The sequence below is a fragment of the Spea bombifrons genome, chromosome 11, assembly GCF_027358695.1.
Source record: "Spea bombifrons isolate aSpeBom1 chromosome 11, aSpeBom1.2.pri, whole genome shotgun sequence".
Lineage (NCBI taxonomy): Eukaryota > Metazoa > Chordata > Amphibia > Anura > Pelobatidae > Spea > Spea bombifrons.
Window position 1 is genome coordinate 9,760,190 of NC_071097.1, and position 72,089 is coordinate 9,832,278.

The 72,089-nt window shown below is 41.8% G+C and overlaps 1 protein-coding gene across 1 annotated transcript; it reads left to right on the forward strand.

Moving 5' to 3' along the window:
• The first annotated feature begins 11,895 nt into the window (after nucleotides 1-11,895).
• On the forward strand, nucleotides 11,896-30,341 carry ELOVL3 (ELOVL fatty acid elongase 3). The gene is made up of 4 exons (XM_053450935.1): nucleotides 11,896-12,071; nucleotides 21,680-21,811; nucleotides 28,382-28,533; nucleotides 29,077-30,341. The coding sequence occupies exons 1-4, from the start codon at nucleotides 11,974-11,976 to the stop codon at nucleotides 29,496-29,498; spliced, it is 804 nt and encodes a 267-aa protein (XP_053306910.1). The 5' UTR covers nucleotides 11,896-11,973; the 3' UTR covers nucleotides 29,499-30,341.
• The last annotated feature ends 41,748 nt before the right edge of the window (nucleotides 30,342-72,089 follow it).

Genomic DNA, 72,089 nt, shown 5'->3' on the forward strand with positions numbered 1-72,089 from the left:
AAAAAAATTGTTGGGTAAAAATCATTTTTTTTTGGGGGGTGGGGGGGGCCCATAACAGATTCTCGCACCCGGGCCCTGAGGGGTCTAGTTACGCCCCTGACCTCTTCCTACCCACTCTCCACATCCTAAGATTCCACACTACGTTGATCCGCGCCCTCCTGGATCTCATGCAATCAGAGGACATTAAAATCGACCGCGTACATAGGCTTAAGTCACTTCAAGGTTCTCAACGGGACGACATCCTTTGCATTCACTTCTATAAGATCAAAGACAGTCATGCAGAAGGTAAAACACAATTGAGACATTCCGGATCCCAACCATCACTTGCAATTTTGTAACCAGCGGGAACTACGGATGTCATTCCTGGGACAGCAACCCCAAGAGCAATGGGTATCCGAATTGCACAAGCTGGTCCAACAGGAGGTAGAGCTGGAAAATCACTATCGGCTCTGCAGTGGTATGCAGAGCAAGCATATTGGGGAACTGCGAAAGAATGTTCTCCAGAGGGCTATGACTTTGGTGGCCCGGGATTATTATGGGATAGTCTTCTGGAGGATCCGGACTTCGGCAGTACAGCGGAGTGGTGGTTTGAGGACATCTGGGATTTCAGGGAGTGGGACCTCCCAGATGCACTAGGACTTAAAGGTGATTTAGAGTTTTTAATTACACAGGAGTGGGAACTGGAGAAGACATATAAAAAACTGTTTGACTGTGTTCAACAGAATGCCCCAGTGTCCAGGGATTTTGAGGATGTTATAGAGTGGTCATCTGAGGATGTTGACCCAGGCGGGGTGGATGGGACTGCGGTCTCCACCCCTGAGTCACAGGGATACAGGGCAGCTTTTCCAGAGATTGTGGATCTAATTGATTTTACATCTGAGGATGTTGGTCCGGGAGGGCTTGCAATTGGCTTCTCTTCCCAGGGAAAGGAAGAAAGTTTTCTGGGTGTAGTGGCTGGGACTGCGGTCTCCACTAGTACCCACCCAGCTGAAGAGCTGGCAACAGGGCAGAGTGCTGCTGGTTTCTGCCCTACACCTTCAATGGCTACAGGGATCCAGGAAGATGCGTCAGCCGGCCCATCTCCCCAGCGGCAGCTCACATGTGCGGGAGCGGAGGAACTGGTCCTCCCTAGCGGCAGGCAGACCCAGAAGATTCCCTAACTCCAGCTGAAGTGCCGGCAACCGGGCAGAGCATCGCTGGCCTCTGCCCAGCACATACCAAAGCTGTAGGAATTCAGGGAGATGCAGCAGCCGACCCGCCTCCCCAGCAGAAGCAGGGAGGTGGAACAGCCGGTCCATCTCCCCAGCGGCAGAACCTAATTCCAGGACCGGAGGAACCTGACCTCCCTCCTCAATGGCAGCAGGAGCACCAGGGAGGGGATGCTGGCGGCATCACTCCCCAGTGGCACCAAGGAGATGGCGCAGCTGGCCCATTTCCCCAGGAGGAGCACCAATTTTGGGAGGGCATTGATGGGCCAAATGAACTGACTGACTATGGAGTCAACCGGTTTGGGGTCTCATCCTGTGTCAGTCCAATTCGGAAGGGGGAGAATTGTGACGGAACCCTCCATCACTGGGGCCACTGGAGAGGCCTGACTGCCAGCCTCCTCCCTATTGACTATGGGCCCTGGGTTTGTAAAGACTTCTGTGGCTACCCCCAGCAGTATCATCTCATCGCTGTTTGAGGGGATTATCTCCAGCAGACAGCCAGGATCTGCCACCAGGGAGTGACTGCCATTGTTTTAATTTAATATCAGACCCCCCCCATGGTGCATTATTATGTTGTATAAATCAGTCCCCCCCCATTGTATTGTTAATCCCGTTACTCCCCCTGTTGTCTCTGGGAGGCAGATTAAGGGGGCGGTTTGTATCCCAATATCTTGTTTTATGTTATTGTGTGTTTTGCTGGATATATCCAGCCCTGTGTGTCCAAAATAAATCAGTCTTCGTTTGGTTTTACCCTACACTGAGTCTCGGCTAGTGACTGGGGAACCGGGGAAAGTGTGTTGTCCCAGGCTAAGGGAGCACAAGTCAGCGGAGGTAGTCGGTCGGACTATCCAGCTCTGTGACAGAGGCATGATATGGTCTGGCCATTTTTGGGCACGCTCCAGATTTCTACCTGGAATTAGATGCCAGCCTCCTGGGTTGGGAAGCGACCTGCGAAGTCTCAGCCACGGGTGGCCTCTGGACAGAAAAGAAGAAAGGTTTCCACATCAACTGTTTAGAGTTGATTGCTCTATCCACAGCTTCACTAAAGACATGTCTCACTGTTCCCTAGTGCTTTGGTTGGACAATGTGTCTGCTGTCCGCTGAATCAATCATCTGGGCAGATCGAGATCACAGTTTCTGTCCAACCTCACCAAGGAGCTTTATCAATACTTCCTTGATCATCACCTATCAGAGCGGAATACATCCTGGGGAAGGAGGACCTGGTCATGGACTGCTTTTCCAGACATTGGAGGGATGCGAGCGATTGGCGTTTGTGACCCGATGTTTTCCATGCCCTGAATCTGGCTCAGGGGCCATTGGTATTGGATCTATTTGCTTCCCGTCTCGCCAGGTGAAGGGCTTCATCAGTTGGTTGCCAGATCCAATGTCCCTGGCAGTAGATGCGTTTCTCCAGACTTGGCCACCCTCGGGGGCTTATGCCTTTCCCCCAATTTCAGTGAGTCTTCGGACATCCCGGTTCGCAGTCAATGGGTCACCATCCTGTTGATTGCCCCACTGTGGAGGACTCAACCATGGTTTCCCTTTCTGCTGGAGATGTTGGGTGCCGACCCGCTCTTGCTTCCTCCGGATCAGGATCTACTCTCGGAGCCAGAGAGCAGTCCATACCCATTGATCCTCCTCGGTCAGCTGTCGCTGGTGGCATGGATGGTTTCTGGGGATCCTGGGAATACGTCGGATTTATAATCTGAGGCTCAAGACCTGCCCTGGACTCCGGGCACTAGAAGATCCTATCTTCAGGTGTGGGGATCCTGGTATAGCTGGTGCATGGACCGACTCATTGATCCCTTTACAACACCGGTGCTTCATCTTTTTTCATTACGTAAGTTAATGTGGCCCGCTCGGCCATTTCTGCTGCTCACGTCCCTGTTTCTAGTGTGAGTATCGGAAAAGATCCAGCCATCTGCCGCGTTATGCGAGAGATTTGAGGCATTCGTTTTTCTGGGATTTCTCCCTCTTTCTCATTTTCGTGGTGTCATGGCTGAATCATTTACCTTTTTGCCTGACGGCATGATGGTTTATCTTTCTTTGTCCACTTTTGTGTCTTACCTCTCCTTTCCTGAGCGTCCTAGATTGTGTGTTGTGCGCTGTTATTGTTACATAGAAAGTAATGGCAGATAAGAACCAGTAGGCCCATCCAGTCTGCCCAACCTCTGAGTACTTTCCTTTAGGGCTGCAACTAACGATTATTTTAATAATCGATTAGTTGGCCGATTATTTTTTCGATTAATCGATTAATCGGATAAAAAATGCAATTTTTTTAAATTTAAAATAATGTAATAAAAAACGTACAATTTACACTTTCATCTCTTTATTGCAATGGCCTCTCTCTATTCACCTTCTTATTTTACTGACATACTAATAAAAGCTACAAGAACCCAAACACGGTGTTTCTCAAACTAGGTTTTAATACAAAGTTATTAGTAAATATTAATTCATATGTTAAATATTTTTCATATTTAATAAAAACTATGAGAAAAAAAGCCTTGTTTAAATTTTTTTTATTTACCAAACTGCCCCCGGTTATGCACATCAGACCCCCAGCTTGCCACTCTGCCCCCATATATGCCTTATACCTCTTATATGCCAGATTCCACTGTGCCCCCTGATATGCCTTATACTCCTTATATGCCAGTGATATGCAACTGAGCCCCCTGATATACCTTTTACCCCCAGATGTTTTATGACCTCCTGATATGCCTAATATCGATATGCCTTATACCCCCTATATGCCCTGAAATTCATAATACCCCCCATACACCACTATAACTCACCCATACACAACTTTGGCTCCTCCCCTCCCATACACAACTTTGGATCCTCCCCCTCCCATACACCACTCTGGCTCCTCCTCCTCCCATACACCACTCTGGCTCCCCCCCATACTCCACTCTGGCTCCTCCCCCTCCCATACACCACTCTGGCTCCTCCCCCTCCCATACTCCACTCTGCCTCCTCCCACTCCCATACACCACTCTGCCTCCTCCCCCTCCCATACACCACTCTGGCTCCTCCCCCTCCCATACTCCACTCTGCCTCCTCCCCCTCCCATACTCCACTCTGCCTCCTCCCCCTCCCATACACCACTCTGCCTCCTCCCCCTCCCATGCATCACTTTGGCTCCTCCCCCTCCCATACACCACTTTGCCTCCTCCCCCCTCCCATACTTTACCTATATGCCCTGAAATTCATAATACCCCCCATACACCACTATAACTCACCCATACACAACTTTGGCTCCTCCCCCTCCCATACACAACTTTGGATCCTCCCCCTCCCATACACCACTCTGGCTCCTCCTCCTCCCATACACCACTCTGGCTCCTCCCCCTCCCATACTCCACTCTGCCTCCTCCCACTCCCATACACCACTCTGCCTCCTCCCCCTCCCATACACCACTCTGGCTCCTCCCCTCCCATACTCCACTCTGCCTCCTCCCCCTCCCATACTCCACTCTGGCTCCTCCCCTCCCATACACCACTCTGCCTCCTCCCCCTCCCATGCATCACTTTGGCTCCTCCCCCTCCCATACACCACTTTGCCTCCTCCCCCCTCCCATACTTCACTCTGCCTCCTCCCATACTCCACTCTGTCAGCTGGTGGGGGTCTGCATCGCACAGACAGCCTCCGTTACTGTCAGTAACGGAGCCGGGTAGAGAGGCAGAGTGGCGTATGGGAGGGGGGGGAGCCACAGTGGTGTATGGGAGGGTGGCTCCCATACACCCTTCTGACTCCTCCCCCCTCCCATACACCGCTCTGCCTCTCTACCCGGCTCCGTTACTGACAGTAACAGAGGCTGTCTGTGCGATGCAGACCCCCACCAGCTGACAGAGAGGATGATTCTCTGTCAGCCTGTGAGTGTCTGCATCGCACAGACAGCCTCCGTTACTGCACTTCACTTACACTGTGGCTTCTATGAAGCTGCAGTGAAAGTCCTTGTCAGTAACGGAGCCGGGAGAGAGGCAGAGTCAGAGGGGGAGTCAGAGGGGTGTATGGGAGGGGGGAGAGAGACGGAAGTGAGAGACCGGCCGACAGCGAGGGGAATCCAGGTCTCCTGCAGCGATAATCGATTTTTATCGATTATAAAAAGAGGTTTTTTTCAGAGCAAATGCTCTGAAAAACTCCTCTCCTTATAATAATCCGATCTCAAACAGAGATTGGATTATAACACCGGAATCCAGATGGATTCCGGTGTTATAATCCAATCTCTGTTTGAGATCGGATTATTATAAGGAGAGGAGTTTTTCAGAGCATTTGCTCTGAAAAAAACCTCTTTTTATAATCGATAAAAATCGATTCGATTAATCGATGATGAAATTCGTTGCCAACGATTTTCATAATTGATTATTATCGATTTTATCGATTAGTTGTTTCAGCCCTACTTTCCTTTAGTACTTGCCCTTATCCTATATCTAGCTTGTCCTTATGCCTATCCCATGCCTGCTTAAATGACTTCACTGTATTAACATCTACCACCTCTGCCGGGAGGCTATTCCATGCGTCCACTACCCTTTCCGTAAAGTAATATTTTCTGATGTTACCGTTAAACCTTTGCCCCTCTAGTTTATGCTTGTGTCCTCTTGTTGTGGTAGTATTTCTCCTTTTAAATAAACTCTCTTCCTTTACCTTGTTGATTCCCCCCTGTCACGTCTTTTTTCCAGGCTATATAGGTTAAGATCCTTTAACCTGTCCTGGTAAGGTTTATCTTGTAATCCATAAACCATTTTAGTAGCCCTTCTCTGCACTTTCTCCAACATATCTATATCCTTCTGGAGATACGGTCTCCAGTACTGTACACAATACTCCAAGTGAGGTCTCACCAGTGATCTGTACAACGGCATGAGCACTTCCCTCTTTCTACTGCTAATACCTCTCGCTATACAACCCAGCATTCTGCTCGCATTACCTGCTGCTCTACTGCATTGTCTGCCTACCTTTAAATCCTCACAAATAATTACCCCTAAATCCCTTTCCTCACACGTTGAGGTTAGGACAGTACCAAATATTCTATACTCTGCCCTTGGGTTTTTATGCCCCAGGTGCATTACTTTGCATTTATCTACATTAAATGCCAATTGCCACAGCTCTGACCATTTTTCCAGTTTACCTAGTGTCAGGGTTTCGGCCTACCTGCACTGGCTTTCCTCCTCATGGCTCTCTGTTTGTTAGGCCGCGGCCCCTTCCTCTTCCAACTTTATGTCCAAGTTAACCCCTCCTCTTCCTGCAGGCTGTGACTATATTAACCAGCTAGTTCAGTTGCTGGTTGCCCTTTCGTGGTTCCGGACCTGTGAGTGCGTGCTTCCTTCCAGTGTTTGATTCTTGTGTATGACCCGGCCTGTCTGACTCCCATTCTGGTGCTGACTCCTGCCTGCTTTTGGACTACGTGGATTTCTGGACTTCTGACCTTGGCTCGTATGGCTACCCGTTCTGGCTCCTGACCTTGGCTTGTTCTACGACCACCCGCTTGTCTTATGTTTTGGATTCTTGTTATTATTTTATTTTAATAAACATTTTGACCAGTACATTTTTGCCTCCTTCCTGATTCACTGGTACCCTGACACCTAGATCGTTTGCCATTTGGCTTCTTCCTCCAGGAACATCAACCCTGTTGCAAATTTTTGTGTCGTCAGCAAATAAACCTTTCCATCAAGTCCATCTGCAATATCACTAATAAAAATATTAAAGAGAATGGGTCCAAGTACAGATCCCTGAGGTATCCCACTGGTAACAAGACCTTGTTCTGAATATACGCCATTGACTACAACCCTCTGTTGTCTGTCACTCAGCCACTCCTTAATCCATTCAACAACATTGGGATCTAAACCCAGAGATTGCAGTTTATTTATAAGTCTTCTATGTGGGACAGTGTCAAAGGCCTTACTGAAATCCAGATACGCAATGTCTACTGCACCACCTGGATCAATTACTTTAGTAACCCAATCAAAAAAATCAATAAGATTTGTTTGGCAAGATCTTCCTGAGGAAAACCCATGTTGTTTCTGATCTCTAAACCCATGTGACTTCAGATGTTCAACAATCCTTTCCTTTAACATTGTTTCCATTAATTTCCCCACTACAGATGTAAGTTACCTCTCGGCCACGGCGGGCTTGTCTTCGCCGTTGCCGGGTCCTTTGTTCGTTTCTTATGTTTCTCCTTTTTGGCCGATTTCGGGCTCTACGGTGGCTAGATGGATCAAATGGATCCTTTGTTTGGCCGGTGTAGATGGGTCTTTTTGCCCATTCAGTTTGAAGTGTTCCAACCTCGGCGGCCTTTGGTTTGGGCGGTTTGTGGCATTACTGCTCACGTAGGAAGTTAAATTATGGCACAAAAAGTACACATTTGCAAAAAACGACATCCCTTGGCGCATCAAATGAGGGGCTGCATGTGTTTCTACTACAAACCTGGAGTGCAAAAAGACACAAATGAACATGTCGTTATGGTTAGAAAAAACATATTTTCAAGCCAAAGCGACATATTCCATAATTATTTGTGCACTCAACTTTTGTCCTAGAAATACATGTAGCCCCTCATTTGAAGCTCCAAGGGGTGTAGTTTGTTAAAATGGATGAATTGTCTGAATGAGGGAGAGCATGAGTTAATATGTGGATGATTTGTCTGAATGAGGGAGAGCATGAGTTAATGTGATTGTGTGCATCATAGATGTATAATTGTGGAAGGGCAAAGATGGCACTAGCAGGATGTTTGAGCCTTGGGGACCAAGATGGCACAGGCAGGGTGTATATGGGACAAAGATGGCAAATCTTATGTGTGTTATCTGGGTGCTGGCCAGGTTCTATGTGGGCAGTGTGGTTGGGGTGTGCAACCTGTGATCTATCCCTGTAATTTAGGGGGTTTTAAATATAACTTTAATGACGTGTTTTTATGTGAATTCCAATTGATCTGTACCTGCAAAGCTTGGTTTGTGTGTTCTTCTGTAGATCCATATCTGCTATGCTATGTTTCCATACATTATTTATGTATACCTGCAAATACAGGGTTTATATGTCTTGTTCAGTTCATTAATACCTGCAATGCTGTTTCCATGTATTGATTTGATCTCTACCTGCAATGCTACGTTTCATATATTATTATTGTATACCTGCAAATACAGGATTTGTATGTCTGATTCTGTTTATTTGATATATACCTTCAGTGCTGAGATCACAAGTGAATTTCAATTGATCTATACATGCAAAGCTGGGTTTGTGTGTTAATGTGTTGATCTATACCTGCTATTGGCAGCAGGGTCTAATATTTATATATATTTATATATATATATCGGCAGCAGGGACTAATATTAATATATATATTGGCAACTGGGGCTAATATTAATATATTTGGGCAGCAGAGGCTAATATATATATATCAGCAGCAGGATCTAATATTAGGCCCTGAAACATTTAGTGCAAAAGTTAAGGTATTGTGTTGTTTAAAGGATTTCAAGGATTAGTCTTACTAAATTGTGGCTTCAGGCTTCCCATGTTGAATGATCAAGTATTGTATTGTCCAATAACAAAAGTATCATTCCATAGCACATTACTTTTGGCAACATATATATATAATCTTGTAATACCTTTTTTATTGGACTAACAGTATTAAAATAATAGACGAGCTTTCGGGAGTCCTCCCTTTATCAAGTCAAAAGCATTTTGAGAAATGCTTTTGACTTGATAAAGGGAGGACTCCCGAAAGCCCGTATATTACCGTATTTGCTCGATTATAAGACGAGGTTTTTTTCAGAGCAAATGCTCTGAAAAATACCCCTCGTCTTATAATCGAGGTCGTCTTCTAATTAGACCTCAAAAAATGTCTGCTGGGGCCAGGCTGCTAACCGGTGCTTTGGTCCCGAGCAGCGTCTCTTCTATTAGCAGCAGGAAGCTAGCAGAGTGTCACATAATTCTGCCTCCCCCTCTTTCCTCTGGGGGCGGGGCCAGAGAAGTTGCTCGCACAGCTGGGCCCCTGCAGAAGTCTGCGAGTGAGAGATCTGCAGTTCAGGTTGGGGGGGGTTTGAGCATGTGTGTGTATGTGTGATTAATGGAATGAATGAGTATTTAAATGTTTGTGAATGAGTGTGTGTGTGATAGCATGGATGTGTAAGGTGGGGTGGTAGCATGGCATAGGGAGGCTGTACTCAAACTCCCAAAATCCCCAGGTTCCAGCATGTACTGGCTGCCTTGGCTTGATAGGAGTTTGATTGCTGTAAGCAAGGTATATATATACCTCCAGAAATGCCTTTTAACCCCCTATATGCCACTCTGGCATATAGGGGGTTAAAAGGCATATCATGGGGCAGAGTGGCATATAGGAGGGCATAAGACATTTCTGGAGGCAGAGTGGCATATAGAGGGTTAAAAGGCACATCATGGGGCAGAGTGGCAAATAAAGGGGGATTAAGGCATTTCTGGGGGCAGAGTGGCAACCTTGGGGGCAGATGTGCATAACTGGGGGGGGGCAGGTTGGCAAATAAAAAAAATATATATTTTTCTCAATCATAGCTTTTATTAAATATGAAAAAATTGTTTACATGAATTAATATTTACTAGTAAAACTTTTTTCCTATAGGGTAGTCTTATATTCAGGCTTTTTGTTTTTTTCCTAAATTAATATTTAGATTTTGGGGGGTCGTCTTATAATCAGGGTCGTCTTATAATCGAGCAAATACGGTATTTTAATACTGTTAGTCCAATAAAAAAAGGTATTACAAGATTCTGCCACATTCTGTTTTTTGCATTCGTATACACTGGACTAATCCAGCCAGATTAGTCCAGTGTATACGAATGCAAAAAACAGAATGTGGCAGAATCTTGTAACTACAATATATATATATATATATATATATATATATATATATATATATATATATATATATATATATATATATATAATGTGTGTGTGTGTTTTTTCAGTGGTATGATTTAATGGTGAAAATTATTAATGCCCCCCCAGTTTGACTGTGGTATCTTGTGTGCCCCCCCCCTGTATATTGTTTCTAGAGTCGCCACTGATGTCACTCTACCTCCAGAAATGCCTTATACCCCACCTATAAAAGTTTCTTACAAGAGTATCGTGAAGAATTATGTGATCACGGTTTTGTTCCACTGAATAAAATGGAACTTTTTCATCTAAAAATGTTTGCAGTAGCAAATTTTTTGATTCCAAAATCAAAGGGCAGTGTACATGTATATGTGTGTGTGCAAAGGCAATGTGTGTGTGTGTGTGTAAGGGCAGTGTATATGTGCGTGTGTAAGGGCAGTGTACAATTATTTGTGCGTGTGTAAGGGCAGTGTACAAGTATTTGTGTGCATGTAAGGGCAGTGTACGTGTATATGTGTGCATGTAAGGGCAGTGTGCGAGTATGTGTGTGTGTGCGGGCCGTGTAGGTGTATATGTGTGTGAAGGCAGTGTACGTGTATATTTGTGTGAGGGCAGTGTACGTGTACATGTGTACGTGTATATGTCTGTTTATGGGTAGGTGTGTGTAAAGGCAGTGTGTAGGGGTCCTGGGAGGGAGGCTAACATTAGCCTTTTTTAATTTAAAAAAAAATCTCTGCTGCTGTGGACTACTCTTCCAATGATGCTCAGCCAGCATTATGGTGGACACCTGGCTGGCTGAGAATCATAGGAATTTTAGTTCACAGCTAGCATCTGCAGCTTTACTGTTGCTGCACTTCCCATGACGCTCAGCCAGCATCACGGAAGTCGTATGTCTGGCTGACCCTTATAGGAATTCAATTCAATGTGTTGGTTATTTTTAATATGTGCTAACAAAAATAAAGCATGTTTTAAGTGGCGATGCAAGCGCGACATTTTAAAGTGCAATTGCTTGTATTGGTGAAAATCTGCGAGAATTTTTTTTTTTTTTTAAAGTGTCCCTCTTTCACATTTTGAAATGTTGGGAGGTATGCACCAAGGCTAGAGTAATCCCTAATTAAACATAATAGAATGCAAAGGTTGGCTTGACTGTCTTTCTATTAAAATGTCCATCCCAACAACAGGTTGTAACTGACACTAGACACAGTGTCTCTTCAAGTGATTAGTAGTTTAGCCATTTGTCCTGAGGCAATAGTTTTGAGTGTCAAATAATTCCAGTACCTTCTCAAATGTTTGAAATTTCCGCCCACTAGTACCACACAAACACATGCAATGTCTGTTACTAAGAAACAGGAATTAGCAGGACATAGGTCACTGTGTTTTACTATAAGATTTACTTAATGATTTACAATGGGTGCAACACACAATTTATGAGGTACATGAGATGTATTCATATAAATTACTAAACAGGTACAACCACTGAATAATATAAAATATGGCAATAAACTTCTTCTAACCTACTGGTGGAGACTTCGCATAGGTTTGCAATTAGGTACTAAGCCAGGTAACAGAACAGCAGGCTAAAACATAAATCCATATAATGTGTGTTTTATATTTATTTATATATATATATATATATATATATATATATATATATATATATATATATATATATATATATACATATACATATACATATACATATACACACACAAATACACACGTTGCCAGTGATTCTAAAAGTTCTCCAATTCTCGACACACAGGTTTGGCTGTTGCAAGGCTAGGAGTGTCAAATGGGCGTGGCATATACCTGACTGGTTGAACCGGCTTCTCTGTGCTAGTCTGAAGTCATCCTTTCGATAGCGCAGCAGGTGTGCACATGTGAGTTAACTACTACTGATAAAATTAGAGTAATAAGATCCACTGGCACACATGGAGGAGCGCAATGTGTCTGCGGTCCTTCTGCAAGAATATGACTTCGAAAGACGCTTTGATGACGAGAGGGCCATCCGGTGGATGCAGGAGAACTGGTAAGTGATGTGATGAAGTGGCATTGAGGTTGCTAATCTGTTATATTAAAAGATATATATATATATATATATATATATATATATATATATATATATATATATATATATATATATATATATATATATATATAGCGCGAAGCAACAGGAGTATATAGTGTATCTTTGGAAATTGTCCACAACAAGTAATATAGGTGTCTTACAGTGTTGTAAGATTAACTTCTTTGTTTACACAGTGCTCTTACTAGGTATCAAGTTTATCGAGTTTTTATCTTACTGAAAGAATAAGCCGGGGTGCTATATACCATATATATATATATATATATATATATATATATATATATATATATATATATATATATATATATATATATATATAATTACACACACACACAGTTTGTGAAATGTTGTGTAGTTTCCATAACAACCAATAAACCAATAGAACAAGCTTGCTGATTGTCCTGCACCCTTCCTGAAGTTACATTTGTATGTAACTTGAATGTTCTTTAACCCCTTAAGGACAATAGGGGTTTTTACTCCTAGTATATTGAGGGACAATGGCTCTTTTAACGTTTTTCAGTGTTACTGTTTAGCTGTGATTTTCTTCTTTCTCATTTCGTGCTTCCACACATATTATATATTGTTTTTTCCAGGACAAACAGGGCTTTCTTTAGATACCATTCATTTTATCATATCATCTAATTTACTATAAAAAAAATGATAAAATATGGGGATTTTTTGTTAAAAAAATACTTTTTCTCACTTTTTAAACAGAAAACTTTTACTCATCTGCAAAAACTAATGAAAAAACCTGTTAAATAGATTCTACTATTTGTCCTGAGTTTAGAAATACCCAATGTTTTTATGTTTTTTTGCTTTTTTCTGCACGTTATGGGGCAATAAGTACAGGTAGCGTTTTGCTATTTCAAAACCTTTTTGTCCAAATCTGGTAATTCTTCCCCCCATGTGCCATTTCGGGTATCTTTGAAGCCGGCCAATGCAATTTACCCCTTCAAATCATATATTTTCAAAAACTAGACACCCCAAGGTATCTGAAATACTGGTATTTTAACCCTTTCCATGCACTAATTTTACCACCACCCTTTGTGAAACTTTATGGTAGTAAATTTATTTTGTATTTTTTTCACACATGTTGTACTTCAGGTATAAATGTATCGCTCCTGGTGTATGTCCGTGTCAAACAACACCCCAATATATGTTCAGTAACATCTCCTGAGCGCAGTGATACCCCCCATGCATGGGTTTGTAGGGTTATTTGGGAGGTAAAATGCCGCCTTTGTGAGGTGTGTATTTTTTGCCATTTAGACATCTGCCCCATGTCCCATATTTGGGACATCTTTGAACCCGGCCAATTCAATTTACCCCATCAACTCATATATTTTTTAATACTACCCTATGGGCATTTGTAATGCCAATATTTTAACTCTTTCCATGCTGGAATATTTTTGAAGATAAAGAATTTTAGGACTTGCTTATTAAAAACAATTTTTTTTTTTGGTGACAGTGGGGATTTTTACATGTTACCATATTTTTTTTAATTTTTTTTAAACATTTTTGACCAATTTTTTTTAGTAGGCTATATGCTACGTGAAAAACGTTTCTCTTTTTCCTCTGATCTTCCCTGCATTGATCACGCTGAGCAGCAAACAAGTCTCTGTGGCCTTGCATTGCTGATTGCAATGTGGGCGATTGGCCAGCAGGGGAGCAATCAGAGATCCCAGCAGGGTCTACATAGGACATGCTGGGTGTATCCTGTCCTCCTGTGGCCTTCCAGGTAGTTCCACCTATCCAAGTAGGGCAGAAAATTATAAAACTCCCGACTGGGTACCTCCGTCAATAGCTGCTTTCTTGTTTCCTAGAACTGTATATGGGCACACTCCAAAGCACCAACTCTCCAGTCACCCAAATCACTAGCCGAAGCTTAATGCAGGGTGAAGTACAGGAACTGTTTATTCAGAGTTACACATGGGGTTTTTAATACAGACATAAATTAATTTTCAACATAGTGGAATACAATGGGGGGAGGTATGGGGAAATAACTTGACACTTCCTGGTTGCAACCTGGCTGTCTGCCAGACATAATCCCCTCAGCAAGTGATAAGACAATATACTTCTGGGGGTAGCTGAAAACATGGGGAGACACAGGGAAAAGTTGACATACAATAAATAATTCCAAAACATCATCTGTGTTGGCAAGGTACAGGAACAATCCCAAATCAATATCAGCACTCCACAGTCCTCAGATATTCCTCTAATATTTAGGAAATATGGAAAAACCTGTACCAGGGGAAAAATCAGTAGAAACGGACCCCTGTGCCTACACACAGAAGTCTTTACAAGGCCAGGGCCCATAGTCGGTAGAGAGGAGGCTGGCTCTCAGGCCTCTCCAGGGGCCCCAATGATTGAGAGTTCCATCACACTCCTCCTGCCCTGGGCCTGCATACCTCTGCCGGCCTATTGCCTACCTTTTTCCGACTGGCCTCCTGCCTATGTCACCAGGCCTCCTGCCTGGATCTACCTAGGCTTGCTTACCTCTGCAGGCCTCCTGCCTGCGATAGACCTCACTACATGGGGCAATTGTTCCCACTAGGTTATTTTTTGCCCCCACACCGAATTCGGACACTGAGGGCGCAATCAGTCTGGTTCTGTCAAATGTAGAGGCGGTGGCTGCCCAATGAGCCAGTTGGCACACCTTACAACTTTCTTACCCTGGCAAATCAAGACATCAGGAGCGGAACTTGAGAAGTATTTGCTGCTGTGCATGTGCGGTAGCCTTCTCTCTCAAGCTTCCCGCACCACCATATCTTAAGTCACTGGGAAGGCTTACTGCGCACGGTCATGTAGGGCTATGTGCACTATGCATTCTCTGGTGTGTCCTGGACCCCGGAGAATGCTGTCAGGGCTGTGGTCTTGAATCCTGCTGTCCTGCCGGGCTCTACCTTTGTCCAGAAAAGAGGGACAGTGCTTAGTCACTCTTTTCCCTCTTAGAGCTTAGTGGGTTAGAGGGGGGGGGATCAGGGCTGTCCCTCGCACAGTTAGGTAGTATGGGTTGGGGAGATCACAGATCTCCCTCTAACTATCCCAACATTACTTGAGCGCAATGTCGTTAATGCCAGAGCTTGGCTTCTGTGCTCCTTATCGCTGTTCAGTGGCAGTTGATGCTGAGCGCCGGGACATGTCCTTTCCTGGCCCTCAGCATAAATCACTGTGCGTACTGCCAGGGAACGGCAAAGGAGAGGTCAGAATCACGTGTCGTGCATGATACTAAGTTTAAGAGCTCAGAAAATTTCAAGACAGGTTTTCTCAGCAGAAACTCTGTTCTGTTTATGGCCATTTCCCTGCAAGTGGTTAAGTTTTGACATGTGCTGGATCTAAATCGGATGATACCTATGCTCATCTAAGCACTGTCCTGCTGTACTGATCAACATTGACTATATGTGATGTTTCTGTCAGCTAAATATCAGATGTCTTTCAGAAGGGATTTCACTAGTAGATACTACACTAGTCCCTTTTCCATTGACCATACTAGTATTTAATCTTTAAGAATGGGTTCTTTAAGTAGCCCTCTACATTAAGAACCGTACCTCCAGTTTGTGGTGTCTCAAGTATTCCACTCTCTGAACCAGATTATTTGTCAGTGTTGTCCCAAATCCAAAGAATGACTCTACGGGTTAGATGTATGCAGATGTTTGACATTTATTTATATAGGTCAACTTCCTGTAGAAGTTGTCCAGATTACCTTTGAAGACCCTAGTTAAGGACCATTATTGCCAGTTGTATTATGTTGCTGATTCTAAAATTTATATGGAATAAAGAAAAGAAACCCCAAAGGTTATGGGTGAATATAGTGATATAATAATAATCCTTCCCTTTTGTTCGCAGCTTCCCAAATAACACTATTTCTCCAAGTGTGGGAACATCAATATACAAAACAGTTGGGGCGCAGAACATAAGGGGAAATAAAAATAGTGCAATATTGCAGTCAGACACTAGATGGAGTGTATAGCAAATAAATCCACTCACAAACGAAGTGATAATGTCAAGCCCATCCACAAATTTCAGTGTAAAATTGTGTTTAATCGCTTCATAAAATCTGAAAGACAAACAGACTAAAATGGTGTGGTATCTCAGGTATGTTGGAATAAGGAATCAGGATATGTCTGGCACAGTATCGATCTCTGATGCATTCTCTGGTGTGTCCTGGACCCTGGTTTTATTTACAGTTGTGTGGCACCGTAGGTAGAGTACTGGGGGCTAGAATAGATTTAAGGTTCTCAGTTTTTCTGTAAATAATGTTGTTTTTCAGGTAAGTGGTCTTTTAGGACACAGTCTTGCTTTAAAATAGGCCAACATTTTTGCATAGCTTTTTTAAATATGAATGCCTTATCGTTATATTTTGTTAAGAAGGCAAAATCAAAGGTTTCATTGGTTTGAGGTTTTTTGCTACCTAGGAGATCATCTCTCTCTTTCTCTTTTATGGATTTAAAACTTCTGTCTAGCAGTTCTTGTGGATAGCTCCTCTCTGCAAATCTAGCTTATAATTGTCCACTCTGAGCTATGAAATCTTTCATCTGTGCAGTTTCTGCAAATGCAGGCCACTTGGCCTTTTGGTATATTTCGCAGCCAGCTTGGGTGGTGACAACTGGAATAGTCAATAAAACCATTTCCATCTGTAGGTTTGAAATAGGTTCTCGAGTGTATTTGATTTTCGTGTATATATAGTGTAAGATCTAAAAAGTTGATTTCATTTTTATTAATACAGGAGGTAAACTGGAAATTGTGGTGGTTAGCATTCATGTGGGACATAAATAGGTTGAGATAATAAGGATGTCATCTATGTAGCGGCACCAGAGGACCAGATTTGCCAAAAAAGGGTTGTTGGACCATATGGACTCTGCTTCCTAGTCCGCCACATATAAGTTAGCGTAACTGAGTGCGAATCTGGTCCCCATCGCGGTGCCATAAAACTGATCTTCGAACCAGAAATAATTCTGTTGTAAAATAAATTCTATACATTCTAAAATAAACTGGTTCTGTAGAGGATCCATATTCTTGTCTCGTTCTAACACTTTATGTATAGCCTGTAAACCCACCGAACTGTGAGGAATAACCGTGTACAAGGAAGACACGTCTATTGTGGCCCAGAGATACTCTGGGGACCATTCTGTATGTTGTAAAATATTTAGTATCCCTTACATATGAAGGGACCCGAGGTACATAATTTTTGGAGGAAGGAATCTACGTATTGTGATGTGTTACTTGTTAATGAATTGATGCCGCTAATGTTTGGTCTCCCTGGAGGAGCAGTTAAATTATTGTGTATTTTTGGCAGAAAGTAGACGATAGCCACTTTAGGACAAGCGTTTTTATTGGACTACTTCGGACTTTGATGGACTTTGGGACTTTACATGCTTATGTGCACAGAGATCGATACTGTGCCAGACATAACTGTAAGTGTATCCTGATTCCTTATTCCAACATACCCGAGATACCACACCATTTTAGTCTGTTTGTCTTCCAGATTTTATGAAGCAATTAAACACAATTTTACACTGAAATTTGTGGATGGGCTTGACATTATCAATTCGTTTGTGAGTGGATTTATTTGCTATACGCTCCATCTAGTGTCTGATTGCAATATTGCACTATTATTTTTATTTCCCCTTTTATGTTCTGCGCCCCAACTGTTTTGTCTAAAGTTTACATGGGCTGGAAAGGAACCTTCTCCTGACCAATGTACTCTTGCTAATGGGACTTTGTTAAATCTTGGGCAGAAGCAGCTGGCATGTCTATAATCTGGTTTGGTAAGGCAGCAGTTTTGGAAGAATGTGCTAAACTATTTTTGTCTTCTTTAGCTGACATTTCTGCTGTCATTTTGTTTCCTCCCTGTTGCTTTGTTATATCTCCTACTACATGCTACCAGGAATGACATGGAAACAAAAAATTCTCACATTGCGATCTCCCTGTAACACAATACCCACCCTAGTAACATTTTGTATTTAAGTTTCGCTTTGTTATTCACTGAGGATAAGGATGAGCAGGAAAATGCCGCTCGTCTTATATTCGAGTTCCTTTTATAATCTGAGCTCAAATAAAGGTCTGACTATAAAATTAAGATCCAGATCCCCCTAGGGCTGCAGGGGACCTGGTTCCTCCTCTATGGCAGCCGGTGGACATCTGCGCAATGCGTGCAGACAACCTCCGCTGCTGCCGTCACTTCTGCTGGGGCTTCTATGACCATGTTCCGACATGACATGACCTTCCGGTGCTCCATCATTGAAGCCCCAGCGGAAGTGCCGGCAGAAGCGGAGGTTGTCTGCGCGCATCACACAGACATTAACCGGCTGCCAGAGGGGAGGATCCCTCACAGTGCTGAAGGGGTCCTGGATCCTCCCCTCTGGCAGCCGGTTAATGTCTGCGCGATGCGTGCAGACAACCTCCGCTGCTGCCGGCACTTCCGCTTGGGCTCCTATGATGGAGCGCCAGCGTGACAAGTCCTTCCAGTGCTCAGTCATAGAATCCTCGGCAGAAGAGGAGGTTGTCTACACGCATCACACAGATGTCCACCTGCATATAGGGGGTATAAGGCATATCTGGGCGGCAGAGTGGCATATAAGGGGTTATGATGCGTATTTGGGAAACAGAGTGGCAAGCCTGGGGGCAGATGTGCATAACTGTGGGCAGATGTGCATAACGTGTGGGCAGGATGGCAAAAAATAGTTTACATGTGATTTACATGTGAATTACCGTATTTGCTCAATTATAAGACCCTAATTATAAGATGACCCCCCCAAAAAAATATAAATATTAATTTAGGGGGGGGCAACCTGAATATAAGACTACCCTATAGGAAAAAAGTTATTAGTAAATATTAATTCACATGTAAACTATTTTTTCATATTTAATAAAAACTGAGCAGCAGTGGAGCTTGCGTGTGTGCATCCCGCAAACGTTCACTGGGTGCGGGATGCGCACAGACAACCCCCGCTGCTGATGACAATTCCGCCCGGGCTTCTAATGGTTGAGCTCCAAAAGGTCATGTGATGCCGGCGCTCCGTCATAGAAGCCCCCAGAGGAAGTGCCGGCAGCATCAAAGGCTGTCAGAGAGAAGGATCCAGGTCCCCTGCAGCGCTGTGGGGGATCTGGATCTTAGTCTTGTCATCAGACCTCTATTTGAGGTCTGATTAGAAGACGACCTCAAATATAAGACAAGGGATATTTTATAAGGTAATATTTACTAGTAATACCTTTTTTCCTATAGGGTAGTCTTATATTCAGGCTCTTTTTTCTAAATTAATATTCAAATTATGGGGAGTTGTCTTATAATCAAGCAAAGGCGGTAATTTTCTGCCCTACCTGGATAGGTGGCGCTTTTTCTCCTACTACATGCTACCCAAAAGAAAAAGAAAGAAATTCTCAGGTAAGTGATTCACACTCTTCCCACAAAGAAAAAGTAAAGAGAAAAAAAAGTATTTATTTTACCAAAATTAAATATTACATTGTGACAACACTGGCATACATAACATGTATCAGCGATCCAGAAATTGACCTCTATCCATATTGCACTGATAACCAATAAAAATATTTTTTTTTAAAAAGCCCTTACATCCCATCGCTGTAGCACTGGATGTAAAGTATAATCCCCTGACTGTGTTCACTACCCCAAATCCTTTAAGTCAAATAGGGTACTATATAAGGGATGGATGTGGCCCTTTAGAACATTACAGACATAACCCACATACATAATTTTTATGTTGCCAAACATGAATTGAGGCTTTCTTCTACCATGTAGAAGTTCTAAGAAAATCATAATAAAATACACTAGCACCCACAATTGATTGTTTTGTATGGCTTCAAACGAAAGCCCTATTGTTTCCGAAAAAATATTTATAATATGTGGGTACATCAAACAATGGGAAAACTTAACCCCTTCAGTGCCAAGGGATTTTTGTACCTTTAAATATAGCTCGGGAGCGATTTGTTTAAATTTTTGCAATGTAGTATGAGTAATTTAGTAAAAACTAGAGGATACAAATACAAAATAAATGTTCTTCTCTGAATCCTTACAGAATTGGTTAATTTGGCAGAAAATACTGTAAAAACAATTCAGGTGTCCTCATTTTGGAAATGCCTGTTATACATAATTAATATGCTTCCCCAGCAGTTATAGGGCATACACTATGGTTTCAAAACTGCTGCATTTTTACATTTAGTATGCTGGGTTAGCAATATTAAGCCATTCACCAGAGTTGACGTACTTGGCACATCATGACTTTAACAAGGCATTCAGCTACACAGAAAACCCACCCCAGTGTGAGAGATTTTGCCTCTCACAAGATGGCAGGGTCTCCAATAGACTCTCTCCAGAACTGGAGCTGCGCTGGCACTGTGGCTAGCCGAAGCTTAGCTACACAGTGTGACCATTGTCCTGAAACGGACAATAAAGGATCATAGCAGCCCACCCCAAGCATCAGACAGCACTCGTGTTGAGGTGAAAACAGGACTCAGTTTACACACCAGTATTTAAACAGTAAAAGGTGTTTTTTACTTACAATAGACATAGCAAGCCACACAAAGTTCTCCATCAGGTCCTCCTTTGCACACGGCTCAGTATTTGCACTCAGCCCACCTCAACCCAGTAGGGGGTTGCTATTGTAGTTTGTGTGGAGGATCGTAAACACAGGCTTTTTCCTGACTTCTGGACAAAACCTGCTGGATTTCTGATCCAGGTGCAAATACTGGCCATGGAGGTCTCTGTCCTATAAGTCCTGACCTGATGGCGTGTAACACCACACATAAACCTCCTCTCAAAATGCAGTAACCCCAAATCTGTATCAGAGCTCCACAGTCTTTTGAGTCTCTGGTACTTGTGGAAACTTGCCACTCTGTTCCAGGGGAAGAGGTTGCCCCCTGTACCCACCTCCCCAAAAACAGAACCCCTTCCACATAATTTAAAGACAACATCACTAAACATGTCATATGACAATGGCTTGGCCATCTGAACTCTCCAGGGGGCTAGTCTTAAATACATCCCTGGCTAAAGCAAGACCCTAACCAGAGCAGGCCTTAAATGTTCTGGCGCCCTGTGCGGACTACTCCTCTGGCGCCCCCCCATCCCAAAAAAAAGAAAGGGAAAAAAATCTCCCCCCTGCCCCTTATCACTATATCTACCCCCTATCCTTACTTGCCTTGTTGCCGGAGTCCTGCGGTGGGAGCGGGAGGCGTCCGTCTTCCCGCTCTGCCGCGGTGCACGCTTCACAGCTGAGCGCCACCCTAGTTCCCAGTAGTTACCTAGTTATGCTCCTGTAGCACGGCTTGCTATTTTGTTCTGTGATTCAGCGTAGACTAGTGATTCACCATTACACACAATCTTTGTCATTGATCCCACCAAGGTCTCCTTGTCCGTAGCCTTCCTTTATACTTTTTTTGTATATGCTTTCATTATTTTACTCACATGTGCGCACGTATATATTTCTCGCATTGAAAATGTTATCGTTAAATTATAGATAGTATCTATAACATAAAACATGCATTTTTTTTTCCAAAATGAGCTAAATTAGTTGAAGCTGAAACTTATTCTACACCCACAGGAGCAAATCTTTCTTCTTTTCCCTGCTGTATGCTGCCCTGATATTTGGAGGTCAGCGAGTCATGAAAGAGAGGAGGAGGTTTGAACTTCGTAGGCCACTCTTCCTTTGGTCCTTTACTCTAGCTCTGTTTAGGTAAGTGCGTGCTGTGAAAAAGATATGTCCAGACAAATGTAATAACTTTGGCTTATTTCTCACTTGCGAATTAGAATGTACTAAGCTTATATTGTTCTATACCGCTATATACACTGATGGTGTATCGTGCCCAAAAACCTTACAGGTTACAAAAATTTAACAAGGAAAATCATGGTTGAGGAAACATAGCATAAAAAGGTTGAAAATCAACCTTTTTATGCTATGTTTCCTCAACCATGATTTTCCTTGTTAAATTTTTTGTGCACCCACACAATTTATATATTGTTTTTTGCAAGCACATCACTTTCTTTTGATACCATTTTTAGATGTATAGTACAGCATTTTAGTATGAACTACACATTTGAAAAGACACTGTTTTTTATATTGTAATTGTCCCCAAACTAGTTAAGTTGACCAAAATATATTAATGTAAAACCCAACATGCAGTGAAGTTTCTGTTTGTTTGGAAACTACGGGAGACAAAATTGGAACATCACCGTTCCCTATTTTCAAACTTGAAACTTTCAATTTTTATTTTCTGAAGCCTGTGTCTGCTTTGGGACTGTATAGCAGCCCACCAGCTCAAAAAACCCCACAAAAGGATTTATTTTTCAAGAGAAGCCTACCCAGGGTAATTCACAAGGAGCATATGGGCACTTATCATGCAACTATATGGTTACCAATCTCTAGCAAAAGGTGCTGCAGCATTAATTCTCATTACACCACATATGTTTTTTTGTATTTATTTAATTGTGCAACAGGAAACATAATAGGGTAAGGTAGGCACACAGAAAATAAACAGTTAAGTTATAATACACTATACAAACACAGCCCTTTTCTCTTTACGTGAGCTGTATACAGGCACACTCCAAAGTGCCGTCTCTCCAGTCACCCAAATCACTAGCTGCAGGGAGAAGTACAAGAACTGTTTATTCAGAGTCATATCTACCAAAATCCATTAAAAAATTTCCAAATATCAGTTGAGGGGGGCCAACCCGTATGTATTCCCATCCCCCGCACACAAAATAGGATTGTGAATACCGCCTCCTGCGTGATAGATCTAACGAAAAAACAGTTGATCTTAACGGATCAAACGAATAACTACCAAAATCCATAAAAAAATCCAAATCTCAGTAATTAGGCTAAAACTAACAAAAATTTGGTCTGATCAAACCTGATCTAACGCGGAGCTATCATAATCGGTAACATTTTGTTGAAATTTTTGTTAAGGGGGGGCTGGCTACGGGTTAGCCCCCTGAGAAAGAGTAGATGTAACGGAAAAACAGTTGATCAAACCTGATCTAACAAATGCGATGATCTTTTGTTAAAATTCTTAATATGGGGGGGGGATAACCCGGGGGAGGTCTTTTTTTTTTGTGGTTTTCACTCATTTATTTTCTGCTTCTGTTACAATACACAACCTAAATGATCTGCCTATTTTCTAAAATATTTGTTACTATAATAAAGCCCACATCCACCAAACATATAGCATACATGATTCTATTTGCACAGCATTTATTGACTTTTGTTAGGCCTATAAACTATTGTTTTCACTGTGTGAAACAACTCATTCATAAACTATCTGTCATAGCTCATTGATCATTTTTTCCCTAAGGGGGAAAAAGTCTTAACATTTTGTGGAACCCCAATGGTTTATAAATTCAAACATTAGCTTAATAATCTGTTCTTCCCTGACATCCTGTATAAAAGGCAGGTAAAATGAGAAAAGCATTGCAATAATCGTTAATTTCTAATGATAATTTCTTTTCCCTTAGTCCTAACGGCAGCACAAGAGGGGTACTACTGCCCCTGTGAACAATTAGGACAGGTGGAAAATTAATGATTTACACAATTAAATAAGCAATTAACCCCCTTTACCCCCCCTATAAAGGGAACTCCACCCCAAACCTCAGTGTGCTATAACAAGAATAATAAAAAATATAAGAGGGAGGGATATTAGTGTGCTGCCGTTAGGACTAAGGGAAAACAAATTATCGTTAGAAAGTAACGATTCCCTTACGTCCTAACTGGCAGCACAAGAGGGGAAGTAGCTAGAAGACCGAAGGCAGTGTCTTCCGAACGTCTAAAATTTAGCCTATAATAGCTTATAAAAGTGGAGTTAGAACTCCAGGAGGCTGCAGCACAAATATGTTGAAGAGGGATGAGGCCCCTCTCAGCAGCAGAGGTAGCTACCGCTCTGGTAGAGTGAGCGCGGACAAAGACGGGAGGAAGCAAGCCTTGAGCTGAGAAGGATTCTCTGATGGCTTCCTTAATCCACCTGCTCAGGGATGGTTTAGAAGCTTTAGATCCTTTGTTCCTGCCAAAAAACTGTAGAAGGAGATTTTCATCTTTCCTGAAGACACCGGATCTTGTAGATAGATCTGCAGACATCTGGAGACGTAAGAGTATGTAGAAGAGATTCTTCTTCTGTTGAAGGATCCGGGTGAAAAACAGGTAGAGAAATTACCCGATTAATGTTCTGAAACGAAGGAAAAAAGCTGGCAGGAACCTTAGGAGAACCCTATCAGGCAGGAATAGGGTTTAAGGCTCAAAGGCACACAGAGCTTGCAACTCACCAATTCTCTTGGCAGAGATGATCGCCACTAGGAAGGCAGCCTTCCAGGAAAGGTACTTCATGTCCCCGCTTTCCAATGGCTCGAAGGGGGAGAGCATAACCCCCTGAGCAAGACAGTAAGGTCCCATTGAGGAACTGGTCTCAGGATCTTAGGTTTTAACCTTTCGGCTCCTTTAAGGAACCTCCTGATAAGGGGTTCTTGGGACATGGGGGGGATCTGAGAAACCCACTTAGTTCTTCGCACACCATAATGAAAAAGAGCATCTAATCCGGTTGTAAGCTCTATTAGTAGACACTGCTCTCAAATGAGACAAAGTCCCAAAGACCCCAGAAGAGAGTCCACTATCCTTCAATAGGGAGCTGTCAATCTCCAGGCTGTCAGATTGAGAATTCTCAGATCTAGGCGAGAACCTGTGCCCAGAAACACAGGGTTCTCTGATATTGGAAGCTTCCAGTACAGACCCTGACTCATCCCCATGAGCTGGGTGAACCATGAGCTCTTTGGCCAGAATGGAATTATTGCAATAATCGAGGTCTGGTCTGATCTTCATCAATACCCTTGGTATCATGGAAATTAGAGGGAAGATGAAAGCTAGCCCGAACCTCCAAGGGATGGACAGAGCATCTATCGCCCAAGGGTTGTCCTCCCTGTAAAGGGAGCAGAAGATCTTCACCTTGGCGTTAAACCTCGTAGCCATTAAGTCGATTTCTGGCATTCCCCACCGAAGAGTAATTTGATGAAATACTTCCTGGTTTAGGGACCACTCGCCTGGAACACTGAGACCCCGACGGTCCGCTACCACATTGAGAGATCCCCGAATGTGGACTGCAGAAAGGTGGGAGAGGTTCTGCTCTGCCCATGATAGGATCATCCCACTTCCTTGAGAAGAGGTCGAGATCTCGTGCCACCCTGTTTGTTGATGTAATAAACCGCCGTCATGTTGTCTGAACGAACCCTCACCGCTTTGCCGCGGATTTGAGGAGCAAAGTGAAGGAGCGCCAATCTGATTGCTCTGAGCTCTCTGAAGTTCGAAGACATAAGGCTCTCTGGACGGGACCAAGTACCTCGTACTGGAATGTCCTCTATATGGGCTCCCCAACCTAGAAGGGATGCGTCCATGGTCAACAGAATCCAGGCTGGCTGAATCAAGGACCTCCCGTCTTTCAGATGCTCCCACCAACTGAGGGAGCGACGGACTTGAGGAGACAGGGTGTACATTTTGTTCAACCCTAATGGGTTGTGATTCCAAATGCCCAAAACTTCTGATTGGAGAGGGCGTAGGTGCCAAAGGCCCCAAGGGACTGCATCTGCAGTCGCTGACATGTGCCCTAACATCTTTATAAGCGTTCTGATGGACACCGACTGAGGGGTCCTTAGAGAACTGGCGGCTCTGACAACCCGATTGTGTCTGTCGAGAGAGAGAGAGAGAGTCATCCGGGTCGAGTCGATTATGAATCCCAGAAACCTCCTGGAAGTGGATGGAACCAACCCGGACTTTTGGTAGTTTAGTATCCACCCTAACTGGTGGAGAAAAGCCGGAGCCTGCTGAAGATGAGAATACAGAATTTCTGTGGAAGTGGCTTTCAGAAGCCAATCATCTAAATATGGGACGATTTCTAGGCCTTCTAGTCTCAAGATTGCTACCACGCCAACTACAACCTTGGTAAAGGTATGAGGAGCAGAGTAGATTCTGAAGGGAAGGGCAGCAAACTGAAGGTGTTTCACTTCGCCACAAAGGGATACAGTCACACGCAGATACTTCCTGTTGGCTTGGCAAACAGGAACATGAAGGTAAGCGTCCTTCAAGTCTATAGAGACCATCACGTCTCCCGGCAGTAAGATATACTGTTCAAATAGCGAAGATCTATGATCATCCGCCAGTCTCCTGTATATAGGCGTGGATAGAAGCCTCTAGGACTCTTAGCCTCTCGCGCGAGAGAATCCTTGTCCGAACAAAATTCAGAGGAGGTAGGGAAACAAAAGGTTCTGGTATGGACCTCTCCCAAGCCTCCAGAAAAAAAGATAGATGACCTCCCACCCGGGGGTCAAGCACTGGAGGAGGGGTTACCGCCGGACTCTCTGGCGCCAGTCCTTTCTCTTCTCATAGGACCTGCTGGAGCGACCTGCTCCTCTCTTCTGAGTCCCCTGACGCCATTTGGATCTAGAAGGTCCCTGGGACGTGGATCCTCTGGACTGTCTGCCCCTCCCTCTAGAATCCTGCTGGGGGAGGGATTTGCCTTTCTTGTCAGAAAGGCCCTCCATGATCCTGTCCAGCTCACTGCCAAACAGCTTGCCAGGTTCTTAAGGCAACCCACAAAGCAAAAATATGGAGGCGTTGTCCTCTTTCCAGGGTTTTAACCATAGGGGTCTCCTTGCAGCAGCAGATAGCGCCATAGATTTGGAGGCTAGCTTCAGATGTTGAGGCGCAGCATCCGAAAGGAATTCCACAGCCAGTTGAGCTGTTTTAAACTGCTTCAAGATATCGTCTCTTGGAACACCTGCATCGATATCCGACTGTATTTGAGACATTCTGGTGCGCAGAAAATTAGTAACCTCACTAGAGGCAATAGCCACAGAAGCTGAGGCAGAAGCAGCCGCATAATTGCGGCGCAAGGAACACTCTGCGCGCCTATCCATGGCATCCTGTAAAGAAGATCCATAATCCGCCGGTACCACGGTCCTCTTGGACATTTTGGTGATGGCCATATCGACTTTAGGGGGAGGACCCCATGGGCCCTGCTGGTCTACATTAAGCGGAACCGCTTGGTGATAACCGGACCTTTTTCCGGGAATTTCCATTCAGTCTCCATTAACTTAATGAGACACTCATCCACTTTGAAGGCCCTTTGCCCTCTAGAGGTGGTTTCTGGAGCTTCCTTAGGGTCAACATCCTGGTCCCCCGACCGGATGGACTTTAGTAACCGTTGGGTTTTCTCAATGGGAAACCAGAACGATGAAGCAGGTTCTTCTTCTTCAGAAGAGTCAAGCTCATCTACAGTGAGATAAGCGTCTTCAGACATAGGGACCACCCTAGGAGGGGACTGGGCCCTAGGTCTCATTATCTGGAGTGAATCCTCAAATCTCTTGATTTGATCCAACAAAAATCTTTAACCCAAATCATCATATCACGTATATTGGGTTCTGCCTCAGGGGGATCTCTGCAACTTGAGCAGCGACTATAAGGGTAAGCATCCTCTAGAGGTGTATCACACCCGCGGCAGGTAAAATGCCTGTGCTTGGCAGTGGACTTGCACCCCCTCAGGAGCAGGATGCGCTGGAGTATGGGATGACATCTGCAAAAGAGATGACCAAAATAATATAAAGAGTTTTATTAAACATAAAAATCTTCTTAGTTACACCTACCCTGAGACTGAAAATGCAAGGGAAGGATAACACACAAAGCAAAAGATAGACAGGAGACTCTAGGAAGGCTAACTTAATAGATGTACCAAGAGACAGCCTAAAGGACACTGACAGGTTAATATACACTGGCAGAAAGCCAAAACAGGAAGCCACGCCCCCGGAAGTGACGTCAGACCCCACAAAAGAATCAGGAATCCAAGTAAGAACAAACTTTCTAAGGGATTACTACTGCTGCTGATGGAAAAGAAATGGATTCCTCCCCTCAGCAGCAAAAACTAGTACAGGGGAGGCATAGAGAAACTCCAGAACATCACAGACTAGATCAGCAGACATGAAGATAAGCAGCTGGGAGGAGACATCCAAACCAGTCAGAGACCACCACCTGTCCCAATATGTCCAAAGGACAGAAAAAAGCACACTGTGGTTAGGGGTGGAGTTCCCTTTATAGGGGGGGGCAAAGGGGGTTAATTGCTTATTTAATTGTGTAAATCATTAATTTTCCACCTGTCCTAATTGTTCACAGAGGCAGTAATACCCCTCTTGTGCTGCCAGTTAGGACGTAAGGGAAATGCCCTGTGCCATTACACAAGAAATATTTATTTATTTCGTTGCAAACACTTTTTATTTCCAGTATTATTGGGGCCATCCGGACTGGCTGGTATTTGGGAAGTTTACTTATCACCAGTGGCTTCAAGCAATCGGTCTGTGACCGTGGATTTTATAATGGGCCTGTTAGCAAATTCTGGGCCTATGCTTTTGTCTTGAGTAAAGTGCCTGAGCTTGGTAAGTCTGGTTTGTTTTGTTTTTTGTTTTTTTTTCTTCTTCTTCATTGTTGTACTTCTTTACCCTTGTTTCACTAAGAATATTTATTTTTCCTTTTTTATTTATTTATTTTTTTAATAACGACAATTTTATTCTGTCTTAATTTCCAAGCTTAAAGAAAATCCTTTAATTTCCCCCCAAGTATCTGGTGTTTCTCTGCAATATTTGTTCTCTACAGAGTGTTATGTGCCACAGGAATCCTTTATTGGGGCATTTTCCATAATGTGACAAAGACCCTGCTGATGTTATGCCCATATTTTTGCACCCCACCAGAAGGCACCGTCATATTTCTTTATTACCATTCTGATGTCCCAAATATTCCCTGGATGTCTCTCTCATTATCTTATTATCCTGTTATCTCCCCATTTTGTCCCAGACTTCAAATTGAAAGTGACTTGCTTTTATTTTTCCTTGATGAAAATGTTTGCTGAATGATTAAAAATGTACAAATTTGATAAGAGCATAAAATTTTCAAGTCTAACTCAACCTTTCTTTCTTTCAAAGGTGACACTCTGTTTATTGTGCTGCGAAAGCAAAGGCTGATCTTTCTTCATTGGTATCACCATATTACAGTGCTGCTTTACACTTGGTACACGTACAAAGACATGGTGGCAGGTGGGGGCTGGTTCATGACCATGAATTACACTGTCCACGCCTTTATGTATACATACTATACATTGCGGGCAGCTGGGATTCAGGTGCCACGGCCCTTTGCTATGTTTATCACAATCACCCAAATCTTACAGATGCTTATGGGTACTTTGGTCAATGCTCTGGTTTATCAATGGATGCAGGACAGGGCATGTGCAAGTACACTGCAGAATATATTCTGGTCAACCTTGATGTACACAAGTTACTTGGTACTCTTTTGTAGTTTCTTCTGTAAGTCATATTTAAAAGAACAAACACAAAAGAAGAGTGATTAACCTTAAATGGCCTTAATCGGCTGTTTTTGATGTAAAAATTCAGATTCCATGTAAAACATCCCGTAAAGTCAATGTTTTACATGTTTGTATTGATGGAAAGCTATGCCAATATCACATGAAGCTTAATTGAAAGTAATTTGGCAAGAAATGAAGACCCCATTATAACAATGTTTAATCTTTTAAGAAAATAATTTGTTGTAGAAAATCCTTAAGACACCTGATCCCTAAACATTGCATACAACTGCTAGTACATCAAACATGACATAGAGACATCCAACAAAATACCTCATCAATTCATCTATGGCCTTTCACTAGAATTAATGTAATGTAGAGGATAAAATATGTGTTCATCAGATGGTTCATGTGCATACAGATATTTGTTGTATGAACAAAGAAAAAGACTTAATTGACTTACCAGTTAACTTTATAGCAAGATACTATAAAAGCCGATTTCCACTTACCTCATATTGTGTATGTATTAACTTGCTGTTCCTGTCCATAAACCAGTTATCCAGATACATGACTTGGGAAGATTCACCTGGCATATTGTGTTAGGCATTGAGTCTACTGGTTACAAGCAACCATAATTCACCTACTTTGCTGGCTTTACCTGTCTACTGGCCTCACCCAACTGTAAAAACAATTAACTTTAGTGGGACATAATTGGGTTAAAGTATGAAAAGTAATTTTCTGAAGTTTGAAATAAGGTCTTACCAGCATAGCAGCTAGCAGAATGAGATGGACATTCCCTTGGTTGCTATGGTCATGAGATACATTTTCAAACATTGTACCATAATCAGTTTTTAGACCCAATCCCAAACATATCATAACTAATACTTACTTTCTTAAAATATGTATACATATTTTATACATTGAAGTTAACATATTTAACCTTATAATCAATGTTAAGTTTTAAAAGCCAAGAATATATATTTTGCAGTCATAAACCATATTGCATGCTGCAGGCTTGTCTTCAGACCTTAACATAAGCATTGTTTACACACGAACACCATTTCGTAATAAGACTAACTTTATAATGTTAAAGGATATCCATAATTACAGACTTGTAACATTAATACCTTAGACAATATGATTCTCTGTAATTTTAGATACAGAATTAAATCATAATTTAATTACTAAAAAAAGCAATGCATTGAAGGCTTCTTACCGGTGCTGTACCTATAGCAACAGTCTGAGCCAACTACAATTTCTGATCCAGAATTGGTTATAGATGATCCACTAATATATATTAATGAAAATTACATGACATATGCTAGACTTAAAAGCATGGTTATGCCATTTTTAATTTAAAATCAATGTGTTAAATAGTAGACATTCCCATTACCTTATGAATGCTTCAAAAACACTCCTCTTCCCTGACATTGGCACATTGACAGGCATCCTTGCTGACAGCATGTGGGTCTAGATGAAGGGAGTTATGCACTGGGTCTATTTGTAAGTAAGGATCTTGTGGTTGCTTACACTTTCCTGTAAGGCGGCATACGTTCAGATGAATGGAGTCTTGGAGTTCTGAGTCTAATGAGAGGTAAAACCAGGTTGCTTTTCTACCTCAGATTGTGTTCTCTGCCATAAATACAGTGCCTGGTCTTTTTTTTCTGATGAAGGAAACATGACAAAAATATCACTATTAAGTTGTCATAATGGTATTTTGTAATGTAATTTATGTAAATATTTTATACCAATGTTTTTATTTTCTTGTCAATTAAATGCCGCATGATTAATCTGAAAACTGCAAAATTATAAAATATGGATCATTCCAGTTTCTGTTATGTGAAGTTTTTGTGTTGTGGTATTTATTTGATAAACTACATAGTCAACAGCTTTAGTATATTGTAAATGCATGAGTTAATAGAAACTTTTTTGTAAGGTAAGGAATGCACAAGCAACTGTGAATTAGGGGCTAACAACAAATGAGAAGGATTTGAGAATTGTTATAGACAACAAACCAGGAAACAATGTGCAATGTCAGTCAGCAGTTGGTAAGGCCTGTAAGGTATTGTCATGTATAAAAAGGGGCATCAGTTTGCGGGATACAAATATAATTTTGACCCTTTATAAATTTAAGACCACACTTTGAATATGCTGTGAAATTTTGGGCCCCTATTCTAAAGAAGGATATTATAGCGCTGGAAAAGATGCAGAGGCGGGCTACAACATTAATATAAGGAATGGAACACTTTAGTTATGAAGAAAGGTTAATTAATTAAAATCTGTTTAGTTTAGAAAACAGCACCTCAGAGGGCATATGATAGAATTATATAAATATATTCGGGGCCAATACAAATCATTGTGTGGAAATCTATTCATAAACAGGACTATGCATAGGACACATGGTCACACATTTAGACTGGAAGAAAGGAGATTTAGTCTAAGACAAAGGAAAGGGTTTTTTTATAGTAAGGACAATAAGGATGTGGAATTTTCTGCAGTTTTATTAGAGTCTGTATAGATATTTAAACAGCAACTGGACGAATACTTGCAAAAACATAATATAATATTCAGGGATATAATTTTCAATTATGGGGAAACAGCTTCTTGATCCAAGGAGAGATCTGACTGCCATTCGGGGGTCAAGAAGGATTTTTTCCCCATAGTTTATTGCAAAAGTGGAAAAAGCCACAAACTGGGGTTTTTTTTGCCTTCTTTTGGATCAACAGCAAATAACAGATATGGGAAAGGCTGAACTTGATTGATAGATAGTTACATAGTTCATAAGGTTGAAAAAAGACCAAAGTCCATCAAGTTCAACCCTTCTACCTAACCTTCCTATTCTTGATCCAAAAGAAGGCAAAAAAAACCCCTAATTAAGCTACTTCAAATTCTGCCATCAGGGGGAAAAATTCCTTCTTGACTCAAAGAGACAATCGGATTTCTCCTTGGACCAAGAAGCTCTAAAATATTAATGTTATTCTATTTATATCCCTGTATGTCCTTTTTTTTTGCCTATATAACTATGTAAATCATGATTAAAGGCAGGGCCGGCCCTACCATGGAGCAGACTGGGGCACTTTTGAAGAGGCGGCCCCAAGCGCCGTTTTTTTTTAGCATCCGATGCGGCTATCGGTTTTAAAACAGCTGTAAAACCGCCTCCGTTTAATTACCGTATTTGCTCGATTATAAGACGAGGTTTTTTCCAGAGCAAATTCTCTGAAAAATACCCCTCGTCTTATAATCGAGGTCGTCTTCTAATCAGACCTCATTCTGCTTCGGCCGTGCTGCTTACCGGGCTTTGATCGCGAGCAGCGTCTCTGCTATTAGCAGCAGGAAACAGGAAGCTAGCACAGTCCTCACATAACTCTACCTCCTCCCTCCTTCCTCTGGGGGCGGGGCCAGAGAAGTTGCTCGCACAGCCGGGCCCCTGCAGAAGTCTGCGTGTGGGAGATCTGCAGTTCAGGTAAGGGGGTGGGGGGTTTGAGCGTGTGTGTGTATGTGTGATTAATGGAATGAATGAGTATTTAAATGTTTGTGAATGAGTGTGTGTGTGTGTTAGTATGGATGTGTAAGGGGGGTGGTAGCATGGCATAGGGAGGTTGTAGTCACACTTCTAACATCCCCAGGTTCCAGCATGTACTGGCTGCCTTGGCTTGATATGAGTGTGATTGCTGTTAGCAGTGTATATATATTATATATATATATATATATATATATATCCAGAAATGCATTTTAACCCCCTATATGCCACTCAGCCCCATGATATGCCTTTTAACCCCCTATATGCCAGAGTGGCATATAGGGGTATAAGGCATATCATGGGGCAGAGGGGCATATAGGGGGTTAAAAGGCATATCATGGGGCACAGTGGCATATAGGAGGGTATAAGACATTTCTGGAGGCAGAGTGGCATATAGAGGGTTAAAAGGCACATCATGGGGCAGAGTGGCAAATAGGGGGGTATAAGGCATTTCTGGGGGCAGAGTGGCAAGCCTGGGGGCAGATGTGCATAACTAGGGGGCAGGTTGGAAAATAAAAAATATATTTTTCTCAATCATAGCTTTTATTAAATATGAAAATTAGTTTACATGAATTAATATTTACTTGTAAAACTTTTTTCCTATAGGGTAGTCTTATATTCAGGCTTTAAGTTTTTTTCCTAAATTAATATTTTGATTTTGGGGGGTCGTCTTATAATCAGGGTCGTCTTATAATCGAGCAAATACGGTATTTGAAAGCGGTCGGCTTGCCTGCATGCCGATCAGTTCGGCTCTTTGTCCCGCCCCCTTGAAGATGCACCGTGACGCTCAAGGGGGCAGGCTCACGCAGAACAGTTGCTTGTCACCACGTGACAAGGAGAAGATCTCGAGGGAGAAGAGCACGTCAGTGGAAGAAAGCCAGCAGAAAAAATAAGTATTTTTAAAACAATAAATAATTGAGGTGATAGACGGAGGGATGGAGTCATGGAGAGACATATTCATGCCCCTAGAGCAGGGACGTCCAACATGCGGCCCGCGGGAGTTGCGGCCCGCGTAAGATCGTCCAGGGCAACCGATCTTACGCGGGCCGCACCTCGAGCCCTGCTACAACAAGAGCCCTGCTACTTACCTGTGGGAGGGTCTTTTGTAGTGCACAGAGGAAGCGGAACCCAGCAGAGTTCACGTGACATCACATGACTCTGCTCCAGTCCTGCTTCCTCTGTACAGTACCAGAGAACGCAGAGGTAGGCCGCGCCCCCTGCTGAAGTCTGTGAGCGGCATCGAGGGAGCTGCAGTGCAGGTAAGGGGGTGGGGAGGGTGTTTGAATGAGTATGCGTGATTGAGGGAATGAATCTGTGAATGAATGAGTATATGAATGAATGAGTGTGTGTGATAGCATGGATGTGTAAGTGCTGGAACCTAGACATGATGGGACTGTGATTGCTGTTAGCAATCACACTCCTATCATGCCAAGTCAGCCAGTACATTCTGAAACCTAGCTAGCTGTCCCCCTTGTGTATTGATGCTGCCAGCAGTATGGGGTCTGCACATCACTTACAGCCACCCTGTACCAGCATGTACTGGCTGACTTGGCATGATAGGAGTCTGATTGCACGCACAGTCCTATCATGCCAAGTCATATTGCTAATTTATTTTGTCCAATTATGGTGTGTTACCTACTTTTATTAAAAATGTGAGTTTTTATTATTATTTTTAAAGGTGGGCGGTCATTTTCAGTTTTGGCTAAGTGAACCGTGAATGTTTTGGTCCAGAATTTTCATTTTGGTGGATCCCTAGAATAAATAGAACTATTTCATTTTTAATTATCCTGAATCCTGAATTTGTAGTCACAAAACTTTCTAGGCCCAGAAATCAGTGAGAGGAAAAGTAAAGGTTTTGTGTTATTTACTTTATTTTAATCTGCATATTTTATTAAAGGCCATATTTTCTCACAGTGAAAAATGAGTGCGGCCCGCGCACATATACAATTCTGATGAAGTGGCCCACTGCAGAAAAAACAGGGTGATTAGGACAATCTATACACAAAGGGGAGGGGAGGGTAATACACATGGGTATGGGGGCATTACAATTAACCAGTACAAAAGGGGGGGTCAAAACACAAGGGTGGGGGGCTGGCTGGGGGCATCAAATAAATCAATAGACAGGGGTGTGTTGGGGCAAAATGCACAAAGGGGCCTGGCTGGGGGCACAGATACACAAAGGTGGCAAACACACAACCAGCAGCAATGTGGAAAGCATTTTTTTTATGCTCTTAGTAGCTTATCCCATCCTGATGTGGCTGAGCCTGTCCTGGTGTGTGTGTTTGGGGGTCGGTGTGGCAGAGCCTGTCCTGGTGTGTGTGTGTGTGTGTGTGTGGGTGTCAGTATGGCATAGTCTGTCCTGGTGTGTTTGTCTGGGTGTCAGTGTGGCAGAGCCTGTCCTGGTGTGTGTTTGGCTGTCGGTGAGGCAGAGCCTGTCCTGGTGTGTGTGTTTGGGTGTCTGTGAGGGAGAGCCTGTCCTGGTGTGTGTGTTTGGGTGTCGGTGGCATAGCCTGTCCTGGTGTGTTTGTCTGGGTGTCAGTGTGGCAGAGCCTGTCCTGGTGTGTGTGTTTGGTTGTCGGTGGCAGAGCATGTCCTGGTTTGTGTGTTTGGTTATCTGTTTCCTGGCACTTTACGTACTGTAGGGATAAATAGAACTTTGTAATTTTTATTTATCCAGAGATAAAACGCATACAGGGGGGGGGGGGACTATAAAGGGGACTATACACCACACATACGGGGGGGGGCAGTACTTCACACTTCGCCCCAGGCAGTGGCGACTCTAGAAACAATATATAGGGGGGGCACACAAGATACCACAGTCAAACTGGGGGGGCATTAATAATTTCCACCATTAAATCATACCACTGAAACACACACACACATTATATATATATATATATATATATATATATATATATATATATTATATATATATATTGCCAAAAGTAATGTGCTATGGAATGATACTTTTGTTATTGGACAATACAATACTTGATCATTCAACATGGGAAGCCTGAAGCCACAATTTAGTACGACTAATCCTTGAAATCCTTTAAACACAATACCTTAACTTTTCCACTAAATGATTTCAGGGCCTGATATTAGTCCCTGCTGCCGATATATATATAAATATATATATAAATATTAGACCCTGCTGCCGATAGCAGGTATAGATCAACACATTAACACACAAACCCAGCTTTGCATGTATAGATCAATTGAAATTCACTTGTGAATTCACTCAGCACTGAAGGTATACATCAAATAAACAGAATCAGACGTACAAATCCTGTATTTGCAGGTATACAATAATAATATATGAAATGTAGCATCGCAGGTATAGATCAAATAAATACATGGAAACAGCATTGCAGGTACTAATCAACTGAAGAAGACATACAAACCCTGTATTTGCAGGTATACATAAATAATGTATGGAAACATAGCATAGCAGATATGGATCTACAGAAGAACACACAAACCAAGCTTTGCAGGTACAGATCAATTGGAATTCACATAAAAACACGGCATTAAAGGTATATTTAAAACCCCCTAAATTACAGGGATAGATCACAGGTTGCACACCCCAACCACACTGCCCACATAGAACCTGGCCAGCACCCAGATAACACACACAAGATTTGCCATCTTTGTCCCATATACACCCTGCCTGTGCCATCTCGGTCCCCAAGGCTCAAACATCCTGCTAGTGCCATCTTTGCCCTTCCACAATTATACATCTATGATACGCACAATCACATTAACTCATGCTCTCCCTCATTCAGACAAATCATCCACATATTAACTCATGCTCTCCCTCATTCAGACAATTCATCCATTTTAAGAAACTACACCCCTTGGAGCTTCAAATGAGGGGCTACATGTATTTCTAGGACAAAAGTTGAGTGCACAAAAAATGATGGAATACGTTGCTTTGGGTTTGTACTAGAAACACATGCAGCCCCTCATTTGATGCGCCAAGGGATGTCGTTTTTGCAAATGTGTACTTTTTGTGCCATAATTTAACTTCCTACGTGAGCAGTAATACCACATCAAGGCTTCAACCCTAATTACTGACCATTCACACGCCTTTCATATCTCCATTCACTCGCAGAAGCACACACCATACTTTCCATACATTCACTCGCAGAAGCACACGCCATTCTTTCCATACATTTACTCACAGTAGCACACACCATTCTTTCCCCTTACAATTCCAAAGAAATGATGGTAAAGGGAGAAAAAAAATCACTTTTACAGCAAAAATATGTTTTGCAGTAAAAACGCAAGGCGCTCCAGCGATGAGATGGTTACTCACATACCGCACAGGCTAAATGGCTGATTTTAATAATATTTGCAGTTCATCAGGATTTCAAAAATTGCCTCCCTCTACCGTTGGCTAAATTTAACCCCATGATCAAAGGGATCATAGGATTAAAAATTAGTATCAGCCATTTTTAAAAAGGGAATGTGACTTTTTATAGCTATATGATCGCTGTGGTTACATTGGCTACCACAGTGATCATTTAGCTAGAATACTTAAACTTTTTTTTTTTTTAAAGTTAAACTACTTTATGTTTAAATAATTTAATTTGGGGGTCTCTAGGCAATTTTGATCTTTTTTTATCTGCCTTTTGAGACCCCCAAAAAATTTTTTTTACATTTTTATTTTTTTTAACTTAATATTTTTATATTATGGCAAATAAACCACCCCGAAGGAAGCGCATTTGTGTATCCTATTCTGCAGAGCCCAGAAAAAGGGGAGTTTGGAATAAAGACCCTCTATGCAAAGTATTGCAGAATGTCCTTTTACACATTAGATACTTCTGCCCCTCTAGGGCCTTTTGCTTTATTTGTGACAAGGGGACGGACACACATTGCTGATTCAGCATCATTCTCAATATCTAACGCTCTCACTTCAACCTTCTCAACCTAGTCCAGTGGTGACTCTAGAAACAATATATAGCGGGGGCACACACGAATATATATATTGCCAAAAGTAATGTGCTATGGAATGATACTTTTGTTACTGGACAAACATAATACTTGATCATTCAACATGGGAAGCCTGAAGCCACAATTTAGTACGACTAATCCTTCAAATAAATATTATAGAGTAAATAACACAATACCTTAATGATTTCAGGGCCTTGAACATTTTGTCCCCTGAAGTCACTACAACTGCAGGAGGGCATTTTATCTCTGGATAAGTATAAATTAAATAATTCCTATTGTAAGTTAAGTGCCAGGAAACAGATGACCAAACACACATACCAGGACAGGCTCTGTCACACCGACACCCAGACACACACACCAGGACAGGCTCTGCCACACCGACACACCAACACACACGAGACAGGCTCTGCCATGCCAACACCCAAACACACACCAGGACAGGCTCTGCCACACCAACACCTATACACACACACACCCCAGGACAGGCTCTGCTACACTATTAACCAAAAACACACAAACAGCAGGACACAATCTACATCAGGATGGATTTTTCACACTGCATTGTCGTTTATACCCCCTTAGTGTGTTTGCCTCTTGTATATTGATGCCCCAGCCAGCATCCTTTTAGTATAGATTAATGTGGTGCCCCCCACACCCTTGTATGATTGCCTTCAGCCACCACTATTTGTATTAATGCCCCCAGCAAGCCCCTCACTTTATTATTGATTTATGTGACGGCCCATCGCATATATGCGTTAGACATGTATTTTTAACTACATAATGAGTACTTATCTCTTTGAAGTAAAGACTATGACTGAAACATGATTTTAAAATTACAGCTGAACTGGCAGTTTCATTAATATTATACTCTGCTGCCGATATATATATATATATATATATATATATATATATATATATATATATATATAGTGAGGTAGGTCTGGGATCGCCCCTCGCTGAGGTCAAGGGACAAGCACTGTCTTCATTCAATCCAGGCACACAGCAGTAAATTCGTGCAATCTGACACAGGGTCAGGTTTATTAGAAAGGTTGCAGGGACAAAAGAAATATAACAGTAACAAAAGAAACACCTTGCCTGTCCGGCACTTACTATACATAGGATGTCCCTCACTACCAGCTGGAGAGCTTCTCTCTGCCAACTTAACATAACATAATATGTCCAGCAACCTTTACTCACAGGTCTCTTCCACAGACAGGCTTTCTGTGTCCTCAGTCAGAGAGAGCTACCTGCCCTCCTGGCTTCCCTTTTATATCCACCCTCTAATTCATTTAATTAATCACCTAGCAGGTGGAAGTCTCAGGTGTTACTCCACATAGGAAATGAATCTAGGAGAAACATACCTCCCTTCCACCACCAATCCTACATGACTGTCACATATCCCCCCCCTCAGCTCAGGCCCCCGGGAATGAGCATCAGGAACCGCAAGACAGTGCACACGTGACAGTGCGTCCGCATTTCCCTGTAGCCGACCAGACCTGTGCTCCACTGTAAAATTGTAGGCCTGCAGAGCTAGAAACCATCTAGTCACTCTGCTATTTTTCTCCTTATTCGGGTACATCCATTTCAGAGGGGCATGGTCAGTGACTAACCTAAACTTCCTTCCCAACAAATAATATCTGAGGGACTCAAGGGCCCATTTAATAGCCAGACATTCCCTCTCCACAATTGCATACCTTCTCTCATGCTTATTCAACTGCCTGCTTAAATAAAGCACAGGATGTTCCTCTCCATTCCTGATTTGTGACAAGACAGCCCCTATTCCTGTCTCAGAGGCATCTGTCTGTACCACAAATTCTTTTTTAAAATCAGGCGTGATCAAGATCGGCTGGGAACAAAGGGCCAATTTCAGAGTTTGGAACGCTTTTTCTGCTTCAGGGTTCCACCTTATCATTACTGAGTCTTTTCCCTTGGTGAGATCAGTCAGGGGACCCGCCATGGCAGCAAAATGGGGTATGAACCGTCTATAATACCCGGCAATACCCAGGAATGCCCTCACCTGTTTTTTTATTCACCGGTTGGGGCCAACGTAGGATTGCCTCAAGTTTGTCAACCTGGGGCTTGATTATACCTCTTCCTATTATGTAACCCAAATATTTTGCTTCTTCTAACCCAATGCAACATTTTTTTGGGGTTTGCTGTCAGACCTGCTTCCTGTAAACCGTCAATGACTGCCTGTACGTTCAATAGGTGTGTCTCCCAGTCATGGCTATGTATCACTATATCATCCAGATAGGCAGAGGCATATTGCCTATGCGGTCTTAACACTCTATCCATTAACCTTTGGAAGGTGGCAGGGGCCCCATGTAGGCCAAAGGGCATATTTACATATTGGAACAAGCCGTCAGGTGTGGAAAATGCTGTCTTTTCTTTGGCAGTGTCCGTCAGGGGAATCTGCCAATAACCTTTTGTCAGATCTAAAGTTGTGATGTAGCGAGCTGTTCCCAGTCGGTCTATGAGCTCATCCACCCGTGGCATAGGATATGCATCAAACTTAGACACCGAGTTTAACTTCCTAAAGTCGTTACAGAATCTTATAGTACCGTCCGGTTTCGGAATTAACACAATTGGGCTGGACCACTCACTATGGGACTCTTCGATTACCCCCAATTCCAGCATCTCCTTTACCTCCTTAGACACTGCCTCTCGTCTAGCCTCAGGGATTCTATAGGGCCTTACATGTACCTTTACTCCAGGATCCGTTATGATGTCATGCTTTATGAGGGGGGGGTCTGCCCTGGTTGTTCAGAAAAGAAATTTTTATTACGAAACACCAATTGTCTAGCCTCTTTCTTCTGTCTGTCAGACAGAGACTCAGCTATATTAACATTTGGTATTACGGAGCCATCACACAGTGAAAAAACACCTGTCGTAGCCAGAGCTGGCCTGTCTTTCCAAGCCTTGAGCAGATTCACATGGTATATCTGCTCAGGTTTTCTTTTACCTGGTTGGTGTACTTTATAATTCACTTCACCTACTCTTTCTATTATAGTGAAAGGACCCTGCCATTTAGCTAGGAACTTGCTCTCTATGGAAGGGACAAGTACCAACACGCGATCCCCTGGTGCAAATGTACGGATCTTAGCACCCCTATCATAAACCCTTTTTTGTATTCCTTGAGCCTGTTCTAGGTGTTTTTTCACAATTGGCATCACAGCTGCAATTCTGTCCTGCATTTGCGAAACATGTTCTATTACACTTTTGTAGGGAGTGACCTGTCCTTCCCAAGTTTCTTTAGCCACATCCAACAACCCACGTGGATGTCTACCATATACCAGCTCAAATGGTGAATACCATGTAGATGACTGAGGCACTTCTCTTACCGCAAACATCAGATACGGAAGCAAAAAGTCCCAATTTTTCCCGTCTTTGTCCACTACTTTCTTTAACATCTGCTTAAGAGTCTTATTAAATCTCTCCACTAAACCATCAGTTCGAGGGTGATAGACTGAGGTACGTAGTTGAGACACCTTAAACAATTTACAAAGTTCCTTCATCACGTTAGACATAAAGGGGGTTCCTTGATCTGTAAGTATTTCTTTCGGAATGCCTACCCTACTGAAAACCTGAACCAACTCCTTTGCAATGGTCTTAGACGACGTATTGCGCAAAGGTATGGCCTCTGGATAGCGTGGATATGTTGGTGACCACGGGCTGACCTTATCAGGGGACCAACCAAATCCATCCCAATCCGTTCAAAGGGTACTTCGATTATCGGTAAGGGAACTAAGGGGCTACGGAAATTAGGCATAGGTGCATACATCTGACACTCGGGGCAGGATTCACAATACTCTTTTATATCACGATGCATGCCAGCCCAGCAGAATCTTAGCAATATCCTCTCTGTAGTTTTCTGGATCCCCAAATGGCCACCCACAATGTGCCCGTGTGCCAAATCTAATACTGTCCTCCTATAGGCCTTTGGAACCACTAGCTGCTGCACGGTATCCTCCCCTTTTTTATCAACTTGGTATAGTAAATCATTTTCCAGGACCATATAGGGAAAAGCAAGCCTAGCTCCAGGCTCCACATGTACCCCATTAACTACTTTTACGTTTTCTCTGGCGTGAGTCAGTGTAGGGTCCCTCAACTGCTCACTTTGAAAGTCGTCTTTTCTGACCTCTAAATCAGCTATACATGGCTGTGGGATCCCTTGAGTTTCTGTCTCTGACAGTGGGTCTTCCAAGTCCCCTGCCATAACAGTAAAGGGAAAGGATAGGGGCCTTTCTGCCGACACCCCAACTACATCCTCCGTTGGGGAACTCTCAAATGGTTCAGGGCTTAGGTTAGCCGGTGGAGGCCTAACAGGGGCGCCATCTTTAACCACAAGATTGTTCTCCCATAATTTCCAAAAATAAGGAAAGTCCCTTCCAAGAATAACCTCATGCATTAAGGCAGGGACTACCCCCACCTTGTGACACACGGAACCATAGGGAGTTGAAATACAAGCTACAGCAGTTTGGTACTCACAAGTATCCCCATGTACACAAGTTACTGTGAAAGTGTCGGGCTGCCTGTTAGAAGAACCTATGAGGCTGGCCTTTATTAGACTTACTACACTCCCGGAGTCTAACAAAGCCACCACCTTTTTATCATCCACTGTCAGCTCACACAGGTGTCTGTTAGAACCTTCTGAGCTGGTAGCAGTACACACTACTTGAGCAAACATAGACATACGTTTTTTCAAAAAGGCTGCATCACAATGCATAGGTTCAACAGTCCCAGGACAGTTCATAGCAATATGACCCAACTCATGGCAATGAAAACATCTTATATCTCTGCTTTGTCCATAATCCTGCAGGTTAGGTTTTCCTGAGCCCACAGTCTCATCCTTATCACGGAAAGTCTTTACATTCTTCCCAGCTCCCATAAACCCCAGAACAGTCTTACCAGGAACTCTTGCCATCCGGACGGTTGAGCGCTGGGTGCCACACAACAGCTCGCCAGCAGCAGAATACCGTTCCACAAGATCCACAAGCTGGTCTGCTGTTTTAGGATCTCCATGGCTTACCCACTTTCTTAATGCTGGGGGTAGAGCCCTTAGGTATCGGTCCATGACGACACGTTGCACCACCTCAGTTGCTGATAAAACATCTGGTTGTAGCCACTTCCTGGTCAGATGGACGAGGTCAAACATCTGGGAACGCGGCGGCTTCTCCATATTGTATGCCCACTGGTGTACTCTCTGAGCTCTGACAGCTAAAGTGACACCCAAACGAGCAAGGATCTCTGCTTTGAGTTTATCAAAGTCTTTGGCTGCCTCCGGGTCAAGGTCAAAATAAGCCTTTTGTGCTTCCCCTACAAGGAATGGGGCCACCAAGCCTGCCCAACGTGCCCTGGGCCACGCTTCTTGCATAGCTATCCTTTCAAACGTTGCGAGGAACGCCTCCACATCATCCGCTGGGGTCATCTTTTGCAAATAGTGGCCCACAGGGATAACCCTGTGCGGGGATTCTGGTTGCGTGTTTGGCAGATTTGCCAGGCCCTGCACCACCTCCTGCAGCGTCTGGCGGTCCTTGTTTGTGGCCTCGGTTAATGCAACCAGCTGGGCTGCCAACAGGCGGTTTGCTTCCTGCAAGTGTATATTTGCCTCCTGCTGAGCTGCATTTGTGCGCTGTTGCTCTCTGGTAGCCTCCAGCTGAGCAGAAGCCGATCGCACCAAGGCAGTCACCACGTCATCCATTTTATGACACTTAAATGTGTTGCGTCACCCCGGCAACGTCTCCACGGTATTGCTCCGCAATCTTAACAGCCACCGGTTGCGTCTAGTGACGTACCCGCATTCTCCACCAGTTGTGAGGTAGGTCTGGGATCGCCCCTCGCTGAGGTCAAGGGACAAGCGCTGTCTTCATTCAATCCAGGCACACAGCAGTAAATTCGTGCAATCTGACACAGGGTCAGGTTTATTAGAAAGGTTGCAGGGACAAAAGAAATATAACAGTAACAAAAGAAACACCTTGCCTGTCCGGCACTTACTATACATAGGATGTCCCTCACTACCAGCTGGAGAGCTTCTCTCTGCCAACTTAACATAACATAACATAATATGTCCAGCAACCTTTACTCACAGGTCTCTTCCACAGACAGGCTTTCTGTGTCCTCAGTCAGAGAGAGCTACCTGCCCTCCTGGCTTCCCTTTTATATCCACCCTCTAATTCATTTAATTAATCACCTAGCAGGTGGAAGTCTCAGGTGTTACTCCACATAGGAAAGGAATCTAGGAGAAACATACCTCCCTTCCACCACCAATCCTACATGACTGTCACAATATATATATATATATATATATATATATATATATATATATATAAACATTAGCCCCTGCTGTCCATATATATTAATATTAGCCCCAGTTGCCGATATATATTACTATTAGTCCCTGCTGCCAATAGCTGGTATAGACACATTAACACACAAACCCAGCTTTGCATCTCAGCACTGAAGGTATATATCAAATAAACAGAATCAGACATACAAATCCTGTATTTGCAGGTATACAATAATAATATATGAAACATAGTATTGCAGGTATTGATCAACTGAACAAGACATACAAACCCTGTATTTGCAGGTATACTATAATAATGTATGGAAACATGGCATAGCAGATATGGATCTACAGAATAACACAAAAACCCAGCTTTGCAGGTACAGATCAATTTGAATTCACATAAAAACACGACATTAAAGATATATTTAAAACCCCCTAAATTACAGGCATAGATCACAGGTTGCACACAGCCCTGGAGTCCACACTGCCCACATAGAACCTGGCCAGCACCCAGATAATTCACATAAGATTTGCCAACTTTGTCGCCAAATAGCCGAGCACAAGTCAACTTTGTCCCCAAACAGTCTGGCCTGTGCCATCTTTGTCCCATATACACCCTGCCTGTGCCATCTTGGTCCCCAAGACTCAAACATCCTGCTAGTGCCATCTTTGCCCTTCCACAATTATACATCTGTGATACACACAAACACATTAACTCATGCTCTCCCTTATTCAGACAATTCATCCACATATTAACTCATGCTCTCCCTTATTCAGACAATTCATCCACATATTAACTCATGCTGTCCCTCATTCAGACAATTCATCCACATATTAACTCATGCTCTCTCTCATTCAGACTACTCATCCACACATTAACTCATGCTCTCCCTCATTCACACAATGCATCCACATTTTAACTCATGCTCTCCTTCATTCAGACAATTCATTCACACATTAATTCATACTCACTCATTCACACTTTACTTATTTCAATATTCTTATTACCCTCTTTCTCACTTTCAGGGAGGGAGAAGTGGTAAAAAGAGATAAGGGAGGGAGAGGGTCCCTCCCTTATCTCTTTTTACCACTTCTCCCTCCCTTATCTCTTTCTACCCCTTCTCCCTCCCTTATTACTTTCTACTCCTTCTCCCTCCCTTATCACTTTCTACCCCTTCTGCCTCCCTTATCACTTTCTAACCCCTCTCTCTTTCCCTACTCAGTATCTACCCTTCCCCCTTTATAGTTCACTCACCTTTAAGTCCTGCTGCCGGGGAACGAGTAACCATCAAAAGGGGAGCTACCCTCCCATATTTGGATATCCGGGGATGTGGCTGTAGCGACCAAAAGGGAAGGTGCCTACCTAGCAGACTCCTGCAACCTTGCCACAGATGCTCCTGTGACAACATTCATCTCCATTGACTTACTGTGAACCACAGCACTGGCTGGTGGTGCTGCTGCATCCACATCCAGATCGTCAGCAGTCAACCCAGAGTCATCTGACTCTTGAAACAGGCAAGACAAACGTGTTAATAGAGCTGTCAGCTGGTCGAATATCTACCTCTTTTCTGTCCTTCAGGCTGTCAGTTCTGCACATGGCAATCCAGCAAGACTGAGGAAGAAACATTTACAGGTTTTACATGTTGCCTTAAGTGGTTTTTACTAGGCACGCACGAAAACAAACACTCCTCACTAATAGTTTCTGTACTGTCCCATTTCAAATGATTAACCCCTGACTTCTGACTTGCAAGTTTGTAAAGAGTTAAAACACCTGCAGGGACTTCAATTGTCAATGGGCTGTTGACAGTAGTAATTACTACTTCTAACTCCAGCCAAGCAACACGAGCAGTCAATGAACTGTGGAAGTCCCGAAGCAATGGCCAACTGGAGAGGCAGATATCAGCCCCAATATCTGCCCCATTACACTCTCTCAAAGAGTGGCATTATTCAGTGTATCCAGACAACTGTGCCAATTATACCAACCACGACTGCACACACCTGCATGGACAGGCATGGGTTAACAGATTGAGGAAACTAAGAAGAGACTTTTACTCAATGGATTAAATTATGCATATAGTTTATTAACCAAACCAAATAACATGCACAATAATCAGCAAAAAAATAAAATAAAACAGATTATGCTTGCATCCCTTCTTACATTAGGAGACCCTCAAAGCTATGTGCTGCTTTGCAGTACAAGACAGGCTGCAAGGCTCAGTGCCACGAACCATAAACTGATTAGCGGCAAAAAATATGCAAAATAGAGAGGCACACAACCTAAAAAGCACTGGAGTCAAGCTATCAGACACTTTCAAATCAGTGGTCATGCCATCAGACGCTTTTTCTTTAGATTAGCAAAAGGTGCATTAGACCTGCAAACGTGATAATAATCATATAATGTTACAATTCTGGGTGGATTTTACAGAGTTCTCACACAAATATATCTCCCTGCAAAATTACATATGTTTATTAAACAAATTAAAGCTAAATATCCGCTCGTATCCAGCAAATTACATTTTCTAGCATTTCTGCATATATTACAAAATTCACTGCAGATATCTCAAACACATGCCCCTCTATTATTTCTGAGAATATGGTGCATTTTTACTGTGGAAATTTAAAGATATAGCGCCCCAAATATTAGCCCAATACATAACAAATGGGATTTTTCTAAAATCTACAGAGGATTAAAAAAAATTCCTCCATTGGACCAATTCAGTTACAGTGCAAATATCTCAAACACACCATCCTCTATGATTTCTGAGAATATGGTGCATTTTTACTGTGCAAACTTAAAGCTATGGCGCCCCAAATATCATCCCAGTGGACAGCTAATGGGATTTTTCAACATTCTACATGGGGTTAAAAAAAATTCCCCCATTGGACCAATACAGTTACACTCACACACCTCTATTATCACTGAGAATATGGTGCATTTTTACTGTGGAAATTTAAAGCTATAACGCCCCAAATATCAGCGCAGTAGACTGCAACTGCCATTTTTCAACATTCTACAGGGGGTTAAAAAAAATTCCCCATTGGACCAATACAGTTACACTGCAGATATCTAAAACACATGCCCCTCTATTATTTCTGAGAATATGGTGCATTTTTACTGTGGAAATTTAAAGCTATAGCGCCCCAAATATTAGCCCAATTCATAGCAAATGAGATTTTTAAACATTCTACAGGGGGTTAAAAAAAAATTCCCCATTGGACCAATACAGTTACACTGCAAATATCTCAAACACACCATCCTCTATTATTTCTGAGAATATGGTGCATTTTTACTGTGGAAATTTAAAGCTATAGCGCCCCAAATATCATCCCAGTAGACAGCAACTGGCATTTTTCAGCATTCTACAGAGGGTTAAAAAAAATTTCCCCATTGGACCAATACAGTTACACTGCAGATATCTCAAACACATGCCCCTCTTTTATTTCTGAGAATATGGTGCATTTTTACTGTGGAAATTTAAAGCTATAGCGCCCCAAATATCAGCCCAGTAGACAGCAACTGCCATTTTTCAACATTCTACAGGGGGTTAATAAAAATTCCGCCATTGGACCAATACAGTTACACTGCAGATATCTCAAACACATGCCCCTCTATTATTTCCGAAAATATGGTGCATTTTTACTGTGGAAATATAAAGCTATAGCGCCCCAAATATTAGCCCAATACATAGCAAATGGGATTTTTCTAAAATCTACAGAGGGTTAAAAAAAATTCCTCCATTGGACCAATTCAGTTACAGTGCAAGTATCTCAAACACACCATCCTCTATGATTTCTGGGAATATGGTGCATTTTTACTGTGAAAATTTAAAGCTATGGCGCCCCAAATATCATCCCAGTGGACAGCTAATGGGATTTTTTTAACATTCTAAATGGGGTTAAAAAAAATTCCCCAATTGGACCGATACAGTTACACTGGAGATATCTCAAACACATGCCCCTCTATTATTTCTGAGAATATGGTGCATTTTTACTGTGGAAATTTAAAGCTATAGCGCCCCAAATATTAGCCCAATTCATAGCAAATGAGATTTTTAAACATTCTACAGGGGGTTAAAAAAAAATTCCTCCATTAGACCAATTCAGTTACAGTGCAAATATCTCAAACACACCATCCTCTATTATTTCTGAGAATATGGTGCATTTTTACTGTGGAAATTTAAAGCTATAGCGCCCCAAATATCATCCCAGTAGACAGCAACTGGCATTTTTCAGCATTCTACAGAGGGTTAAAAAAAATTCCCCCATTGGACCAATACAGTTACACTGCAAATATCTCAAACACATGCCCCTCTATTATTTCTGAGAATATGGTGCATTTTTACTGTGGAAATTTAAAGCTATAGCGCCCCAAATCTCAGCCCAGTAGACAGCAACTGCCATTTTTCAACATTCTACAGGGGGTTAAAAAAAATGTCCCCATTGGACCAATACAGTTACACTGCAGATATCTCAAACACATGCCCCTCTATTATTTCTGAGAATATGGTGCATTTTTACTGTGGAAATTTAAAGCTATAGCGCTCCAAATATTAGCCCAATTCATAGCAAATGGGATTTTTCAAAAATCTACAGAGGGTTAAAAAAATTCCTCCATTGGACCAATTCAGTTACAGTGCAAGTATCTCAAACACACCATCCTCTATTATTTCTGAGAATATGGTGCATTTTTACTGTGGAAATTTAAAGCTATAGCTCCCCAAATATCATCCCAGTAGACAGCAACTGGCATTTTTCAGCATTCTACAGAGGGTTAAAAAAAGTCCTCCATTGGACCAATTCAGTTACAGTGCAAGTATCTCAAACACACCATCCTCTATTATTTCTGAGAATATGGTGCATTTTTACTGTGGAAATTTAAAGCTATAGCGCCCCAAATATCATCCTAGTAGACAGCAACTGGCATTTTTCAGCATTCTACAAAGGGTTAAAAAAATTCCTCCATTGGACCAATTCAGTTACAGTGCAAGTATCTCAAACACACCATCGTCTATTATTTCTGAGAATATGGTGCATTTTTACTGTGGAAATTTAAAGCTATAGCGCCCCAAATATTAGCCCAATTCATAGCAAATGGGATTTTTCAAAAATCTACAGAGGATTAAAAAAAATTCCTCAATTGGACCAATCCAGTTACAGTGCAAGTATCTCACACACACCATCCTCTATTATTTCTGAGAATATGGTGCATTTTTCCTGTGGAAATTTAAAGCTATAGCACCCCAAATATTATCCCAGTAGACAGCAACTGGCATTTTTCAGCATTCTACAGAGGGTTAAAAAAAATTCCCCCATTGGACCAATACAGTTACACTGCAGATATCTCAAAGACATGCCCTTCTATTATTTCTGAGAATATGGTGCATTTTTACTGTAGAAATTTAAAGCTATAGCGCTCCAAATATCATACCAGTAGACAGCAACTGGCATTTTTCAGCATTCTACAGAGGGTTAAAAAAAATTCCCCCATTGGACCAATACAGTTACACTGCAGATATCTCAAACACATGCCCCTCTATTATTTCTGAGAATATGGTGCATTTTAACTGTGGAAATATAAAGCTATAGCGCCCCAAATATTAGCCCAATACATAGCAAATGGGATTTTTCTAAAATCTACAGAGGGTATTGGTCCAATGGGAGAATTTTTTCTCCCCCATGTAGAATGTTGAAAAATTACGGTTGCTCTCTACCAGGCTGATATTTGGGGCACTATAGCTTTAAATTTCCACAGTAAAAATGCACCATATTCTCAGAAATAATAGAGGGGTGTATGTTTGAGATATGTGCAGTGTAACTGTATTGGTCCAATGGTGGAATTTTTTTTAACCCCATGTAGAATGTTGAAATATGACATTTATCAAGTACTGCGCTGCTATTTGGGGTGCTATATCTTTAAATTTCCACAGTAAAAATGCACCATATTGTAAGATATTATATAGGGGTGTATGTGTGAGATATGTGCAGTGTAAATGTGTTGGTCCAACGGTGGAATTTTGTAATATATGCAGAAATGTTATAAAAGGTAATTTGCTAGATATGAGCGGATATTTACCTTTAATTTGTTTAATAAACGTGTGTAATTTTGCAGGGAGATATATTTGTGTGAGAACTCTGCAAAATCCACTAAAAATTGTAACATAATATGATTATTATCACATTTCCAGGTCTAATGCACCTTTTGCTATTCTAAAGAAAAAGCGTCTGATGGCATGACCACTGATTTGAAAGTGTCTGATAGCTTGACTCCAGTTAAAAAGCATACAAGGCATAACAATTGAGAGTCCCAAGTTGCTGCTAGAATAAGAATGACCAATAAGTGCACAAAGCAAAGGAAGAATTCAGTGCATTTCCAGCACATACCATTCAAAAAACACATATCTAAGGTTTAAATACTCGAGTTTCCCTCGCAGTATATGGCCAGATTTTGCTTAGCCTGCCAAAGGCCTGAGCAGCCACTAACACCATGCAGATGCCTCATTAATGATGTCCAGAGAAGGTGTGACAGAACCTTCCATCACTGGGGCTTTTGGAGGGGACTGATGGCTAGCCTCTCGCCTGCTGACAATGAGCCTTGATATTAGAAGGGATTCTGTTCTTGGGGAAGTGGGTACAGGGGCCCCCTTTCTACCAATTTTCCCCTGTTACATGTTTTCCCACATTTCCCACTCAGAGACTCTGTTAATGCCAGCTGGACATCCTGGTGTAAGAAGATTAGCTTGTACCCCCTACTGCTGTGTATATAATTACCAAATACACAGCCAGTAGCTGTTAATCCTGTTAGCCCCTGTTATCTCTGTGCAGGCCCGGACTGGCCATCGGGCACACCGGGCATTTGCCCGGTGGGCCGAGCCACGGCAGGGCCGCATTGACTTAGGGGCTGATGGAGCTGCAGCTCCAGGCCCCTACCCTACCTACGGCCGCATTAACGCAGGGCATAAGGGGCACCTGCGACCGGGTCCGCCACTCTAAGGGGCCGGGAGTCCCCACCAAGGCCGGCCTTACGGGTCTGCGGCCGCACAGGGTTTAAACTAAAACATCGGGGGGGGTTAACTTTATTTAACATCCTCCATGTTAAATAAAGTTTTTTTTAACTTTATTTAACATGGAGGATGTTAAATAAAGTTGAAAACTCCCCCCCCGATGTTTTAATTTAAACCCTGTGCGGCCGCAGACCCCTAAGGCCGGCCCTGGTGGGGGCTTCCCGGCCCCTTAGAGCAGGGCCGGACTTTGGGGTGTGCGACCGCACAGGGCGCCACACTCCAGGGGGCGGTCCGCACCGGGTGCCGCTCATCAGGGGGTGCCAACTTGCGGCACCCGGCACCCCTCCAGAGACGGACAGTAATGTCCGCTGCTGGAGGAGAAGGCTCGCAAGGGAGCGGTATCGGAGGTCTTTAACAGACCTCCGGTTCCCTTGAGTGATTTTAAGCCGGGTTGAACCGGGTTGATACCGCTCCCTTGTGATCCGGGGTTTGTTGTCAGATCCCGGCGCACAACACTGAAGCCGCGCCCACCGCTGTCCGTGCCCTCTCAACCGGAAGAAGACAGAGAAGACAGAAGAACTGAAGAAGAGGAGCGAAGAGGAGAAAAAGGAGCTGTAAGGAGAAAAAAAGAAAGGTAGGAAAACATTCAGTGAGAGTGGATTGGTATATGTGTGGATTGGTATATTTGTGTGGATTGGTATATGTGTGGATTGGTATATGTGTGGATTGGTATATATGTGTGGATTAGTGCATGTGTGGATTGGTATATATGTGTGGATTGGTATATATGTGTGGATTGGTATATATGTGTGGATTGGTATATTTGTGTGGGTTGGTATACGTGTGGATTAGTATATGTGTGTGGATTGGTGTATGTGTGTGGATTGGTATATATGTGTGGATTGGTATATGTGTGGATTAGTGCATGTGTGGATCGGTATATGTGTGGATTAGTGCATGTGTGGATTAGTGCATGTGTGGATTGGTATATATGTGTGGATTGGTATACGTGTGGATTGGTATACGTGTAGATTGGTATATGTGTTGATTGGTAAGTGTGGGAGAGTGATGGGTGTTATGCTGTACCATTTCCAATGTATTTTTCATTATATAATTATGCTCTAAAAGTACATCATAACTCCCATCACTCTATACTGTTCCATACAGTGGCAGAGCTGGGAGGCAGAGGCCTTGCACCCCCACTGCAGGACTCCTGAAAGGTAAGTGAACTTCAAAGAGGGAGAGGGTAGATAGGAGGGGGTAGTTGCGGCGGGCTTAAGGGGCTCTGCGTTAACTGGGCCTATTTTAAGGTGGGGGCCTGGAGCTGCAGCTCCATCAGCCCCTAAATCAATCCTGCCCTGCCACAGGTGCGGTCGCAGTTGCTGCTTGCTCCGGCAACAAGGTAAGTAGGGTGAGGGAGGGGGGTGCAGTGAGAAGGGGCAGAGGGGCGTTAGATAGTGAGAAAGGGGGAGAGGGGATAGATAGAGGCGGTACATATTGAGAAGTGGGGAAGGGGGTTACATAGTGAAAAGGGGGAACATAGTGAGAAGGGGCAGATAAGATGAAGAGAGGGGGTAGTGTGAATGCGTATGAGAATGAATGAATAAATGTGTGGATGAATTGCTTGAATGATTTGTGAGACTGCATTAATGAATGTGTTAATGATTTGTGTGAATGATTAAATGCAAAGATGGTACATGAAGGGTGGGCTTTAACAATATATAAATAAATAAATATGGGCTGCTCAGGGTTAAATGCCCGGGCCTATTTTTTGTCCCAGTCCAGGCCTGCCTCTGTGTCACTAGCCATTGTCTATTTCAATTCAATTATATATCTGTCATCATTCTATGTCTACCTCCCCAATTAATGTAATTAATTCGGGAACGAAACCAAAATTTCAGGATTCACTTGGCTGAAACCGGAAATGACCCCCCAACCTTTAAAAAAAAAACCACACTTTTATTAAAAGTAAGTAACACCAAAATTAGACAAAAAAAGATCAATAACATTTATATATATATATATATATATATATATATATATATATATAATTAACAGCAATCACACTCTTATCATGGCCAGGCATACCCAGATTCCATCAGGTACTGGCTGACTTGGCATGATAGGAGTTTGATTGCTGTTCATCATATATATTTTAATATTGTTACTGTCCAATTTTGGTGTGTTACTTACTTTTAATACAAGTGTGGTTAACACACCAAAATTGGACCAAAAAAACCCATATATATAATTGCTAAGAGCAATCGCACTCCTATCATGCCCATGCAGCCAGTACATGCTAGAACCTAGGCATGATAGCAGTGTGATTACAGGCTCCCTATGCCATGCCTACCTACACATCCATGCTATCACACACTCATTTACAAACATTCATATACTCATTCATTCCCTTAATCACACATACTTGCTCATACACCTAGTAATTAGATTCTGTGATACTTGTCTTGCCCATTTTCTTACACACACACACACACACACACACACACACACACACACACACACACACACACACACACACACATATATATATATGTATTTGGTTCAAATAAAGCAGTTTTACCTCAATTGAGTTCTGTTTTGTTATTGGGGTAAGCTTTGGTGCTGTCCTTGTCAGGACAGTAAATGTTACAGTGCCACTGAGGTTCCTAAGACGCTGTATTTCCTGCTGTGGTCAACGCTATTTCCACTTGATGATCCAAGTCTTGTATTGCTTTTGACTATGGGCAGAAGGAATCAATATCTGGCAGGTGTACCCAGTCCGGGTACAGGTCGTTCCCGTCACAGAAGGCTTTCAATTGTTTTCTTAATAGGTTAAAGTATATGTAATTAAAGTCTATGTGACCATGCTCATCAACTATTGTTTAGAAATGTTGTTGTTAGTTAAAAACAGGATTCTCTCTCATTCCAGCTTCAAGGACATGTTCAACTATATTTGGCTGCACTCAATCATTCTACATAGCATCACTTTTGATTTAACCCCTTATGGGCCAGGCTGTTCTTCATTTTTAACATTTCTGCAGTGTTTGTGTTTAGCTATAATAATCTTCCTTCTCATTTAGTATTCTCAGATAAATTATATTTTGTTTTTGTCAGGACAAGATGGGCTATCTTTAGGTACCATTATTCTGATCATATCTAATTTACTATAAAGAAAATAATAATAACAATAAAAACAACATTGGTGAAAACTGAAAATGAAAACACCTTTTTTTCTAATTTTTACTATTTAATATTTTACTCATCTACAAAAGCTAAAGAACAGCCCCAGGGGGACAGCATGGACCAAGGGGCACCATGACTGGGGACCTCAGGCAGCCCTCCCTGATTACAGTCAATCAGGACCCCCTTTCTGGATTGGTGAGGAATGCCCTGGTCAACCTTTGGGAGTGGAGTAGGGTCATATAAAGGTGACCATGCCTCCCTTTGTGAGGGACAAACAGAAGAAAAATTTGGTGTGGACAGCATTGACTAACCAAAAAAATATATATATATATTTTGGTGTGGACAACATTGGGTACTCACCATATCTGTTCTCAGTGTTTATGTGCTGCTCCTCACTGGCTCCTGGTGGAGGCTTCTGTATCCAATGTGGTGAGACCTGCTGCGGTGAATGACAGCGGGACTAGGACGAGTCAGGCTAGGCTTAGTCAGGACCTTTTTGATGTCCGGAGTGGACGTTCGGCTGCAAGCAGGCCCAGTTCCGTGTCGGGGCCTGTGGACGGGCCTGGTTCCATACCGGAGTCTGCAAAGAAGCGGAATCCTCTGGCCGCGCGTTCCAGGAGGGGGCCTGCCTGAGACGGACGTCGGTTGGCGGGGATCGATTGGAACAGTCCAGGAGCTCTGTGTCTGACGAGGAGGGTCCCAGCGTTTCGGTGGAAGTGGTGGCTGCTGATCCTGATCCTGGATTATCTTCTTCTGTGCATCAGCATGGTCGTGGGAGCAGTTCCTCTGGTGGCATGGTGAATGCTATACGCTCCAATGCTGGCGCCCGGGTGCCTGCGATGGGGCCTGTTAGAATATTCTTTGTCTTGAATATCTAAACTTCTCCAGTGACCAAACAGTAACCAAGACCACAGCTTCTATGTCTTATTAAGCAGGTTTGTTTGATAACAAATTATCAATACATACAGTACTGGATGCTGGAACAAATGGTAATAAAAGGTACGGTAGGCTCAATATTCTTGGTGAGATGAAGGTGAAAGAGCGTAGAAAGAGTGTAGAAAGAGAACTTGTCCTTGTAATCATGCCTATTTATACCCCTTTACATTTGATTAGGGTATACGTTAAGGAATCCTATTGGAGCAGTCATATGATACACCGGCATTCCACAGAAGACCCTCTAAGCTAGTGGGCACAACAACAGAAATTACCGTTACATCATGCTGTGATGATATGCCAAGTACCTTCTGGTAGTAAGATTACGCATGTCACTAAGTGCCTAGAGGTTGTATTGGGAATAGAGATGTCCTGCAGGATTCAGACCTACATGTCTACATGTAGTCAAACCTACATGTTAGCATATTCCCATACAGATCTGAGAGCCCAACAGAGGCCTACAGCCCTACACTTTCTGGGAGCATTACTTAAAGGATTCCCTTTAGTGTATACTCTTCCCGACAAGGAGGAAGTTATTACATCATTAGAGACCGGGGCCATTCCCAAACAAACTATTCGTTCTTTCAGAGAGCAAGGGACAATTATGCCCAAGACCCCAGGCTCCGTGGTTCCCTCTACCTTACTGCAGCCAGGTGACCCCGCATTGAGTACCACAAGTTCAAGTGGTCTACCTGAAATACTGGAAAAAACTCTCAGAGGCCATAGTAACGGTAACCCACACCTACAGTTACCGTAAGCTAAAGGTGTTTTCTGGTAATCAGCCTGTTCCTGCTTTTGAGGCCTGGAAACTTTTGAGGCCTGGAAAGATAATGCTTCACAGTTGTTAGAAGAATGGTCCTGTACGGATACCATAAAGAAACAACAGTTAGTATAATCTTCGTTCTCCAGCTACAGATATGATAAGACTGTTCAGGGGTGTTAATGGACAAGCTACAGCCCATGATTATCTGCAGGTCTTGGAGGACGCTTATGGAAGATCAGAGGACACTGATGATCTATTAGTTAAGTTCCTAGCCACCAAGCAGAAGGAGCATGAGAAAGCTTCTGACTATATCAATCGATTACAGTTGTCACTAGGGAAACTATTTCATAAAGGAGCGGTCACGGCATCTGAGTTGGATACCTGGCTATCCAAGCAAATTCAGAAGGGAGGCCTTCGCAATGATCTAGTCCTGATCATGTTAAGAATCAAGTTGGATGATCAAGTCTTGTCTTATTCTACACTGATAAACAAAGCAAAAAGACTGGACCAAATGTCCCCACTTCCCTCACGGGAAGAGAAAGAAGATAAGGAACTGTCAGTGCTTAAAAGGAAGGTAGGTGAATTAGAGTTATTGTCCAAATCCTCACTAAGGAGAACAGATCCTCCCACTAGAAGGGAATACCACAGGGAAACCCCAGGGAGGTTGTCCCATGAGGATCCATTTGACAAAAGGATTTGCTTTAAGTGTGGAAAATCAGGGCATTTCAAGTGGGAGTGTCCCACCAATTCACCAGCGACTGATGTTGAAGTGCAAGCTATCGAGCTGGAGGAGGCCCAAATTACCAGTTCTTCCAAGAAAAGAAAGAAAAGACACACACGAAGTTTACCTGTGGAAGCTAAGATTGGGCCTAAATCCTTGATACACTTACAAGTGGAGGGAATTGATGCTTCAGCCTTGCTAGATACTTGTTCCCAAGTTACCATCATTTATAGAGACTTTTATGATCGTCACCTAAAACATATCGCTATGGAACCTGCAGGGGAGTTGCAGTTATGGGGAGTGGGAGCTCAGGCCCAGCCTGTGGAGGGATGCATAAGAGTGACTATAACCATCCCCCAGCTGAACACAGGAATGATCTGCCCTATGGAATTAGAAGCTCTCATATGCCCTGCGGCTAAGAAAGTATTTGCCCCAATAATCTTGGGCACCAATGCAAGGATGGTACAAGATGTATTTAGAACCTACCTTATAGAAGTGGGTGATGTATCTCTAGCCCGACTGATGGAGGTCAACCCTGTTCTAGGGAAGGAGTGTCATCGACTAGCCCTAGAATCTAAACCAGGGTCTTGCCACTATGCAGGAAGAGACACTGTATTCATTAAGCCTGGTGAGACCAGGACTCTACGAGCCATAGCCTCCATGCACCGTGAAATGTTGGGAGGAACCAGACAATACCTTGTTGAATCCTTCCCTGAAGAGGATAAAAAGAAGGGGTGGACTCTAATACTTGAGGTGAAAGACTGGTGGACCCACTGGTGTAAAAATGTTCCTGTAATGATACAGAATTGGTGTGATTTATTTGTTAGATCAAGTCTTTTCCATCATGTCTGTGAAGAAAGAACAGGGGGGTGATCTTGAAGCACCTATAGCTTTTGACTTGGAAGATTCTCCCCTACCACAGAAGTGGAAAGATAGCCTTCCTTCGAGCTAAACTAGCTACTCGAGAGAAAGTCTTCTCCAGGGAAAAATATGGACGTAGCATGTGCAAAGAGTGCTATACATGCTATCAGACTTTCTGACCCAGCCCCTTTCCGAGAAAGGTCAAGGAGGATCCCCCCTTGAGACGTGGAGGATGTCCGAGATATATTCCAACAGATGAAAGGAGCTGGCATTATTAAAGAGTCCAGAAGCCCATATGCTTCGCCTATAGTGGTAGTAAGAAAAAAAATGGCACAGTCCGGCTATGCATAGACTACCGCACTCTGAACAAAAGGACTGTGTCAGATCAGTTCACACTACCACGGATAGAGGATCTGCTAAATGCCCTTTCTGGAAGCCGATGGTTTAGCGTACTTGACCTGAGGTCTGGGTATTATCAGGTACCCATGAAGAAGGAAGATCAGGAGAAGACAGCCTTCATCTGTCCCTTAGGATTCTACCAGTTCACCAGGATGCCCCAAGGGGTCACAGGAGCTCCTGCCACTTTTCAGAGGTTGATGGAGAAGACTGTGGGGGATATGAATCCCAAAGAGTGCCTGGTGTACCTAGATGACCTCATTGTGTTTGGGAGGACACCCGAAGAACATGAACAGCGACTGCTGAAGGTATTGGACCGACCCCAAACAGAGGGGCTGAAATTGTCGATAGACAAATGTTGGTTTGCCCGGAACTCTGTCACATATCTGTCTCTGCAGAGGGAATAGCCACTGACCCAGACAAAATTGAAGTGGTGTTGAACTGGCCTAGAACGAATAATATCAGTGAATTGCACTCATTCCTTGGATTCTGTGGCTAATACCGAAGGTTTGTGAAAGACTACTCGAAGATTGCTCGAGAGCTGCATAACCTGTTAAAGACAACTTCTGACATAGAGGGTGCTAAGGCACCACGTCCTAAAGATTTCTTTGGAGAGAAATGGACTTCACGACGTGAAGAAGCCTTCTTAGCCTTGAAGAAAAGACTTACAGAGAACCCAGTATTGGCGTATGCAGACCCTAAAAAGCCTTATGTTCTCCATGTTGATGCCAGTATGGAAGGCCTAGGGGGCATACTGCATCAAAGTTATACAGAAGGATTAAGACCAGTGGCCTACATAAGTAGAAGTCTGAGGGAAGAATTATCCTGTCCACAAACTAGAATTCCTGTCACTTAAGTGGGCCATCGTGGACAAGTTACATGACTATTTATACGGAGCAAAATTTGAAGTAAGAGCGGATAACAATCCACTTACCTACATTCAAACCACGACTAAGCTGGATGCCACGGGGCATAGGTGGCTGGCTGCATTGTCAAACTACAGTTTCAGCCTGAAATATAAGCCAGGCCCTAAGAATGTCAGTGCGGATACCCTGTCCCGCAGACCCGCACTCCTGCCTCACCAAGAAAAGGAGGAATGGGAAGAAATCCCTGGACCTGGGGTAGGAGCTCTCTGTCAGACATATGTGGTTTAGCATAACCACTGAAGACAAGAGGAAAGCCCAGTCACAGGACTGGTATATAGGGGCAGTCCTCAAGGCAATGAGAGCAAAGAACCCTAAATTGGCCGAAGAGACTTATACCGGCGAGAGTGGAATAAGCTAGAGGATGGAGGATGGAATCCTGTAAAGAATTATAAAATACCATGACCACTCTGGTCGAAAGCAGCTGGTATTACCCCATAGATACAGAGGAATGGTTATGAGAGCCCTCCATGACCAACATGGACATCTTGGGATAGACAAGACCTACGGTCTAGTACAAGACCAGTTCTATTGGCCTCGCATTAGGGAGCATGTTGAACAACATGTAAAGACCTGCAGGAGGTGTATTCAGAGAAAGACTTTACCTGTGAGAGCTGCCCCCATGGGTCACCTGAGAAGTACAGGACCCCTGGATCTTGTGTGCATAGACTATCTATGTATTGAAAATGATACCGCTGGGATCGGAAATGTTCTGGTTGTAACAGATCATTTTACCAGATATGCTCAGACATTTCCTACTAAAGACCAGAAGGCTGTCGCCAAGGTTCTCTGTCAGAAGTATTTCATGCAATATGGTCTACCCAATCGAATACACTCTGATCAAGGTAGAGACTTTGAGAGTAAGCTAATCAAAGAACTGATGGATATGCTGCAAATTCAAAAGACCCGAACAACACCCTACCACCCAGAGGGTGATGCTCAGCCTGAGCGTTTCAATAGGACCCTCTTAGATATGCTTGGAACTTTGAAGCAAATGGAGAAGCGGTCCTGGAGTAAGCATGTGGAAGCCATGGTCCACGTATATAACTGCACAAGGCATGAGTCTACAGGATTCTCACACTACTTTCTGATGTTTGGAAGAGAAGCCAGACTACCAATAGATGTTCGGTTGGGAGTGTCCGGGGATGGAACAAATACAGGCTCTCACTTCCAGTATGTGAGGACCCTCAAACAGAATCTTCACAGGGCCTATGAGTTGGCCACCCAAGCTACAGCAAAAGAACAAAAGAAGGTATGATACCAAAGTGAAATATCGGGAAATCCAAGCAGAAGATAAAGTTCTTCTCCGGAATCTAGGAGTACCTGGAAAGCACAAACTGGCTGACAGATAGAAAGATACCCTATTCGAAGTCGTGTCTAAGCTAAAGGGGCTGCCAGTGTATAACATCAAAGGGCCAGAAGGCCGAATAAAGGCTTGGCATAGGAACCATCTACTACCAGTAGCGTATACTGATGAAGAGGAACGGAGTAGTGAAGAACTAGAGGAAAGCCCTGAAAGTGGGACAGAAGAGACCCCAGAAGCTCCAAGTGCCGAGGATCAGTGGTGGTCTTCTCCTGCGGAGGAAATGCAGCAATTGCCTCCTTCTACTCCTGTGGTTCCTCAAAGTGTTAGAACCCCTCCTGTGTCACACAGCTTTCCAAATTTGAATCCAGAAAGCCTGTGCTTCCTGCCTGGGACCACCTTTAGAGACTCTAGTTCTATGGGAGAGCCAGGGCCTCAAGCCACTGGTGACCTCCCCAACTGCAGGGCAGGAGCCGAAACTTCCCAGGCATGGTCAGAAGATCCCCTTCGTCAACGAGAACCCAGACACAGCACCAGGGTACGGCAGCCTCCTAGAGCCTTGGTTTACGATAGTGTAGGAGATCCCAGTTATGCTCCACTGACACAGGTAGCATCTAAAATGACCATTTCCCTACATGTTCTAGCGGACGTAGTAGATGTTCCATGTTTTAGAGCAGTTTTCTAGATAGAATGTAATTTGTATTAGCTAGCACTGTTATTGTAGGACGGTATATGTTATGCTTCAAAATCTCAATTTCCTTTTAGCAAAGACTTGCCAGTGGAAGGCAAGTATTTTTCAAGGGGGAGCATGTACCCCTCAAGGGATTTTAGTTATTGCTGCTGTGCCACTGACTCACCTGCAGTTCTTATGGAGCGACCAGCAGATGGCAAACTGAAAAGCACATGGATGAGGTGAAAAAGGGGCCATTGGAGTTTGGAGGGAGGAGTTCAGGGTTGGATGCCAGAGGTGAAGGACCCTTTTGCTGAGAGAGGAGGAGAGTGAGAGATGCCTAGGAACAGAGGCCTGCTTGAAATCCATGCTCAGAGGAGTTTTGCAGCATCCTGGCAGAATCTTCCAGCAGACAGTCCAAGATACAGAGCTGTTTGCAGCAGAGTTGGCAATGAAGAAGTTAAAGGCTGAACTGCCCTTATTGCAGGTGGTGGAGTGGTAAGCCTAAAACCTCTCTGCAAATGAGGGAGACTGCGTACTTGCTTTTTTTTTTTTTTTGTACCAATGCTATGACTACAGGTTCAGTTTGGCTAACATGTCAGCTGTTTAATTCCCTACTGTCATGTCTCATGGTTTATTTTGTATTTTGATTTATATGCTGTTTGCTACTGGCTAGTATGTTATTTGTCCCTGCTGGGCTCCCTTAGTCAGGTTGTATTCAGCTAACCCCTCCCCTTTCCGGTAGATTCTGTGCTGTTAACTATACTGTCTGGTAGCAGCCATTTTTATGTGATTTGTTAGCAAGAACTACTGTCTTTTCACCTGCATATCTGTACATATTTTCAAGGATTGTCAGCCTGAAGATTAAAACTTTACTGAGATCCTCTTCTTTTTTTTTTTTTTTTTTTTTTGAGTCAAATGTGAGATCATCTATATGTGAGTTGCCTACAATCCAAATTATAAAATTCACCTGTGACTTGTGATTCCTCCCCCGCTATTTAATAAAATGAATTTAAATAAATAAAATATTTTTTTTGTCGTTGAAATTACATGTGCTCTTCTTTCTTAGGTTCTTCATCAGAATCCAGCATAATGCACGGCAGTTTCTCTTTTCTAGAACGCTAAGCTGCAGTTTCTCAATACAGTTTACCCAATAATCATAGCTGAGGTTGCAACTGCTATTACTGTCCCTCTAATGAATCTAATTAAACCCAAGCCGAGTGATTTCACATTGACTTTATGAAAAACAATTTTAAATGACACTTCATTTGGATGCATTATTGCTTTATGTGTCTTGACATTCTATTTCTGGAGAAAACACACATCATATGCATATTTAACACCAAATTGTTACACTATTGAGCTACAAACAATATATTTTTAAGCGCACCTTATCCGTCACATTTAGAAAGTCAGATTAACATAAATTCTCGTGAAGAACAATGGCTGTAAGTGATTTAAGGCTCTGCACTACTTTATAACGGAATCTGTTGAATATTTATGCCATATTGTTTTTGACATTTAAGAACTCAATTATCGAATGAGTAATCAGCCTTTTGTTATGTTACTTTGGAAAGTTAAAATAAATTGCTTAAACTGGAGAGAAAATAAGATGGGAACATTTTACGATTCAATGCAATTTAAAAAAAATGGGGGAACAATAATGCAAATGGATTGAAAATTGATGCAGCTAAACAAATCTGTTCCGTGGCTATATCTAAACTAAATGCAGGTTGCAGGATGCTTTGCAACAAATGTTCTTTGGCTAAGATATCAATAATTTTAAGTTTCGATATTTATTTCCTCTATTAAGCTTATTTTGTTTAATTTATTATTTTTATTGTAATACTAGATTCCAGTATCCCTTTACATAAATGATTTAAAAGCTCTCTTCTTCCTTTACATTTTATTCTTTACCCTAAATTTATAAATACACTGGTTTTAATCTATTTATTTGGAATGTATCACTAATAAGAATAGATTACGTTGTAAATTTATCTCACAGCATTTTTCCTCGAATATTTTTACAATGGAATATTTTCTTTATTTTTTAAATTATTCTTTATTCAGTTTTTTTTTAAAATAATTATGACAAACATTGACATGTAAGTTACTTACATAATAATTAAAGTAACCTACAATGTACTTCTTACAATAATCGTTAATTTGTAAATTGTAACAAACATACGTACAACATACAGTTAGACAATACGACAAAGCTCTTGGGATTAATAATCGTAATAACATTTTTAGGTCTCACTGAGGGGTCTACATTTGGCGAAGTACAAAGGTTGAACTCGTCAGCCGAACAGAAATAAGTATATATATATATATATTTAGAGTTGTTAAATTCTCAAGAACTCCCTGAAATAAATATGTTCCAACTAGACCAAATTTTGTTATATAAAGCTATATTGTTTCGAAAAAAATACCTCTCTGAAATAGCCTGTATTTTAATTTGATTATAAATTTCATCCTGTGATGGAGTGTCATAGTTTTTCCAATTTCTGGCAATACATATTTTGCATGCCAATAATACATTAATTAACCAGATTTTATTAAATTTAGGCATTTGTGGAAGGTCTAAGTGGAACCTAAAGATTTGAGGCGTCAGGAAAATCTCAATACCAGTAGCTAATTGAAATATAGAACATACCAAATTCTTGATAGGATTAAGATTAGAACATTCCCACCATATGTGGAAATGAGTTCCAGTTGATTTTTGACAACGCCAACAAACATCACTATTTCCATTATACATTTTACTAAGTTTGCTTGGAACCAGATACCAACGGTGTAATAATTTATAATATTGTTCATGGAGATTTAAACAATGTACTGATTTTCTTGTATGGTACCAAGCTTTATACCACTTTTGTAAATGAAATTCCTCTCGGAGGTCTCTTTCCCATGATAAAATTGTTTTACATTTTTCAGAGGACGTTATGTTTGTCAGCAATTTAGACACCTTCGAGATTATTTTTGCTTGAGGGGGTTCTGAGAAAAAATCATCCAGATCATCATGTGCCCTTAAGGGGTTTGATAATAAAAATTGTTTAATGCGTAAGTAAGAAAAAAGTTCTTTATTTAATAAATTATATCTTATTTGAATGTCGGCAAAAGGAATTATGACTTGTCCCTCCATAAAATCTGCTAGTTTATGTATTCCGCATCGTTTCCAACCTTGGACATTTAAGTCTATGATATATATGTTTAAAATTTCTATGGGGGATAATTCTGATATAGCTGTTGATAAGCCATAATCTTTCCGAACTTTAAATATTGCATTCAAAGTATCTCTCACCAAGGGGTTTACTAATTTTAAGTTGTTCAATGTTTTCTTATCTAACCAAATTAATTTAAATGGATCGATATTATTACTGGTAATTTTTTCCGCATTATACCATCCTAGATTATGTTTAATTTTAGTTCCCCATGCCAGAGCGTGAGATATACGGGAGGCCTCATAAAGTCTGTATAAATCTGGGTATCCCAACCCTTCGTGAGAGATGCTCCTCCTCATGATATTTTTAGATATCCTTGGTTTCTTAGCTGACCAGACAAATAATGTAAATAGCTTATCAAAGTCTCTTAAGACATTTTTAGGAACTTGATATGGAATAGTTCGGAACAAATACAGCATTTTTGGTATTAGGTATGCTTTTAAGATATTTATGCGGCCTAGCCAAGATAATTCTAATTTTTTCCATTTTGAAGTTAAACCTTTCATTTCTTCTAACAATGTGCTATAATTTAAAGAAATTGTGTCAAATGGATTTTTACTAATAATAATGCCCAAATATTCGACTTTGTTTTGGGGTTTAACTTCATAAGTTCCCTCTGAGAGATATCTTTGTTGAGTTTCTTTTAAGTTAAAGGTTATTAATTTTATAATTAGAGAGGGATGAATATTCCCTAATTTCTTCTAGGATGGAAGGACATGACTGTTCAGGAAAAGATATTGTTAAGAGTACATCATCTGCGTATAATGTAATTAAATGTTCCTGAGGTCCTATTTTTATCCCATGAATTTTCTGTGAATTTCTAATAGATGCTGCTAAGGGTTCCATAATTAAAGCATAAATCAAGGGCGCTAAAGGGCATCCCTGACGGGTACCATTTTGAATATTAAAAAATTGAGATTCAAATGCCATTCCTTTTATTCTGGCCGTAGGAGAGGAGTATAATGCCATAACGGATCTCATATATCTATCGTTTAGTCCATATGTATGGAGAGTAGCTTCCATGAACTTCCAGTTGACTCTATCGAAAGCTTTTTCTGCATCAAGTGCTAATAAAGCCGAAGGGATTTTATTACGATTGATTGTATCTAGTATATTAAAGAGTCTACGGGTATTATCTTCCCCTGATCTTCCTGATATGAAACCCGTTTGGTCAGGATGAATTAGGTCTGGCATTATTGTTTTCAATCTTTGAGCAAGTATTTTTGAAAAAATTTTAACGTCTACATTTATAAGGGAAATTGGTCTATAATTTGTCACTCTAGTCGGGTCTTTGCCTGGTTTCAATATTGGTGTTATTGCTGCTTCAAGCATTTCTTTTGGAAATGTCCCTTTTTCTTCTATTTCATCAAATAGCCTTTTAAAGATTGGTATTAACTCCACGCGTAAAGTCTTAAAAAAAAGTGTTGAGAATCCGTCAGGCCCTGGCGCTTTGCCTGGTATAAGACTGGTAATAGCTTCATCAATCTCTTTAATGGAAAAGGGTTGATTTAACAAATTTGATTGTTCCTTTGTTATTTGAGGAAGACCTAATTTCTCCAAATAGGAATATATTTGTGTTTCTGACTTATTGGGATCATCTAAATTATAAAGTGATTCGTAGTAGTTCTTAAATGCTTCTCCTATTTGAGATGGAGATAAATATATTTTATCATTATAGTTTATTTGTTTAATCCTATAGTTTTGATTTTGAGCTTTGATCTTATTCGTTAACTCCCAGGAGATTCGGTTATTACTACAGTACCATTTTTGTTTTAAGCGAGTCATAATATTATCTACCTTAAGTTGTAGTTTAATTAATATCTGTACTTTAATCGATTTTATTTCTTCCATCTTTTCCTCGCTAGGATTTGTTTTGTTATCTCTTTCTATAATTGCTAGCGCAATATGTAAATCAGTCAGGTCCTTCCCCCTTGTCTTTTTAATCCATGATGCTTTTTTAATTAAATGACCTCTCAAGAAACATTTCATAGCGCACCATAAAGTACTCATTGAGATGTCCCCTGTGTCATTGGTTTCTAGAAATAATTCTGCTAAGGCACGCAACTCTTTTCTATCTTCTTCTGATTTTATCGTTTGTTCATTCAAACGCCATCTGAAACTCTTTTTATAAATCGGATTATCTAAAATTAAAACATAAACTGGTGCATGATCTGACCAGGTGATATTACCTATCGAGGAGGAGGAGCATCTCTCCAATGTGGGCCCCGACATAAAAAAAGTGTCTATTCGTGAGTATGATTTATGGGGTAGAGAAAAAAAGGTAAAATCTGTTTCTTCTGGATGCATAGTCCGCCAGACATCGTATAAATTTTGTTTAAACAAATAGGCTGAAAACAAATCTGCTTTTTTCTTTAATCTTTTATCAGTTATTTCAGTTTTCTTAAAGGGTTTCCTGTCCAGGTTAAAATCCTGAATACTATTAAAGTCTCCCCCTATAATAACCAGACCTTTTTCAATTTTCTCAAGAGTCTCGATTGAATCGTTAAAAAATTTAACTGTTGAATCAGAAGGGGCATAAAGGGACATAAATGTGTAGAAAATATCATTAATTTTACAAACTAAAATTAGTCTTCTCCCGTCTTTATCTGATTGGTGCGTAATGTATTCAAATTTAATTTTGTAAGATAGTATTATAGCAACACCCCTTTTCTTCTTCTCTGGCATAGAAGAAGTAAATATATGTGGGTATCTACGGTATTTCCACAATAGTTTTTGTTGTTTTAACCAATGAGTTTCTTGAATGAAGGCAATATCAACATTTTCTTTTAGCAGAGAATCATAAAGATAAGACCTTTTATACGGCGAGTTCAACCCTTGTTCATTAATTGTTACTAGTTTGAGGGACATTTTAAAGAGTAATAAAAAAGTTTTTTGTAAAGAATTGACCCATATTTATCGCCAAGTAGACAAGTACCTCAGTAAAGATCATAGATAGTATAGCGTAAAATCCGTCGAGCTTAACATTAAACATGAAATTAATTACGTACATCTTAATCTTAACGAGTGACATAGAAACATATAGAAAAACATTCATTCTATCTTTTCTATCTCCATTCTCTGGGGGGGTACCGAAAGTCAACCTCCCTATGTGGAGAAAAAGTCCCTGATCCATCTGGGATTATCGCGAGGGGGCGTGCCCAGGGCTATGGACAAGAAGGAAAAAAAAAAAAAAAAAAAAACCCTTTTCGTGAAGTGTAAATATTTAGTATTTATAAATTTATGTATGTGTTATAGTAAACTAAATAGTATGGATATCACTAATATTACCTAAATTACTTCAAATTATCTGTCTCATACTATTGTTATGTGTAACATTGCAACAATGTTAGTATTATATTTATCTTATGTGAAAAAAAAAAAAAAAATAAAAAAAAAAAAATAAAAAATTTTTTTTTTCGTGAAGTGTAGATAATTAGTGTATAAATTTGTGTGTGTGCTTTAGTAAACTATTTAGTTTAAATATCATTATTATAAAAGTGTATATATTTACTTTATTCTCTTTCATAGATTTACCCAATTTGGGTCGTACAATATAAATTTAGCTTAGGGGGGTATTTCTTAAACTACGTATTCTTGTGATTCCCCCATTATATAGGTCTCGTATAAGTTTTTTAGTATTGAAAATTAAATTAAATTATTTATATTAAAAGTGTATATACGTTTTCTATGTGTAAGTCTACTATATCCCAATCTTTACAAATAATAAACAGTTGTGTACTTAAATATCTGTGTTATTCTTAAATTTAAATATCAAAAGAATGTGTTTCTTCAAAAAGAGAGAAAAAAAATAAAAAAAAAAAAATTAAAAATGAAGGCGGGAGCCTCTATAATTCTATTAATCAATCTCATTTTAGTAGACCCCAAATAATTAATTTAGCTTTAAGCTGTTCTGGGTCCTGACATGTATATTGTTTTCCACTGTAATTGACCCTTATTTTTATGGGGAATCCCCAAGTATATTTGATATCATGTTCTCTAAGACAAGCTGTAAGATCCGCAAATTTACTCCTATTAAGTCTTGTAGTTTGAGAGAGATCCGGGTAAAATGTTAGTGATGTAAATTTTTTGTTTTTTAGCGGATTTGCTCTCCATTCTTTTATAAACTGGTCTTTAATCCGGAGACTTGCAAAAATAACTATTGTGTCTCTGTCTCTATCCTTATACATAGGGTTCATTGGCTTTGGAATTCTATAAACGTTCTCAATTGGTGTAAATCCAAGTGACTTTATGTCCATGTATGTTGCCAAAAGCTCCGTTATATATTGATCCATATTTATAGTTGTTTCTGGAATTCCTCTGATTCTTAGATTTTTCCTTCTGGAACTGTCTTCAATGTCTGCTATTTTGTGCTCCATTTTTTTAATCTCCAAGCTATAGCTTTCATTTTGAACTTTCAGATCTTTTATAGTTGTTTGAAGAGTGGAAATCTCTTGAGAGTGAGAGAGTAATGAAGATTTTATAGTAGATATCTCGTCTTTATAGTCCTTCAGATTTCTGTCCAGATCCAGCTTAATTCTCATATATAAGGTTTCTAAAGCTGATGACAAATCTTTATGAGATATGTATGGTTGTTGAATTTGATCTGGTTCATCAGTACCATGTTCCAGTATTGATTTTTCAGGTGATTCTGAGAGACTTAGCTGACTACGAGGAGAGTAAAAAGTGCTTATGGATTGCGGTTTCCTTGATTTATTTGTATTCTTAATTTTCTCACCTTTATCCATTTTATCGATTTTAGGAGGCATAGTTCATATGTAAATAGTTTTTTACTGAAGAGAGATTAAAAATCTTTATTCTTTTTCAGTTGTTGTTTCGGTTGTTTGGATTTATCCCAAAATATAAACATAAACGTTTATTACTAGTTTGTTATCTCAGATTCAGATTAAATCGTGAGCCTTTGTTCGACTCCAATTGTAGGTCTCTTGCAGTACCCTCTTAACTAGAGGAGGAATATCTCAGTGTGATATATTAATCATACAATTGTTTCAGCGAAGTTTTTTACTATTTTTTTTTTTTAGGTTCCATGAATTATATATATGTCAGGAGTACCAGTTAGCACCTTTTATATCAGCAGATTTCAAACTTGATTTACATTGAATAAAGCCCCGTCAGTGATAGTTCACTTTCCTTCCCCAATATGATGTACTAATAATGCAATTAATTCGGAGGGGTATCCGCTATCTTCTCTTAAATTCTATGTTTCGCAATAGATTTCCAATTTGGTTGTCGTAAAAAGAGAGGAGAAAAAAAAAAACAAACAAAAAAAAAAAAAAAACAACAAAAAAAAAAACACTACAACCAGTGCTGGTTCGCTGTTCACTGACTCTCCATTCCACTTTTAGTCCAGAGATTGCAACTCACTTTTAACTTGATGAGGGGTATCCCCAGTGTAATATATTAACCATACAGTTATTTCAGTGGGGTTTTTTGCAATCTTCAGTTAGGTTCCATAAGTTGTATACGTATCAGGAGTGCCAATTAAGCTATTATAACAGTGGAGTTTAACATTAGGTTGCATAAATAAAACTCAGTCAGTAATCCATTTCTCTCCCCAATATGATGTATTAATAATGCAGTTATTTCAAAAAGGTTCTTGCACTCTTCACTTGAATTCTATGTGTTATATGCAAGTCAATACAATAGATTTTCCAATTCATTAATTATTCAGAAGAGGAGAGAGAAAAAAAAAAAAAAAAAAAAAAAAAAATTTGTTAAGGTCCTACCAGGTTGGTGCCACAATACGCAGTAAGCCTGGGTTGTTGTATTCAATATGTTGCACACGTTGATCAACATATATGGAGCAAACAATTCAGTGGATATCGATATTTCTTATTTGAATCCGAGGGATTTGAGTGGGATTTAGTATTTAATGTTCCGCATATGACACCGCCCAACCGTCAATCTTCCAGCACCTGACTGACTAGGTCGGCGTGGTTGCGGGTACACGAGGCAATGTCAGGGAGGCGGACCGATCCACGAGGTACGAATTTGAGGCACGCTCCGTACGGTCCCTCAGTGTCGCGTCTCTATCCGGCTCAGAGCCCATGCTCTACCTCCATTCACCTGGTCTAGGTCACGTCGCGGCGTTCCTCCGGTATATCGTCGGGGTGGATTGCTCCTCGTTGCCTCACGCCGGCAGCGGCTCCCGCATCAGCCCAAAGCACAAGGACCGCCCCCTCACACACGCACACGTCTCTACGCCATCACGTCCAGCCACTGAGATCCTCTTCTACATGTCAGTTTTGCTGAGTTGACACTGTCTGCTGAACTTTCATTGTGTGAGTAGTGGTCAATACAGACTTAGCAGTTGGTCTCAGGAACCCATATCTCACAGCTTTGTTAAGTGATGCAGAATAGTGAAAAGACAGTTACAACTGCTAGCAACACAGCTTAGCAGCCCTATTGTACTGGACCTGTGTAGATTAGTAATACCTCTGCCTCATAAGCCTGTTAGACAGCCAGCTACCTCATCTGTGTGAAACATGGCAGAGAGAAGTAGCTCACTATCATCACAGGAAAAGCAACATGCCTCAAATGAGGAAATCATAGATGTCAATCCAGCTAGAAGCAAACGCAGCATAAGGCCTATCTGGAAGATCATTGAGGCACTTAAAGACATAAACTGTGAAACATTGCAACACATGGAATGGCTTTGGGAACAGGTGATGAGTTGTACCACCACTATCACACAGACCGCTTCTGATGTGTCATTACTAGAGGAAGCTCTAGGACAGCTCTCTACAGCACATTCACAATATCTTGCTCACAGCCAAATTTATGTCTCTAATTTACAGAAGATTAATTCAGAAGATGCTTTAAAGGAAACAGAACATTTCCAATGCCTTAATTCAGAAAGAGACAATTTAGTACATGAAACCAATGTAAAAGTCAAGGAGAGAATTGCTCAACTTCAAGAGATTGCTTCTCACACTTCGGCATCTAGCAAGCATTCAAAGCGCTCAAACTTCTCAAGGTCAATATCCTCACAATGTTCAAAGAGTTCAACACTCAACCAGCAACTTATCCAAGCACGTGCTAAGGCAGAGGCTGCCAAGATACAGGCAGCCTTTGCGCAAAGGAAGGCTAAAATAGAAATGGTAGCTCTAGACAAACAGTGTGAGCACGCCACAGCCATGGCAACACTAAGAGTTCTAGAACAAGCTGCCAACGGGAGTGAGGGAGACAGTGCCAGCTTAAGTGACTTGGATACCGAGGATCCCCTTAAGCGCACCAATGACTATGTACTAAACCAAAATAGTGAACTCCTCATTGCCTCAAATGTTCCTGACAGTAGAGATATTCATCCAAAGCAACAGGGCACCGACTCTTTGGCAGACCCCTGCGCCCAAGGTCTGTACAATGCACTAACCACTAACTGCCCTGGCCTTTCTTCACACACCATAATGCAACAGCAAGCTCAACACATAAAACCCCAGATGCGAATCTACTCTCCTGCAGTGCGCCAAATTGCTGGCAACAATACTGCTCCAAATGTATCCCTGACCAGGTCTACAGACTATAAACCGCCACCAGGGATAAATACCTATGCGACCCCATACTACCCTAAGTTGCTCAACCAGAATACCACAGACAACATGATCAACACCTTTCAACCTGCTATTCCCTGCCCAAACTTCGAGATGTCAGAGTTAGCAAAGTATATGGTTCGCCACAAACTCACCAAAACTAGCCTTTCCAAGTTCGATGACCAGCCTGAAAATTACAGAAGCTGGAAAAGCACCTTCAGAACTACAATTAGTGGCCTTGGCATTACTCCTGCTGAGGAGCTTGACCTGCTGATCAGGTGGCTCGGCCCACAGTCTACAGAGCGTGTCAAGAGACTCAGGGCTGTCCACATTGATAACCCCGCAGCCG

Bases quoted from the DNA above. Each gene is read 5' to 3' on its own strand.
- ELOVL3 (XM_053450935.1), top strand. From the start codon at position 11,974: ATGGAGGAGCGCAATGTGTCTGCGGTCCTTCTGCAAGAATATGACTTC. The intron at 21,812-28,381 runs GTAAGTGCGTGC...TTTTATTTCCAG, and splicing joins TTTACTCTAGCTCTGTTTAG to TATTATTGGGGCCATCCGGA. The intron at 28,534-29,076 runs GTAAGTCTGGTT...TTTCTTTCAAAG, and splicing joins GAGTAAAGTGCCTGAGCTTG to GTGACACTCTGTTTATTGTG.